Raw genomic sequence first — 65,429 nt, 5'->3', positions numbered from 1 at the left:
TGAAAACATGCATGTGAATAATTAACACAAAATTAGCATGTAAGTCGTCTCAAGAAAAATCTAGAATGCAGGAAAGAAATACAGGTGCCATAATTGTATGTCACTGTTTTATATATTTCAAAAATTCAGTGTGGACATAGACAAAGTAAATATAGAAAGATAAGATTTGGTAAAGACTGGAGACACAAACATGAACATTTATCTTATTTTTTATTTATTGCTCTAGTGGGAAGAAGTTCTGCTGCAATCTCAAAAGCACACGGTTCAATTCCACCAGTTGCTCTGCAGAAGAAGAATGGGCGATCTTCTGTACCACTTACTGCCTCTGAAAATCCACTGGAGGGTCAGCTCTGAGTCGGTTCTGACTTGACAGCATATAGCAACAGCAACATCAACAACAATAGCAACACCACCACCACCACTTTCTGTATGTTAGAAATAGTTGCTTAACATCTGATCTTAACACGCCAGGTTTTTTAGAAAAAAAATGGCAACAACTTTTTTATTTCCACAAGAAAAAAAAAAAGAAATAGTTGCTAATTTAAAATGAAATGATGGCATACAATCTTAGTACACTGTCTCAGTTGGATGTCCTTTGTGCTGATCAGTCCTAGGGAAACGTCCTGTCAGGAAACTTGGCTCTTTATTCCCTGGGTGTGATAGCAAACACACTGGACTTAGAATCCAGAGATTTGAGTTCAAGTCATAAAGATTCTTGCTTGCTGTTTTGTCATAGTTAAAGGCCTAACCCACTTTTTATGTCACAAAGTACTTTCTGGTTTTTTTAATCTTTCTTTTTAATTGGTTTGCCTACAAAGTTTATATACATTGTGTTTCTATTCTATTGGATTCTATTTATTACAAAACTCACAGACTTTTTTCATAGTTATGGAGTTTATTAGAGAAATAAGTTAGAGAGTGGGAGAGGCAAAGATTATCATCAATACAAGACTAGATTACAAATTCCAGGTTTCAGTTAGCCAAAGCCCAGGTTTCAGTTCAGCAGCACAAATGCAAGAAGCCTCTGGTTTTCTCCAATCGTCCTGCAAACTTTATCTCAGAGCAGTTATAAGCCAGCTTTTTCTTCAATCATCCAGCAAGAAAAACCTTTAATTGTGGCTCCAACTCTAACTTTCCTCTGGTTTGTCTGAAAGCAGTGCCACAGTCTCCACCACCATTGTTACTGTTGTTCAGTTATTATTATTATTTTTTAAATAGAGGACATATTTGTCCCATTAACTTTTTTATTGGTTTTCTTATAAAGTTCATATGCTTTGTGTTTCACACTATTCTTCCTTCACCTTGTGTTTCTATCATTCTAATACGTTATATTTTATAAAATTAATCACCATTGGACCTTGCCCATCATTACCCTGTCTTTTCACCTGAATCCTTTCCATTTCCTTATCCTCCTCCCTCCACCCACCAAACTGTGCAAGCCTGTGGTTTCATCCCTACCCATCCTCAGCCCACCCTTGAGTTCCCATATATGTTTTACTAGTTATCCTATTTTTACAATAATGGTCTTATGCAGTATTTGTCCTTATGAGACTACATTAGTTCACTCAGCGTAATGCTCACCAGCCTCTCCCAAGTTATGCAGTCTTTTTCAAAATCGTTCTCCTGATTGCTGCATAATGTTCCATTTTGTGAATGTACCACAATTTCTCCATGCATTGTGTTGTGGTTGGACATTTGGGCTGTTTCTGTGTTCTTGCTATGGTAAATAACTCCACTATGAACATTGCTGTACAAACCTCCATTTGTGTCTCAGTACTAATTTCCTTGGAGTATATTCCTAGTAGTGGAATAGCTGGATCATACAGAGTTTCTATATTCAACTTCTTGAGGAAATATCAAACTGACTTTCAGAATGGTTGTACAATTTTATCATTGCACCAAGAGTTCCGATCTCTTCACCTACCCTCCAACATTTATTATTTGCTGTCCTGTTAAACTTTGCAGCTGTTACTGGAGTGAGATGGTATCTCATTGTGATTTTGATTTGCATCTCTCTTATTGCCAGTGATTTGGAACATTTTTTCATGTATCTGTTGGCCATTTGAATGTCTTCCTTTGTGAAAAAGTCTTTCCATGTATTTTGCCCATTTTGTAATTGGGTTATCAGTCTTTTTTTTTTTCTTCTAGAGATCCAGAAGTGTTATGAGACTCTTGTTTGGGATGCTCTTGCCAAATGTTTGTTCTCAGTTTGTAGGCTTTCTTTTCACCCTGTTGGGAAAAGTTTCTGATGAGCACAGAGATTAAATCTTTAGGAAGTCCCATTCATCAATTTTATGCTCTGCAAATTGTGCATTTTTAGCTGTATTTGGTACTCTCTTTACACCATAGGCTAAGTTTTCTAAGCTTGGTCCTCTTTTGTCTCATTAACTTTGTGGTTTTGGGCTTTAATCTCAGGTCTCTGATCCACCTTGAGTGGATTTTTGTGTGTGGTGTGAGATGTGGATACGGTTTCAGCTTTCTGCAGTTAGCAGTCCAGTTTTGCCAGCACCATTTGTTGAAGAGGTTGTCATTTCCCCATTTGATAGGTTTTATTTCTTTGTTGAATATCAATTGACCATAGAGAGATGGGCTAATATCTGGGTTCTCAATTCTGTTCCATTGGTTTATGTGCTCGTTACTGAACCAGTATGACACTGGTTTGGTTACTACCGCTGTACAGTAGGTTTTGAGGTCAGAAAGTGCTATGCCTCCCATTTAATTTTTGTTTTTCAGAAGTGCTTTGCTTATTTGGGGTCTCTTCCCTCTCCAAATAAACTTGACAATTTTCCTTTTGATCTCCTTGAAAAATGAATATGGTATCTGTACTGGGATTGTGTTGAACATGTAGATTGTTTTGGTAGTTTTAAGCATAAAAAAAGACAGTATATGTGAATGTCTAGCTGCCATGTTAGAAGGTAATCTAATAAACATACATCCTGCAGTTGTCAGCAAGGCTTCAGATTGGTTCATTGCAGTTTAGCTCCCTGTTGGGGACTACTACTCACACCCCAAATAGACAGAATCAGAATCTGCATTTTAACCAGATCCCTAGATGATTCTTACAGATCTTAGTTGATTCTTATGCATACATAAGGTGCAACCTAATCACTGCCATTGAGTTATTTCTGACTCATAGCCATCCTCCATCAGGTTTTGGAAGCCGTGAATCTTTATGGAAGAAGATTTTCTATATAAGCTCCTGAGAAACTCCTGGATTTGAACTTCTGACCTGGTTAGCAGCCCAACAGTTATCCAGTATGCCATCAAGGTTCCTCTTAAGATGCACAAAATGCTAAAGTTTAAATTCAGATTCAGGATACCTGGGATGCAACTGTAAATTCTCAGCAAGTGGTAGAACCTGTTTGAAGCCTGGCTTCCAAAGCCTTTAAGCATCTTAAATGTAAGCTAATAGACGTTCCTAGATGTGAGGTGAGTGAGTGAGTGAAATTACTATAGACCATTCTGCCACTTTAAGTGAGTTTAAGAATTTATCACAGATGGATAGAGCTGCCTTAGCAACAGACTTAAAAGTATTGTAAATTAATCACTGAACTATTATGTAAATATAAAACCAAGGTTATGCAGTATGCAGAGAAGTTGGAGTTAATGGTCTTAATGTGTAACTACAATATCCAGCATTTGGCACTATTATGAATCCACTTTATGACTGTATGGTTTTTCTAAGAGACTCCTGCATAATTATTTGCTGGTGTCAGTGTTAATTGATTCTCTTCATGAAAGGGTCACTGACAGTTGTCTTGTTTTCTGTTAACCAAAGAACAAAATAGGACTTGTTTCTATAGTTAAAATAAAAATTGAAACTAATTATAATGTACTTAATTTATTATTTGCAACTAGATTTAAAGTTGTTATTAGGTGCCTTTGAGTTGTTTTTGACTCATAGTGACCTTACATCTAACAGAAAGAACAAAAACACTGCCAGGTCCTGTGTCATCCTCGTGACTGTTTGAGGTATGGATTGTAATCCACACCAAAAGCTACAGTCTTTAAGATTCATCTACAAGTGCATCAAGTCTTTCTCTGATATCAGAGTGTTGTCATCTACATATCACAGACTGTTGATGAATCTTCCTCTGATCCTGATTGCACGTGCTCATCTAGTTCAGGTTTTTTGGTTGTACAGCTTTGGAAGTAGGAGTGGCATCCACTTCCTAAACAACATGCCTCCAGAAACTCTATGAACTTCGATGAATGTCAGTGGATGTAGAGGGGCTTCAGGCCTTTTGTTCATAGGGTCACTATGAGTTGTGCTCAAGTTGAAGGCAATCAACAACAACAATGACAACAAGCTCAGCAATACATATTTAGTGAATATGATGAAAGCACACAAAGCTGAAATATACTTTTCCTGATTTTAAACCATGTAGTATCCCCTAGTCCTGTTCAAATAACTTACTCTGGGTCTATGTGCAAGTTCTGCCCAAGTAAAATGTTATCCATAACTTTATTATGCTCTGCATAGTGAATTATTGCTAATGTTAGATAGATCCTGGCTGAAAGTAAAGAATACTAGAAGCATGTCTATTTCTGCTGTATTGATTATGCAATATTATTTGACTCTGTGGATAACAAGCTATGGCTAACATTGAGAAGAATGAGAATCCCAGAACACTTAATTGTGTCGTTGGGAAACCTTTATCTAGATCAAGAGGTTTTTGTGCAAACAAAGCTAAAGAACACTACATGGTTTAAAATTAGGAAAAGTATGCATCAGGGTTATATCCTCCATACCTGTTTAATCTGTATGCTGAGCAAATTACTTGAGAAGCTGAACTCTATGAAGAAGATGTGAAATCAGGATCAGAGGAAGACTAATCAATGACCTGCATAGAAAGAAGCAAATGCAATGTGGGGGTGGCTGAGTCTGGCTTCTACCCACTTCATGAAGGGGAACTGTCTCCATCAATAATATCCATAATGCCAAAATAGCTACATAGTCAGACGTGTATTCCCACATGCTCCTACACCCATTTCTACCAATCATTGGGTTCTGTTCATTGCAAAACTCACAGGCTTTCCTTGTAGTTGTGGGGTTTATTAGAGAAATAAGTTGGGGAGTAGGGGAGGCAAATAATATCACCAATCCAAGTCCAGATTTAGTCCAACAATACCAACTAGTTTAACAGCAAGATACAAGTCCAGGTTTCAGTTTAGCAGCGTAAATACAAGAAGCCTCTGGTTTTCTCAATAATTCGACCTCTCAGAGCACTTTTCTCAGCTTTCCTTTCAGTTATCCAGCAAAGCAGTGTCACAGTCTCTTCACACCCCCCATCATTATAATTTTCACAGGTTTGATGATTTGCAAGACCATGTGTCTACAGTTAAAGTACCTGGAGATCATGCCCCCAATGGGGACTGACACAATGGCTAGAAAAGCCAATTTTCTTTTCTTTTCTTTTTTTTTTTAGAAAAGCCAATTTTCAAGGGTTCTGACACCCTACTTATGTAACAGAGATGACAAAACCTTACAAGTAATTGCTTTAGAAGATCAAAGAATACAGCCTTCAATATGGACTACATTTCAACATCAAGAAGACAAAAATTCTCACCACTGGACCAATAGACAACCTCATGATAAACGGAGAAAAGATTGAATCGGTCAATTATTTCATCCTACTTGGATCCACAATCATACTTTGTACTAGCAGTCAGGAGAACAGGAGACTTCTTGCACTGGGGAAGTCTGCAGTCAGGTATTCATATTATTGAGGAACAATAATGTCAGTTTGAGGACTAAGGTGCACCTGATTCAAACCTCAGTCCTTCTGCTAATCTTCTATGCATATGAAAGCTGGACAATGAGTAAAGATGAGAGAAAAAGAATTAATGCTTTTGAATTGTGGTGTTGGATAAGAGAACTGTATATCCCATGGAGTGCCAAAAGAACAAACAAATATGTCTTGGAAAAGGTGCAGTTAGAGTGCTCTCTGGAGGTTTGAATTGACTTGGTGGCTCCTAACAACAACCATAACACAGCAGAAAGCTGTTGGATAGTCAATACAACACAGGTAAACATCTCTCTGGACATCTCAGCTTTCACTTATTATCTATGTAATCAGCAAAGTACTTCTGTAATAATTTTTCAATTGTTTTTAGCGAAGTTTTATTTGTGCAACAGTAATGATGCTGTTTGACAATGTCTACATTTTGTTAGATCACCTTTCGTTAGAATGGGCAGTTGGCTGAACAAGTATCTTCCAAATTACTTTGCACATTTGATTCTGCACTTCTAGTATTTCATTTGTTTGTTGAAACATCTCAATTGTTGTTCCATCAAGTCCTTGAGCCATGTTTTTTTGGTCGATGCATTTGGTACATTTTTTACTTCTCTCTGTACCATTCTTACTTAAATACACATTACATCCTGAAATGGTTGACTAAATTACTTTTGGTACAATGACTATATATTTCCATTTTTAAATGCTACCTATGTTTTGAATGTTTGTCAACAGAGATCTTTAATATTGCAACTTCAGGTTTGACTTTTTTTCTTCAGTTCTTTCAGCTTCAGAAATTCTAATTAGGTATATGGTTGTAGTTTGAGAAAGGATTTGTCTTGGAGTTTTAATTACCTGTTCCATTGTAGTTGTGGTGGTCAGGGTCAACTCATGATCATTTGCCCTGTGTCATAGACACAGGGTGTTTATAAAACAGTACTAGGAGTCTAACCTTTAACTTAAATCTTATTACAGTTATATGATTGACTATTTTTGTAAATCACTAAGGAGATGGCCAGGTAAATTCCCCAGCTCTTTGTATAAACACTTTTTAGCATACTGGTTAGTCTATTTCAACCTTACTTCTCCACTGTCCTTTTCTAAGCGTAGGCACACAGTTTAAAGGTCAGCAAGTGTTAGGGGAGTTAAATACGTCTTAACTTATGTCAAGACTCAAAATGTAGTTAGGATTTCAGCTGCAGCTCATAGCCTTCTACGAATGAAGTACTTTAGGGTTTGAACTCTCATATGGTTTTCTTTCCTTCTTGCAGCAAAACATAAGTGAAAACAAACAAAATAAGAGGAATGAACTATGCTATAAAAAAAAAGAAACAAAATTTAAAAGGTAGAAGAGTTTGCAGTTGGTCATGTTTCAAAACCGAGACTACATGCTCTGAAGAGGGAAATAAGGGTCTGGCCAACGGCCAATGATTTTTAATTCTCATGGGATTCTGAGTTGGTAACAGCAGTCAAAAAATCAAAAACATGTTACATTTGCTGTCAAGAACTGCTTCAGAATTCCAAGGGGATTAATCAAGGAGTTGTACAATTTGATGGGTGGGTGGGTGTGGTAGGGAAATTCGAAGGATCTGTTCTGGAAAACAGTGTATTTGAATTTTGTAAATAGTATAATTAAAAAAATTCCAAGGTGCAATGACTTTAGTTTAAAGGCTACCATGTTCTTGATTCAGGTCACAGTCTTCTCAATCACTAGCTATGCATCAGAAAGCTAGATAATGAATAAGAACAAACTGTTATCATTGATATCATTGTTATTTGAGAATAGTACTGAGCACCCCAGGGGCTGCAAAAAGAATGAACAGATTTATCCTGGAAATAGTGCAGACAGAATTCTCCTTGGAAGTAGGGGATGACAAAACTTTATCTCACATACTCTGGACGTGTTGTTGTTGTTGTTAGGTTCAGTCAAACAGGGCACAACTCATAGCAACCCTATGAACAAAAGATCTGAACCCTGTTTTATCTTGTCTATCCTTTCACTTCCTGACACACAAGAACCCATTGTAGCAGTCACCGTGTCAGTCCACCTACTTGAGGGTCTTCCTCTCCTTCATCAATGCTCCACCCTTCCCAGCATCATGTCCCTCTCCAAGGAATAGCCCCTCCTAGCAATATGCCCAAAATATGTGAGGTGAAGTCTTATCATTCTTGCCTCCAAAGAGCACTCTGGCTGTACTGTCTCAAAGACCTATCTGTTAATTCTCTTGGCTATCCATGGGATGTTCAATGCTCTTCTCCAGCACCACAGTTCAAAGGCATCATTTTCCCCCTGTCATTCTTATTTATTGTCCAGTTCTCACATGTATAGCAAGTAATTGGAAACACCATGGCCTGAATCAGACGTACCTTAGTCCTCAAACTGACATCATGACTCCTATATAATTTGGAGAGGGCCCTAACTGCAGATTTTCCCATTGTACTGCATCTCCTTATTTCCTGACTGCTCATACTAAGGGTGTTAATTGTGGATCCAAGCAAGATGAAGCTGTTGACAGTTTCAATCTCTTCTCCATCCATCAAGACACTGCCTGTTGGTGCAGTGGCAAGAATCTTTGTTTTCTTGACATTGAGATGCAGTCCATACTGATGGCTGCATTCCTTGATCTTCTGCAACAAGAGCTTCAAGTCCTCCTCACTTTCAGCAAGCAAGGTTGTGTCCTCTGAATAACGCAGGTAGGCATGTTGTTAGGCAGGGCTCTTCCTTGGAAAGCAGCATTTTTTTTTTTTAAATATGGAGGGTCACTGAAGGAGAAGACCCTCAATAAGACAGATTGACACAGTAACTGCAGCTATGGGTCAAGTATGTCAGGCATGATGTAGATGGCACAGAAATGGATATGGCACAGAATAGGACAAGTTTCAGATCTATTTTTCACAGTTTATCTATTAATTGTGCTTGACTAGATGGCAGCTAAAGACAACAACAGTGTTGAAGTGATTGTCTTAGGCTGGATTCTCTAGAAAAGCAAAATCAGCTCAGCATATAAATAGAAATGTAGACATAGATATTAATATAAACGTTCAAGAGTTCTGGGAGGGTAGTTTGTAGGGAGTTACCTCTCTGGTAGTTTGAATCTATCATTGGCTTCTTGGGAGAAAGATGGGCAATTTCCTCACGTGCGATTTATAGCTTCAGAAACACACAGAGGGTCAGCTACGAGTCAGCAGTGAGGGTGTGAGTGAGTGATATTTCTTTATATCCCTATCTCAAATCTACTTTAGCCAATATAGGTATGCAGAAGGCAAGCTTGAATCTAAGTCAAAATATCAGGTTGATACAGCTGTCCGGATGATTTTACTAATTGAGAAACTATAGCTTGTCTGACTAGCTAACTTTTCTCAGTAAACTCTTCAAGAATCAATATAATATGTTTTTGCAGTAGAAAAATCTATTCTAATCAAAGTGGTAAGTGTATATCTATCAAACAAAGAAAAGAAGAAAGGAGGCAGCATCTAAGACTCTTTGCAAGTACTTAACTTCTGGAGTTTTTATTTTTGTTTTTAACATTACAGATAACACAATAAAACATAAAGGCTAATTCACAGAGATTAAATCATAGAAACTGTGGCTGATGTTTAGAACACAGCCTGACTAGAGTAGGTGTCCAGCAGATATTTAATGGCTAATTCACTAAATGTGGATATTTACCATACTTAACTCCTATGGACTCTTACTGGACTGTTAAACATTCACTAAGTTCACCTGCATATTTCCTTTTTTATTGGGGGAAATTATTTTAACAATGACTGAGACTGTGTATGAATCATTGCAATAACGTTTTTGAAGCTAAGACACATTCTGCCAGTTGAGCAGTGAGATAATAATTTCTCCTGTTGTTTCTATGGGTGAAGCAGCTTCCCTGGTTGCATAAGGTGTCTGTCTGGGGAGTGAGATTGCAAGTAAAAAAGAAAGAGTAGTTTTCTTTAATTGCCAACTTAAAATACAGTTATCTTTGTTATAGAAAAGAACCCAACTAGACTGTATATAATGCAAAGATTTTTTTGCCCAATGTGTTTATTTAAATAACATAACCGAATAAAACGAAATAATAATATCCCTGATTAAGGAGCTGGTGGGGTGTGTGTGTGTGTGTGTGTGTGTGTGTGTGTTTGTGTGTATCACTCATTAGTGAAATATCGGTGGTTTGAAACTATTAAAATGAAAACCTGACCATCTGCTTCTAAAAGAGCATTGACTTGAAAAGCAGTTCCATGCCCTGCTTTTCATTTTTTCATTTTCCATTAGGAAAATGACTTCCTAACAACTAAGGGCAACATCTTTAACAAATATTTTAATTACATTTTCTTAGTTGTTCATATTATCTTCCGTTAAGTCAGAATTGACTCATAGCTATTCCTCCAATGGGTTTTCAGAGGTTATAAATTGCCCAGAAGGAGTCAGTTTTGATAAGTTTGGATTTTACTTAAGATAGAAATGAACAAAAATTTATTCTCTTAAAGCATTTATGCCAAGATGTGAGGCAAAATAAGCAGAACTATATTAAGTAACTGGACTAAAGAAATATTATTTTGCTACTAAAGTAAATAGTTAAGCTAATAAAGTATTGTTTACTTTTGTGAAGGTATAAATAGTCCATTTCTATTGCTGCTGAAGAAGCTGGAAAATTGAGAGCATCGCAAAAGAGGGAAAGAAGGAGCTAGGGAGGGAGGGAGGGTGGCTAAGAGAAAACATGCTTACTGTACAGATCCAGAGAGCTCATTGAAAGGTGTATTAGGGAATGAAGTTGGAGAAAGACACAGATTGAGAAGGATCATAATTTTATTTTTATAAGGATTTTAATTTCATTCTGGAGTGAATATTGATACTGTCAATTAGGATTTATGATGTAGGAGTGTGTATATGTTTGTGTGCGCATGGACAGGTGTGTTGTTACACTGCTGTTTTCTGACAGTGATTTTCCTTAGAATATTATTGGGAAACTCTGGTGATACAGTCTGTAGAGAGCTGAACTGATAACTCAAAGGCCACATATTTTTGGCAGTTTGAATCTGTTGGTGGTTCCTGTGAAGAAAGATGGATAATTGCTTCCCTTTTGAAACCCAAGGGAGGGTCAGCTGTGACTATAAGATTTTCCAGATTATTGGGGAGCTCTGGTGGCCTAGTGGCAAGAAGCTGCACTGCAATCCCAGAGGAACACGGTTCGAAATCCACCAGATGCTCTGCCGGAGAAGGAGGCGCAATATCCTCCTGTACCAGTCAGATCTGATTTGACGGTACACGCACACAAAATAAAAAAAATTAAAAAAAAAAGATTTTTCAGATTTTGAATGTGGAAGTAGGCTGCCAAATTGTACTCCCATGGATTGGGATTGGATGGGTGTTTGTGATGGGGTAGGGTTTTTGCCCCATTGGCAAAATAATCTATAACGTAGGCATTACTTGTACAGAAATAAGATATATTCATAAATGCCCCCTGCAAATGAGAAAGACAACTTATGACTTAAGAGTTGGTTTCTTACCCTGGAGAAATGGAAGAATATACTATGCTCATGCATAGGAAGACTCAGTATTGTGGAAATAACAATTCTACCAAAGGCAATCTACAAGTTCAGTGCAATCCCAATATAAATACTAATTCTATTCTTCAATGAGATGGGAGAGGCAATTTCCAATTTCATCTGGAATGGAAAGAGACCCTGAATAAGTAAAGCACTCCTGAAAGAGAAATAATGTAGGAGGCATCTCACTCCCTGATCTCAAATCGTACTACACAGCCATGGTGGTCAAGGCAACTTGGTACTGGTACAGTGACAGACACATAGACCAATAGAATAGAATTGAGAACCCAGAAATCAGCTCATCTACCTATGGTCAACAGATTTTTTACTAGGAGACAAAATCATTTAAGTGGAGAAATGAAAGCCTCTTTAACAAATGGTGTTGGAAAAATTGGATAACTATTTGTAGAAAACTTAAGCAAGACCTACAAATCACACTATACACAAAAACCAACTCAAAGTGGATCAAAGATCTAGGAGTATACCAAGGTTTAGCAATTTCATCAGAGAAAAGCTTGGAAGAACTCTAGAAGCCCTAATACAAGATATGCACAGTCTTCCAAGCATCTTAAAAAACCAGGAGAGAATAAAACAGATGGATGGGACCTTCTAAGAATCTAATCTCCAGATGCGCTCCTCAGGGACCTTACCATTGCACTGTTGCAAGGCGCCAAGGTCTATGTGGCATGGCCAGCCTGGGAGTATCTTCCAGTCACTGCTTCCTTGGCGTGTCTGCTCAAGGCTGCAGCTCAGCGCTGGCACACTCCCAACCTGGCTCGTGATAGAACCAATACCTGCAGGGTGGAGGGGCCATAGCTTCAGTGTGGTCCTCATCACAGTATCACCCAGAGCACTAGAGTGCTACCTCCGCTGCTTGGAGACCGTACTGTCCTGCTGCCTGCAGACTACCCAGCTGCTGCCTCCACTGTCCAGCACCAGGACCACCAATATCACAAGTATGTTGGGTGAAACACTGCTGTCTAGAAAAACCACATTGGATCCCTTAAGCTCAAGTGGAAAGGACCAGGCCAGGCTGTCCGAGCTGTGGTTTCTGGAGGGTAACATTCATCTTGCTTTGGTATTCTCCAAGAAGGAAGCAAAAGATACAGGTCCTTCACAAAACATTGCCATACTCTGGGTCACTATATAGATATAACAACCTAACATCTACTAAGAGAAGACTCTTATAATGTCAAGAAAGCAGCAGCTGGCTTCAGTCATCATGAAAAAGAAAATAACCCTTCTAAAAAAGCAGACCGAATTAATACCCTAGATAGAATCAGAAGAAATATATTGATGTGGAGTTATTTGAACAGCTACAAAGGAAGATGCGAAAGGTGGAAACAAGAATGGAAGCCATTAAGAGAGCAAATACCGGGTAAAATGTGCAACAATGAATGAATAAAAATCTAGCTTCTCTGTAAATATTCGTTAAAATTGCAATTAAAAGAAAATTTTATAATTAAAAAAAGAGAGCAAATACCACCAGAGATAATAATCCAGAAATATATTGATGAGGAACAACTTGTACATCTATGGAAGAAAATGTAAAAGATGGAAGAAAGAATTGATAGTATACATAAAGAGGTACAAGAACTTAAAAAAAATCATCATAAGACAGAGCGGGTACAGCCTACATAGTACTGGAAAACACAGAAAAGGCATGAAAATGCAATCCAGAGCATTAAGACCAAATTGGCAGAAGTGTGCATCATTCTGACAGGACAAAAAAGTAGAATTGAAAAGATGGAACAGAGAGTTGCTGATGAGCAGGAAGAGCTTCACTGGAAACATACTAGAAGAAAAATAAGAAATAAGACGTAAAGAAAATGAAGAAAACATTAGAATCATGTGGCATAACATCAAAAGGAACAACATATGATTGGAATTCCAGAACATGGGAGTTATCAGGAAATCACTGAGAAAACTGTGGAAGAAGTGTTAGAAGAAAACTTCCAGGCACTTTGAAGAATGGGGAAATCTACATCCAAGAAGCACTGCAAACACCAAATAGACTAGACCCCAAAAGAAAAACAGGTACCACCTTAAGTAAGAGATGATGCAGTATTGTGGGTAAAATACACTCCAGAAACTTCTTCAACCCAGTCAAAGAAATGTTCCACAGCATTGGACTTCGTTTATTTCCTTGTCTAAGATCAAGGTCAAATAAGGTACTGGAAGATGATGCTTATAGTCCTTGTTTTTTAGTTTCTCTTCTTTAGAAGTCAGTTCATATAATCAGGAGAGGGATGAAGGTTAATGAAATGAAATGACTGTGAGGATAAACCTGGGAAAGGTAAAAAGGAACCTCAAACTCAGGAAGGCTGGAGCTAGAAGGCCATTAAGATCCATCAAGGAAACTCTGGGGACAGACAGGTTTGTCATTCACATCGAGTCCTTTTTGATTCATAGCCAAAATGCTAGCTTACTCCATTACACTCTTTCAGTATCTGGTCCTGTAGCTGACTTCTCATGTTCTCGGTATTTCCTTTAGTTAAAACATTGCCTCAGTTGTTGCGATCATTACTGTTGTTTTGTAATAATGTCTTGATTCATGAGACAGTCAGTCAACAGGGTGGCCCACAGCTTTATGATCATTCCCACTGAACAACATATGTAGAAATTACTGAATGGAAACCTAAACTGCTGTGTAAATTTTCACCAAAACCACAATATTATTTTTTAAAAGCTATGAATTGAAGTAAGGTTAAAGGGAGAGTCAATTGTATAAAATGCTTATGTAACTGCAGTGTACCAGGGGCTATAGATGGGCAGTTTTCCCATACAATTGGATAGGGTTCTGGCAGGTATATTGTTTCTCTGACATGATGGCAAAAGCATTAATTCAAGCTGCTATTCTGCTGATGTGGAAACCTTTACAGGAGCTCCAGATCTGAGAACGGATCTGAGAAACTCACACTTGATGTGTATCTATGGCAAAGCAGAAATAAGAGAGACAACATTTCTGGATGCACTGATATTAATGCCCCAGGTTTATAGGCATTAAGATGCAAGATCCCTGGGAAAAGGAAAACAGGCCAAGCAACTGATTGAGACTGGAGACTCAAATGCTAGTTCAAGACCTCAAGAACCTGAAAAGAAAATGACCACTTACTCAGGCTTTGATCAAAACACTTCTCTCCAAGAACAGATAGCCTTTGCTAGAAGCATGGTTAGGTAGAATTGACTCACTGTACTCTGTACTTTAATGATATTATCCAATAATTTTGACATTTAACATGTTAACTAGCAAAAAAAGGATTACTGGTTAAGATGTTGACCTGACTTGAGTTTTGAGATGAATTACTCATGAGAGATTTAAGTTAACCCCTGTGGTTCTGAGTGTTGCAAACCTTGTTTCAAGTGGATTATGATCAGATACTGCTTCCAGTTAATATCTCAATCTGACCCAATATAACCCTGAGTAATTGAAATATTTAACTCTGTAAAAAATCTGTTCACATATATCCACACTATACCTTATGATTGTTTCCAAATTTTGTTAACTATTGGCTAAATAATCTAAATTTAGTCTTATAATAACTGAAAAGAGAAAAATGGATTAGAAATTACTATTTTTTAGTTTTCTGCCTATAGGCACTTTAGATTTTATTTCACATTTACCATTAACCTTGTATGATACCACTGCCTCCATTTTCCATTAAAAGGGACTAAGACTGAGGACATTTAGGTGGATTGCTCAAGTTCAGACACAAATTAGGTGCAAAGAAAAGGTTTTAAATCAGGTCTTTCTATAATACAGCTTCTCCAGAGTATGTATATATATTGATGAGAAGAGTACGTAATTGTTGAATCTTCCCACATTTTGCGAATGAACGGAAGTAGAATTTTAACTGCATTTTCAGCTCCTACAAAGGAATGGCCCAATATGGGAACTGACATGGTTAAAGTCATGTGTTAATTGGTCATGATATTCAGTATAACTTTGTGTTGTAAATTTTAACTTCTAAAGGCACTTTATTGGTGTAGTATGTAGGAAGTTAAGCGGTTATTCAAAAGGCCAGCCCTCTCTGCTGGTTAGAATCCACTAGCAGCTCAGAGGGAAAAAGACGGGAATCAGAGTCTCTGGAAAAACCATGGAGGGTCAGATATGAGTTGGATCTTATTCAAGACAATTAGTTTGAGATGACATTAATAACGGAGAACTACAAGTAGATCTATTAAGATACGATTAGTCTGATTTGATGGCTTTTTTGCCAGACCCATGTCTGGCTATCTAGCTTGTGGTCTCTAGACTGTGCTTGCTGACTTTGGACTTGTCAGTATTTAAAGTCAGATGTCTGGGACCATCTTTTGCAACAAAGGCCTTTCAATAACATGTCAGCCTCTGACGTTAGTATTCTCCAAAGCCAGCAGCCTGAGATTCTGCCTGTCTACTCACCTACACTCTGGTTCTTCAAACACCTCAACTGTGAAGTCTGACCCACACACGTGAGCCACTTCCTTGAAATGTCTGTAAGTCTTCATATAAGCTTCATTGGTTTTGCTTCTTGAGAGAACCCAGACTAAGACAGGAGCATTTAGTCAAAATTACGTACTTCACTAAATAAAGTACTTTGAAAACAATTTATAAACACCCTCTCCCAATATTAAAAATGGTTTTTAAAAAAATCACATCTTAGTTCAAAAGATAATTAAGTTAATCTTTATTATTCATTAAAAATGTACTTTCTATAATATTAGTAAACTTCATTTTTAGTTCTATTTTAAAGTGTTGATACCACTGAAGTAACACTTTTCTTCTTTGAATCTTTTCTTGTAAATGGACAGTCTTTTCTTTTTCTAAAATAGCAGGAAGTTCCTTCCAGTTCTTAATAAAGATAAAAGGAGCACCCATGGACTTGAGCAATTGCAGAGGGGCAGAAGGGTAAATAGATGTGTTCCCACAACTGCCGGGTGTCATCACATCCTCTACAACAGGAACAGAGCCATAGGAGCAAGCTTCATATATTCTGTAACATTCTGTGTTTACTCCTACTGGGCACAATGTGAGATCACTCTGAAGCAAAGCATCTTGGTAATTCTTAAGGCTTTCATTTGTTTCCTGAGGCTGCCACCTAGAAAAGCAAAAACATAACTTTACTTTTTGGTTTACCAAATATATCTTGTGAAAGAAAAGATTTTTCTCTTTCAATGTCCATTGCAGGAAATGATACACACATTATAGAAATGACAGGCAGAAGAATGAACTAAAATCTTACTCAAATAGACATCTTGAACATATTTAAGAATTCTAAATTTGAAAAACTCACACTTCATGTTTTTAAAAAAATTGACAGTAACCATAAAATCTTTCAATGAATAATATTAAGTCAACTTGAATTTTCTAAGTATCTTCTCTATCCTGCCTGCCCCCTACCTCCAAATTTCCACCCTCATGGAATTTAGACTCAAGTTCAAGTGGTGGAGAGAGGCAATAATCAAGTCAAATCAATAAACTGTTTATAAAGTATTAGTGATAAGAGGAAAAATTAAGCAGAGAAGTAAGTAGTGAGAGTGTTTCTGAAGGGCTAGGGTTGCAGTTTTAGGCAGGGGATCTGGAATGTCTCCTGGTAGGGGCATGTGCCCACTGAGTTGGAGATGTGGGAGCAAACCAACAGACATTTGGAGGAAGAACAGTGTGGAGAGAAACTCTGGGCTAGGAGACAGTTAAAGGCTCCTGTTCCTTGGCATCATAAAGGAACAGCAGTCAGGGTGGTTTGCAAGGAGACTGAAGGAGAAAGATGAAGAAGATGAGAATCACCTCTATGAAAGCAAGGGGAGCTCTGGTGGCCTTGTGGCAAGGAGCTGCAACTACAATCCCAGAGGCGCACGGTTCGAATCCACCAGATGCTCTGCCGGGGAAGGAGGGTCAGTCTCCTCCTGTACCAGTCAGATCTGATTTGACGGTACACGCACACAAAACCTCTATGAAAGCAAGTGGCTAACAATTACATTAAAGCAAAGATGACAATGGAAAGGAGCAGAAAAATGAAGCTGACGGAAATAGAACAATCAGAGTAGAAATAATGAAAATGTTTATGCACTGTAAGAATGTAACCAATGTCACTGAACAATTTGTCTAACAATTGAATGTGAACTGAAACTGCTATATGTAGTGAAATTTTGAAATAAAAAAAATTCCAAAAAACTAAATCTAGTCTTAACTCTAACCTCAAACTTAACTGTATCTGTCAAAAAAAAAAAAAAGTAAAAACAAAACAAAAACAAAAAACTTAACTATATCTGGAAATAGAACTCTCTTGTAATTTTAATATTAATCCTATCTCAAACCCTAAAGTTAACCATTAGCCTACCCCAAACCAAATACAACCTTATTCTAACATCAACCATAATCTTAAACTCAGTCTTATTACTAAGGCTATATAATTAGTTAGTTTAAGCCAAACCAAACTCCTGCTAAAATTTCATCCTGCAAACGCAAGTCCTATCCTAAAATCTACCTCTAAACATAACACTAACACTGCAAATCTTAAACCTAATTTAATCTTAACTCTTTAAAAAAATATGGACGATGAGTTAGAGACCATAAAGAATCCTATCATGTAGGATTTTGCATAAAAGTTTGCTATGACCTAATCAGGGAGTTACGGTGGTGTAGTCCACAGGGAGTTTCACTGAAAACCCAAAGGAGGTGCCTCTCTGGTGGTTTAAATCCACCAGCAGCTCTGAAGGAGAAAAATGAACAATTGCCTCTCTGGTGGTTTACAGCCTCTGAAAATACAATGGAGGTGGTGGTGTCGGTCAACTATGCGTTGGTTCTGACTAACAGCAATGAGATGAGCTGCTGAAGTTGGGAGAGGAGGCTTTAGGGTGTGAAGAGAGAGAAGCAGGTTCACAATTGCAGAAGCAATAAAAAGCAAGATGGATACCTATCCCACCTCCAGGCTCAACATCTCTAGACTCAAGTAAGAGGCAGGACTAGAACAATTCTATACCTATATTACACTTCTCTTAATTTAGTATTTTTTTAATTCATCCTACAGGGCATCTTTGCCCTTTGCTGTTCCTGCCTTAGAGGCTTTGAATTTGTTATTACAAATTCAAACACCTTTCTCCCAAATATTTCCTGGCTCCTCTCCACTCCTTCTTCAGATCTTTGCTTAAAAGTAACCTTCTCACTAAAGTCTTCTTTGACCTTTCTAAACAATAGTGGCCCAAAGTACAATCTTCTCTGCTTCCCCGGCCCCACCCCCACACTAATCACCCCGACAATAAAAATGTTTTGTTTGTCTTCCCTAACAAACATTTCAAGGTCAGGAAGGCATGAACTTTTGACAGCTTTTCTCATTGTGCAATCCTTACTGGCTAATACAGTTTTTAGCAAATGGTAGTTGCTTGATAAATATTTGCTGACTGAATATAATATGATTACCTAACAAATAGGTTTGTCCTGGAGAGGTTGAGACCAGGCTGCTCCTTGGAGGCAAGGATTCTGAAGTTTAGTCTGACATACTCTGGGCATGTTGCAAGGAGGCACCAGTCCCTGGAGACGGACATCATGCTTGGGAGGATTGGGAGGATTATGGAATACTATGCTGCACTGAAGAACAAGGAACTCATGCAATATTATTCAAAATGGTTGACTCTGGAGAACGTTATGCTGAGTGAAATATCCCAGTCACAAAAGGACAAATATTGCATGGTGCCACTGTTGTTAGATATGACAAGGAGGGACCAGTCCTTAGAGAGGGATACCATACTTGGAAGGGTGGAGGGACAGAGAAAAAGAGGGAAACTATCAAAGAGATTGGTTGATTCAGTGACTCGGGTAATGAGGGTAGGAGTGTCTGAGACAGTAAAGTTGGCACAGGATAGAGCAGGTTTCAGGGCTGTTGTACACAGGGTCACTATGAGTTGTAACAACAACATATTAGATGTAGGGATTATATATATATATGTCCCTGTTTCCAGGATGGTGTCAGGTTACTGAAGATGTGAAGAGTGTTACATATAAATCATAGTTTACTGAACTTGTCTACTAAATATTGCAGGGATGAACCTATGATGTTAGTGGTGTTCATAATGTCCCATATATAAAATTTGATAAACAAATATCAAAGGAATTTAAGCAATTTTCATTTGAGTATCACAGTACTAGTATTCTTAAATTATATAGATTAGAAGAGATTTTCCCTGTTTTACATGTATCCGATCCAGTTTCTATTGTATTTCTTTAATAGCTTTTGTTATTAGTGCAACTTCTTGGGAAATACTGGTATTCATGTGATTAACAATGCTTCTGTGAAGACTTCATGTTGCCACACAAAACAATTCTAAAGTAAGGGAACAAATCGATGAATCAAGTAAACACAGAACTTACTGTTCTCTTGCTGAAACCCAGCAAAGTTTATCATTCCCATCTTGTTTCAATATATTCATTAATGCTTGTCTGGATGAATTTTCATATACAGTTCCTAAGAAACTACATAAGTATGGTCTCTCATCATGCAACATTGACCAACTTGCTTCCACTACAGGAAAATTCCTATATCTATAAAACACAAGTACACGAAACAAACAAACAAACAAACAAAAACCAAGAACATGAGTTAACAATTTAGATTGGCAAAAATTTTCAAAATTCAGTGTTTTAAGTAGTACTATGATATAGCATTGTAAAATATTTTTTTAATTTTTTTTTGTAAAAAATTATTTCTTAAATCCAAATTTGTAATATTCCATGCTAACTCTGAAAACTCCCCAAATTTACTGATTAATAAAAAAGGAATTTCATATTGACACTTTACAAAACTATCATGAAATTATATGCCTAAAGATCTGTTTTTTCCATTCATCAATTTCCATTAATATATGTTGTAATGCAGTTTGAAGACTTTCAAATTAAAAACGAAAGCAAAAAAAACCTACATTCATCATGATCATGACTGAACCAGTGTTTTAACTAGGAGATGGAAGATTATTGAAAACGTACTGCTATAGCAAAAAGTTCTGCAGAATGAACTCTATAAAGACTTTTTCATTAGATTTAAGGAAAAAAAGTATGCCATACCAGAGATGTCTGTAGAAATCAGCCCATGCTCATGAGCATTTGGAAATAACAGAGGCCAAATTGTACATCTGAAATGTAACTTTCATATTACTTCACACACTTATCTGTAACAATGCTTCTCATCCTTCTCTATCACTGGCATTTTGTGACAATAAAAAATGTCTCTCTAAATTGCCAAATGTCTCCTTTGGGGCAAAATTGATTCAAGCTGAGAAATGATCTATTGACCTGGCCTAACAACACCAATATTTACAAAAACTCTCTGTCCTAATCCTTATAAGGTATGCAGAAAGTAATATTTTATATAAAAACATTTTACAAATATACCTATTTCTCACTTAATTAGGTCCTCCTCCTTCTCAGTTTCAGCAAAAAGATAAAACAAGGTGTAATCTGCAAAATGCAGGGTGTTGAGTCTTCTTCCAATTCTGATGCCACATTCTATAATACTTTGCTTTGTCCACTCAAGTTGCCCTTTGAAATCTTCTGTTTAGCTCTTTACTTCCAGCATGTTTTCCCTTTGTTTTTGCTTCTCAATGTTCTAGTGCAATTTTCAGTCTCTTCAGACATTCATTTTGGTTTTTTCTTTCTCCTCTGTCTTTATAATGACCTTTTAAAAAGGAATTTCTTTTTCCCCTTTTCTTTGTTTTGTTCCTATTTGTCATGCTCACTCTTTTCAGTTATGTGGATCTCTATTTCTGGTAATTTTCAAATGAGAAAAATGATAGATTTTGAGAAGTCTCTTATGGGTTGCCCAGTAGAAGGAGATGAAGAAATAAAATTCTGCAGGTGAGGGCAGTAGTTCAAGTAATGTCCTCAATCTTCAGGCCAAGCAGCAGGCGAAGCTCTATCTCAAAGACTGGAAGTCTGAGGATGTCTTTGTAACGAACTTTTGTTCTCTTCATGGATAAAATTCCTGGTGTCATCTCACAACTCATCTGGTCTTCTTTGATCATTGGTGTTTAATGCTTCAACTCTATTCTTTTTTTTTTTTTCAACTCTATTCTTAATATGATAGACTCAAATCCCATTTTTGTTCTCATGGACTTTTTTTGGGGGGGGTCAGAAAAGTTATCATTTCTCTGAGATAAAATGACAAATAGTGTTGATATTGATTGAGTTAGTCTGACCCATTTGTGTCAAGAGTGCCCCATGAATTATCTTTTTTTAAAAACAATTATTATTAATTTCAATGAAAACTTAGAGACTTTGGATTTCCATTCATTCATTGTTGCACTTTTCTCCCCTCCCAGCCCTTCCCCCTAGTACACTACCCTCTTGGAAAAGTAAAAGAAAAATTCTTTCATTGTTTTACAAATGTCCCCCAGGTCCACTCCACCATACAACCTTTGCTCTGGACTCCTGTCATGACTAAAATACCTAATCACATATCCCTTTTAAACACTTTTCTCCCTCATCTGTTTCAATGCAGTATACATTATTGAACCCATCTTTCTCAGACTCTCCCCAACCCCAAGGTCAGTCCTCTTTTACACCAGAACAGTGGTGCCATGCAGTATTTGTCCTTTTGTGAAGGAGATACCTCACTCAGGATAATGTCCTCCAGGGTCACCCATTTTGAATATTGCATGAGTTCCTTGTTCTTCAATGCAGCATAGTATTCAATTGTGTGAATACACCACAGCTTCTCTATCCATTCATTTGTTGATGGACACTTAGGTTGTTTCCAACTCCTTGCTATTGTGAACAAAGCCGCGATAAACATGGGTATGTATATATCTGCTTGGATGTCAGTTATGGTCTCTTTGGGGTATGCTCCCAGTAGTGGAGTTGCTGGGTCAAATGGTATCTCTATTTACAACTTTTTGAGAAAGCGCCATACCGCCTTCCACAGTGGTTGCACCATTTTACACTCCCACCATCAGTGAATAAGGGTTCCAGTTTCTCCACAACCTCGCCAGCATTTGTTGCTTGCTGTTCTGTTAAATTTTGCTATTCTGACTGGGGTGAGATGATATCTCATAGTTGTTGTTTTAATTTTCTTTGGCTTCAATTAGAACTTGAACATGATTAATTGATAGTCTGTTCCTTAGTCTACCCCGGCCTAGTTTTGACTACTGATATTGAACTTTTCCAATGATTTCTTTCAGAGATGTAGTCAATCTGATTTCTACGCAGTCCAGCAGGTTCAGTCCATCCATGTGTAAAGTCACCATTTGTGTGTGTGTTTTTTTAAAAAAAGATGTTTCTAACAAATAAATCACTGACCATACAAAATTTGACCATTCTCTTTTCTGTGACCAAGTCTATATTTACCAACTACCATTCCTTCTTCATTGTTTCCAACTGTGCATTCCAGTCACCAGTTATCACTAATGCATCTTGAATTCATGTTTGGTCAATTTCAGACTGCAAGATTTGATAAAAATGTTCAATTTCCTCCTCTTTGGCATTAGCTGTTGTTGTTGTTGTTGTTATGTGCCGTTGAGTCGCTTGCGACTCATAGCAACCCTATGTACAACAGCCCTAAACTCTGCTCTGTCATGTGCTAATCGCACTGTCTCTGACACTCCCACCCCGATAACCCCAGTCACTGAATCAATCCATCTCATAGAGGGCCTTCCCCTCCTGTGCTTTCCCTCTACCCTCCCCAGCATGATGTTCTTCTCCAAGGACAGGTCTCTTCTTACAATATGTCCAAAGTATGTTAGACGGAGTCCCAGAATCCTTGCCTCCAAAGAGCCACCCGGTTTAACCCTTTCCAGGATGAATCTGTTTGTTTTCCTAGCAGTCCATGGTACCCTCAATACTCTTCTCCAGCACCACAGCTCAAAGGCATCAATTCTCCTTCTGTTCTCCTTGGTCATTGTCCAACTTTCTGATGCTTAACAAGTGATTGCAAAGACCATGGCCTGAGTTTCAGATGCACCTTGGTCTCCAGAGAGATAACACTGCTCTTCAGTACTTTGGAGAAGTTGAGGATGCATTAGCTGTAGGAGTGTTATTAACATATCTTCCTTGAATGTGTGTGGACAGTATCTTATCACTCACAACATTGTACTTCAAAGATAAAACTTGAAATTTTCTTTTTGATTATGAATGTAATACCCTTTTCGTGTTTTTCATTTCCAGCATAGTATAGCTGATTCAAAGGGGCTAAAGCTAGTTCATCTCATCTCACTACTGCCTAGAATGTTGACATTCACACCTTCTATTTCATTCTTAACAACTTCAAGTTTTGTACATTCCGTTTCAATTGTTAAAGGATGTCTGCCACTATTTTTCTTTAGTTTAACTGACTTCGAATCTGGGCTCTACCTCTAATACTATAACTATCCGTTTTCCTTTACTGTTCATTGGGTTTTCAGAACCCTGCTATTTAAGAAGTGGATGGCTAGTCTTGCTTTTTAGTTTTTCTTAATCTGTAAGCTCTACTAAAGCCTGTTCACCATGGGTGAACTTTGGGGCATTTGAGATACCTGTGTCATAGTTTTCAGCATCACAGCAACCCACATATTACCTCAGTACAGCAAACTTATAAACAAGTGTTGTACTAATTAGAGCAATATATTCCCCAAATACAACAAACTGACAATTTAGTGTTGTACCTCTAAGAGCAAATCAAGCATACAAATATAATACTATCTTACTATTTTATGATGAACATCTGACTGGTAAAGATGTTGTCTGGCAATAACAAAAGCCAAAATGTGAGAGGAACAATTTTTTTTTAATTTACATTCATTTATTGTTGCACTTTTCACCCTGCCCACACCTCCCCCCTAGTTTACTCTTCTCTTTGAAAAGTAAAAGAAAAATTCTTTCATAGGAATAATGGTTTTAATGGTTAAGAATATTGGTCAACTTGCACAGGCCATGATTCTCAGTGGTTTGAGTGTTAGGCAGTAATATAGTCCAGCATTTATTATGTAATGATATAATCAGTCCATTTTTAAATTTGTGTTGTGTTTTAGGAATTCACTACTTTTTCAGAATGTTGATTTTCACATTAAGAATTTGGTTTTTAAAACCCGACCACACTAGTAAGTGAGGAATGGGTATACACGCTCTACTCAAGAGATGGGTTTTCCAGAGATTGTACTTAACAAAATTCTTTTTGTGTGTCCCTATCTCAGGCATAATGAACAGGTGTTAATGATGTACTTCCAGGGGACTATCTCTGTAGTCAAGTAGATACTAGTTTAAGGCCACATTCAGTAGTTCCAGGTGGTGTGCTGAATGGCCATGTGTACAGAAAACATGTCAGTGAGACTTTTTTTTTTGAGACTTTTAAAAAAATTCTCCCATTCAACAAACACTAATTTAGATTATCTCTATATCTGGTACTTTTTTAGGCTCTGGGGATAGAGTAGTGAAAAAGAGACAAAAATTTCTGCCTTCAAGAAGTCTGTATACCTATAAAATAAAAATTTTTATTTAAATTAAAAAAATGCAAGTTTATATACCAGGGGCAATTTCCTCTAAAAGTTAATTAACTGTGCAATAAACCCTTCCCTAAAAAGAAAGACAAAAAACACCATTTTCAATTTATATAAACCAATTATGCTGAGAAACCTTGTTGTATTATAGTTCAGTGCCATGATTTGATAACTACCCATAGAGACCTTATCAACAGATATGAACCTTGCCTGATCCTGCAAGATCCTCACAACTTCCACCATGATCAAGCCCACTGTTACAGTCGTTGTGTCAATCCATGTGTGGAGGGTCTTCTTTTCTTTCATTGACCCTCTACCTTTCAAAGCACGATGTCTGCTTTACCAAGAACTGGTCCCTCTTGACAACATGGCCAAAGTATGGGAGATGACTTCTCATTTTACATACTAGAGTTGTGCAATTTCAACCAGTCTTAGTGGCAGATCTGAGCATATTACAATATACCCAAACCTAAAGGTTCAATGTGCTTTACTTTTAGTATTACTACTTTTAAGGTAAATTTTAAAGGTAGTATTGTCCTCTCTCCCCAACTACAAATGACACAGATTCTGTAAGTGTTTTAAGAAAGCTTATCTGGCTCCACAATCAATACTCTTGGTATCAGCAGCCAGGAAAACAGAAGACAAATTGAATTGGGAAAGTCTGCTCTAAGGGACCTCTCCGGAGTACCGAGGAGCAACAATGTCAGTCTGGAGACTAAGGTGCACCCAATCTAGGCCATACTGTTCACAATTACTTGTTATGCATCGGAGAGCTGGACAATGAGTAGGGATGATAGGAGAAGAATTGATGCCTTTGAGCTATGGTGCTGGGGAAGAGTATTGAATATACCATGGACTACTAGGAGAACAAACAGGTTTGGCCTGTAGATGGTGAAACCAGGTTTCTCCTTGGAGGCAAGTTTCTGAAACTCCATCTGACATATTTTGGACATGTTCTTAAGAGGGATCAGTCCTTGGAGAGGGACATCATGTTTGGAAGGGTGGAGGAACAGTGCAAGAGAGGAAGACACTCGAGGAGATGGATTGATTCAGTGACTGGGGTAATGGGATTAGATGTGTCACAGATAATAAGGTTGGCTCAGCATAGAGTAGGATTTAGAGCTGTTGTACACAGGGTAGCACAGGGTTGTACACAAGGAACTCGATGGCACATAACCACCACAACAATCATCTGCCTTTTTGCTAAGCATTTCTTTAATACACTTGTGATACACCTGAGAATTTAACTGATATTTTCAGGTTTTAAAACAGAAACAAGTATTTTGCTTATCTGTTGCCTTTGTAGAAAGATAAAACACTCTAAAAGCATCATTAATAACACTGAAGCAGGAGACCAAACCGCATTTTTGCCTCAAGGAAAGATTATACTTGTCCTTAATGAAACCAAAAGAATGAAATTGTAAGCAAGTTTAATACATAATCTTCCTGACTTGAAATTCAGGCCTCAGAATCCAGAAAAGTGTGTAATATTTCATACTTACGTTGCTACTCCTAGAGGCCACTGGAAAATATCCACTTCATTAACCCAGGGGCTGTCATATACTATGAAAAGGAGCTCAACAGAACCTCCATTTCTTTTGAGGAACTGGCTTATCCATTCATTATTACAATGTTCATTTCCAAGCAAAACAACTGCAAGATGCTGTAGTTTTTTAGTTTGCACGAGCTTTTCAGCATAGAGTAACCACTGAGTGGCATAAAAGACTTTTGTTTTCTCTCTTCCATTTAAAACGAGTATCACATTGTTCACATCAAAGGAGAAGTACCCTGGGGCTACAGCTGGACCAGTGATGAAGCTATTTAAAAAAGAAAAACACAACAAAGTAAAACAGTCAATTAACATAGCTATTTGGTATCAGAAGTTGCTAGTAATTTAAAATAAAATCTATAGTGAGACTTAATCCATGTTATTTCCAGAAATGTAATTTGCATAAACTTTTCAGAACAAGTCTGGAAGATGGGATGTAACTATAGAATGGGAAGTTTTGGTTATAGACAGATCAATTTGCACGTGGCAATTAAAACTGTGTTAGCTTTTTAAAGGTTTTAAGCACATTCAAAATTAGAAATGGGTAGACAAACATTAGAATATGAAAATAAGGGTACAGTTCAAACCAGAAAGATGTTTACAATTAGTGTCAGTAATCTTCAACATGCTATTACACTCTTCAACTAAATGAAGTGTCTGAATCAAGTGGCATTATAAACATTCTACGAAGTGTTATGTCTCAAAAATTTTATGTTAAATAAAAAAGCAAGCAACACTCAACAAAATATGATAATTACATGTGTATGGAAAAGTATATGGAGATATGCTAGATATACCTGCTAAAGCAGGTATAAATATAAATGTAAAAATTTGTAAGGAAGGATACATAACAAATTGATAGTCACTGTGTCTATGAAGGAAGGAGGAGATAAATAGTACAAGTTTTCAGTTTTATTAGAGATATTTTAATTTGTTTTAAAAGAAAGTTAAACATCTAAAGCAAAGGTGACAGAGAGCAAAAATTTGTTCTGGCTGGTAGGTAAGTGGCAAGCTGTTGAATTAATCTTTGTGTTTTACACTATTTCCAAGTTATCATGATAGAATTAAGGCAGGTTTTATAACACACTTTCACATTATGTGTTGCTTAGAACAAAGAATGGAAATATTTTAAAGCTTTACATATCAAATGTAAAAAATCCTACATAATCTATTTTAAATTTAGTCATACTAGTCCTAGATTCTTTACAATGTGCTAGAGCCTTATCATTTTTAGCACAAATTGGCTGACAGAGAAGAATTTCAAGAAACAACATATGATCGAGATGCAATGGTGATAAAGGAGGAAGTACAGGCTGCTCTGAAGGACTTGGCAAAAAAAATAAGGCCCCAGGCATTGATAGAATACCAATTGACATATTTCAACAAACAGATGCTGCCCTGGACATGCTCACTAGGTTATGCCAAGAAATCTGGAAGACAACTACCTGGCCAACTGACTGGAAGAGATTCATATTTATTTCCATTCCAGAAAAAGTGACCTGACAGACTGTGGAAATTATCTAACCTTATCACTAATACCACAAGCAAGCAAACTCCTGATGAAGATTATCCAAAAATGACTCGAACAGTACATCCACAGAGAACCACTAGCAATACAAGCTGGGTTTAGAAAAGGTCGTGGCTCTAGAGACATTATCGCCAATGTCAGATGGATCTTGGCAGAAGGCAAAGAGGACCAGGAGAATATCCATGTTTCATTGACTATGTAAAGGCATTTGGCTATGTGGAACACAACAAACTGTGGTTAACCCTGAAAAGAAAGGGAATCCCAGAACACCTGATTGTACTCATGTGAAACCTGTACATGGACCAGGAAGTAGTCTTCAGAATAGAGCAAGGAAACACTGCATACTTAGAAAATCAGAAAAGGAGGATGCATCCTGTCTCCATCTATGTACAGAACAGATCATTCAGGAGGCTGGGCTTTATGAGGAAAAATGTGGCATCAGGATTGGAGGAAGACTTATCAACAACCTACATTATGCAGATGACAGAACCTTACTTGCTGAAACTGAGGAAAACCTTAAGTGGTTGCTGCAAAAGGTCAAGGATTGTAGTCTTCAATATGGACTGATGTTCAACATCAAGAAGACAAAGATTTTCACCACTGGGCCAACTGGCAGCACCATGATAGATGGAGAAGAGATTGAGGTTGTTAACAATTACATCTTGCTTGGCTCCACAATCAACACTCTTAATACTCTTGGCACCAGCAGTCAGGAAATCAAAAGATGAACTGTACTGGGAAAATCTGCTGTAGGGATATAACCTTTCTCCATTTTTTTCCCAATCTATATGCTGAACATATAATTTGAGAAGCTGAATTCTACAAAGAAGAATGTGGCATCAGGATCAGAGGAAGCCTTATCAACAGTGTGCATTATTACAATGATACAACTTTACTTGCAGAAAGTTAGGTGGACTTAAAACTCTTGTGTCCAAAAAATGCAACAATGAATGTATGGAAATCCAAAATCTCTGTAAATGTTCATTAAAATTAATTAAGAAAAAACAACAAAACAAGCCAAAACACTTGCATCTAGCCTTAAATAAGGATTACATCTTAACATCATGAAAATAAAAATCTTCACCACTGGGCTGATAAGCACTATCATGATAGATGGAGAAAAGATTGAAATTGTCAATAACGTTTCATCAGTCTGAGTTCCACAATCAACACCCCTGGTGCTAGCTCTCAGTAGATCAGGAGATGTATTGCACTGGGAAATTGTGCAGTCAGGGACCACTCCAAATTTTTAAGAAGCAATTATGTTAATTTAAGGACTAAGTGCGCCTGATTGAAGACACAGTCTTTTTAATCACTTGCTATGCCTCTAATAGCTGGACAATGGATAAGGATGCCAGAAGAATAATCAATGCCTTTGAGTTGTGGTGCTAGAGTAGTGAATACTGAATATTCCATGGACTGAAAAAAAAAAAAGTATCTTTGAGAAAGTGAAGCCAGAGTGCTCCTTGGAGGCAAGGATGGAGAAGCTTTGTCTCACATTCTCTGGGCATGTGATTAATAAGGGCTTCTCTTCAGAAAGGGACATAATTCTTGGAAAGGTGGAGGGGTCAGTAAATGACATGGACCATCAATGAGATGGACTGACACAGTGATGGCAGTAATGGGCTTAAATATGTTGGAGATGATGAGAATGGTACAAGATTGGAAAAAATTTATTTCTGTTGTTCATAGGGTTGCTGTGAGTCATATTCAACTTGACACGTAACAACAATTCAGTAATAATTTAATAAATTTAGATGATGGACAGAACATGAAGCTCTTAAATACTAAAATATTATAATTTTAGTGATGATGATAACAGCTTTGGTATGTGTTCAAATATTATTGATGTTGTTGTTATGTGCCGTTGTTATTGCCCTTCTTTATAAAGTTAGTTTAATATAAACAAAAGAACTGGAGATGTCTCATCCTCTAAGGTTTATGTACATCTGTACTTCTAACAGAGATGAGATATTAATATGCTATCAATAATATTAAGTAAAAAAAGCAAAAAAAACCAGCAGGGAAAATGAGAATGAATCTGACATTAACTACAGCTTTTCTTGATTTCTGTGTAAAAAACTGAAATTTTTTGTCCATAGTTTTTCTTCAATTATATGCATAGTTATATTAAGTATGCACTCATCATTTTATTTCCATGAAGAAAGCAAAATCTTATTGGAAATAATATTTTGCAGGGGGTGTTGACAATTGTCTCAATCTATCCATTTTAAAATCTTCACAAGATATACAGTCATATGTAAAAGATTTTTAAAAAGTAAAAGCTAAAAAAGTTCAGCAATCCATTCTTTAATCACATTTAAAAATAGATTTTTGAGTGTTGTAGAAAATACATGATTTAAGCCATTAAATCATGTTTTTGTTCCCATAATAAGGCATAAATCATATACTGTTGTTTCTATAATATGCCATAAATCACATGATGCCATAACGTATGACTCATAGTGACCCTAAGAACAACAGATCTGAACGCTGCCCTGGCCTGTGCTGCCCTATAGTAGAGCTTAAATAAAATGTCTTAATGAATAAGATCTTCAATAATACAGCAAAATCTTTACTACTTCAATATTATAAGAAGTGAATTTGTCTATTGTACTAGAAAGAACATGAAAATACTTTCAAGTTTATTACATATTATTCCTTTAAAGTATGACAAGTTAAAATGCTCATTAATAATATTAAAAATATGGAACTTTATCATATAAAGATGAGATGGTTATGATTACAAATAAGTATTTTGTAATGTCCATATTTCATAGGAAAATGTTCAAGATAGTTTTAACCACGAATATATATTCATGAGATGTATCTCTGCTTTGTTCATAAGCTGAAATAAAAATACTTCTTATAAATATCTTACTCTTATTTTTCTCTCAGTATTTACATGAAAGATTGTACCTCAGCTTAGCAAAGGTCAATGCTGCATAACTAATACCTGAAGTGGGTTCTTCCTAAAATTGAATTTCCTTCTCTCCACTGAGCAGTCCTGTCAGCGGGATCAAGTAAGCTTTCAAAAATATGCTCCCACAGGTACAAACCTGGTAATGAAAAGCAAAACAAACATTTATTTCTGATACTCAGGTGTGAGATGTGTTTATCTTCTGTCCTTTAAGTCACTTGACGAAAAAAGAATTCTCCCCTGCCCCCATTATCCAGCAATAGCTCAAAATCATCAACATGGCCACTAATATAAATATGGCAAAGTGTACATTTTATTAAAGACAATAACTTTGTTTACTCCAAGAAATTTCTATCACTGGACATAAACTGCCTGCTTTATTCTTAACTGAGATGTATTATAGAATCAGAACTGTTTCTATATTACAGCAAAGTGGGGGACTTCATCATCCAGTGTCAAATATTACCAACAAAGCAAGACCCACTGTTTTTCAGTCAATTCTGAGTCCCGATGAGTAGGTGTTATAGAGCATAAATGGCTTCATTGTTATCTTCGTGACTGTAATCTTTATGGAAGTAGATCACCAGGCTTTTCTTCCATGGTAGGTTCAAAGCATTGATCTTGAAGTTAGTAGTTGAGTATGTAAGAATCATTCATGCCACCCAAACACACCACAATTTTGCTAGTAGGATACCACTTCATCTTCACTTGAACACACATCTTTTGTAGCATAACACCCTTTCCCAACAAATGCCATGATATTTTTCTCTGACAGGAGAGGTCTGAAATTTTAATAATCATATAACCGTAATAAAACTATGAGCGGATAGGAAAAGAATGGCACATAGTGAGATAATCTGGAGATCACAAAACATTTCTGGGATCCTTGTTTTTGTCACAATGAAAGATATGTTCTAATTACATGACTAAGAAATGAATGGACAACATTAAAACAGAATTTTTAAGGTGAAAAAAAAAAGGAAAGATGTGTTCTATGCCATTTCATTATACCACTGTATTAAAGGCACCTAAACGATCATGTTTAAAGTTATGGCACATTGAGTAAAGCAGTTTTCCAAATGTGGTAGGCTGAAGAATAAGTCCTCCAAAGAGTTCTCATCCTACTTCCCAAAATCTATGAGTCTGATACTTTAGAAGGTAGAAGGAACTTTACAGAAGTAATTAAGTTAAGGGTCCTAAGGTGGGAATGTTATCCAGAGGGGGAGGCTAATGCAATCACAAGAAAATGTGACAAGAGAAACTGAGGTCAGAGACATGCAAGGCCATGAGCAAAGGAATGTAGACAGTATTTAAAAAGTAGAAAAGGCAAGAAAACAAATTATCCCTTAGTCTCCTAAAGAATCATATACTAGCCAGCCCATTTTTCACTTCTGACCTTCAGAACTTTAATAACTTCATGTCATTCATTGGGGGTAATTTGTTATAGAAACAAGAAGATTCTGGTACCTGAAAGAGGGTGTTATTGTTGGAATTGGGAAAACTTGTATCATTTAAGAGAATACCTAAATCACCACACCCAGACTATTGTTAGAAATAGGGGATTAGCTTTTCATCTCTCCTTTTCCGCTGACAGCATGCTGTAAGGTCTGGTTTCACCCCTATCTTTCCAGTGTCCTCTCCCAGTCATCCCTTTTCTTTCTTTTTCACTTTCACTCCTTTGCATGGCCGGCCCATTTTTCACTACCCATGCCTTTATCTTATTGCCTTAATAAACGTTTTCATTTGTTAAAAAAAATAAAACCAAAAACAAAAACAGGGAGTTAAATGGAGGCTGGTGAGAATCAAATGAACACCAGGAAGCTGGAAACTGGAGGAAAGCAGACCATTGTTACAAAGTGGCATAACGTATAGCTGAATTGTGTTTCATAGTTTGGCTATGTGAAAAGTCTGCAAATGATAAACTGGATATTTATGTGAAGAGATTTTCATAGTGTTAAAACTACAGTCCAGTTTCTTCTGTGGCTTATAGAAAAATATGACAAGAGATTGTAAAGTAAAATCTAAATAGGCTAAGTACTTCCTAAGTCAAGGACGGGATCTGTTTTACTCAACAGTTCTTACGGAGAGCATGGAGCTGTTCGCTGAAAGGAACAAGCGAACACGGAACATGGTTTAAAATTAGGAAAAGTTGGTGCAACCACCGTGGAAGGCGGTATGGTGCTTTCTCAAAAGGTTGCAAATAGAAATATCATTGGACCCTGCAATTCCACTACTGGGAATATACCCCAAAGAGGCTATAACTGCCACTCAAGCAGATATATGCACACCCATGTTTTTGCGGCTTTGTTCACAATAGCAAGGAGTTGGAAACAACCTAAGCGCCCATCAACAAACAAATGGATGGAGAAGTGGTGGTATATTCACACAATGGAATACTATGCTGCATTGAAAAACAAGGAACTCAAGCAATATTATTCAAAATGAGTGACCCTGGAGGGCATTATGCTGAGTGAAGTATCTCAGTCACAATACTGCATGGCACCACTGTTGTAAAACAGGACTGACATTGGGGTTGGGGGGAGACTGAGAAAGATGGGTTAAATAAAGTATACTGCATTGAATCAGATGAGGGAGAAAACTGTTTAAAAGGGAATGTGATTAGGTATTTTTGTCATGACGGGGGTCCAGAGCGAAGGCTGCATAGTGGAGTGGACCTGGAGTGAGGGTTTGTAAAACAATGAAAAAATTTTTCTTCTACTTTTCCAAGAAAGGGGTTGGGAGGGGAGAAAAATGCAACAATGAATGAATGGAAATAAAAAAAATAGGAAAAGTGTGCGCCATGGATGTATCCTTTCTCCATACCAAGAAAGCCTCAAAAAAGTCAGGATATTTAGTCATAAATTATATTTAATCAAGAAATTAGTTACGTGATATATATAGGTATCATCAATCATATAAGAGAAGTCAGGAAAAGAGGAAGTCTTAACCAGGAAAGATCTGTAGAGCATTTTTCTATCTAATGGAATGAATCTTGTTAACAAACATGGGAAACCAGAATATTCTTGAGAATGATTTAAAAGGAGAAATACTGTTACCTTGGGTGGAAAAGGAGAGAGAGAGAGAGAGGAAAAAAAGAAGGCTGCAAAATTACAAAAGCAACAAGTATGCTGATAAACCTACTCCTTTTTCCATGAAAAAGGAAGAATAGCTTCAAGCACACAGAAGTAAGAGTCCAAAGAGCAGAATCGTTAGTCATTGGGTATTACTTCCAGGCTTTGAAACCAATTTTGAAATGATTTAAGATTGATAGCTCCTTTTCACTTTCATTTTCTCTTTTTGCATGGGAAATAGAAAACTGGTGTTGCAAGTTTTTCCTCATCATTGCATTCTGGGAGCACCTAAGCTGTTTTCTAGTTTCAAAAAACCACAGGAGAGGAATTTTGCCCTGGGGTGGATCATACCTAGATTATCACCTCTTTCTAACTGAGATGACAACATTTGGGATTCTGGGGACACATGAGACGTGAATAAGGAACTCTAGTGGTTTAGCATGTTTGTGCTGATAACAGAAAGGCTGGTGATTCAATTTGATCAGCCACTCTGAAGGAGAAAGATGCGCAGTTTCCTGCTGTTAAGATTTAGACTCAGAAACTTCATGAATTAGTCCTATGAATTGGTCTCAACTCAAAGGCAGTGGACTGTTCCTACTCAAGAACTCTTTTCGTCTTTCTTCAAGGCCACCTGTTAATATACACTCTATCTATAAATTCCCTCCCCCTTTTTCCAACTTGTCAATATGAATTTTTAATTTTGAAAAAAAGTCAGTATATTTGTTATAATCAAGAAAACTAATTCCCGCTCAATTAATATAATTTTACAAAAGGAAAGGGTCTGCCGTTTATTAAACATCTACTTTATGGAAGATGAGGAGCTCTGATGTTGTAGTTCTAGTAAAGTCAAGCTGCAAACCCAGTGGCTATGTGTTTCTGGAAGTTTGAATCCGTCAGCAGTCCCACGGGAGAAAGATGGAGAGGGCAGAATGAGCTGCAAGCAACTTGATGGCAATGAGTCTGAGTTTTATGGAAGATGCTGTTAGGGCTGTACATAAACTATTGTATTTTGTTGGTGGAAAGCATTGTAGCAAATGCTACATTGAAACAATGCAAGGAACAACTGGATAATACAGATCATATATAAATTCAGAGGTTGTGGTGCTAAGGGTTTATGGTTAAAAAAATTTTCCCCCCTCTTTTCCAAAGTCTTATAATTTGTGCACATTCAATTGAAAAAGATAACTTTTTTTCAGGTTCTTTGGTGTCCATATTCAGCATTGAAAAATGTAAAAGATTATCCACAAATAAAATATTAGCATAAACTGGGGAAAAACAATAATGACAACAATCAAACAATTGAAGGTAGTGTACTCTGACAGCTCTGCTTCTGAAGACGTAAGAATTACTGAAAAAAAAAAAAAAATAGAATGGCCTTTTGTAAAAGCCACAATGTTATATCTTGTTATATTACAGCAAGGCCTAAAATAAAGTCCAAAGGGACTGGAGCTTATGCTGTACTCATGAATGAATAAAAGAGTTTATTTCCTCAGTTACTGAAGGTCCAATTTTCCTTTGTTTAGAGTCCAATGTGGAGCAGGTTTTAAAAGGTGTACAGTTAGAGATTCTAACCAACTATTTGATGAATTGTAAAATTTATTTTCTGCTTTCAGAAAATAAATCTGTCCAAAGCAGTAGCAATAGGTTCACATTGGGCCCTGTTACCGTGATACTTTATGTTGAAAAAAACTATTATGTAGCTCTTAGGGATTTTATCTGATATCACACTACAGGATGAAGTTTAGGCTCATAATCAGCATGATAAGGTCTATCGTTCTTTGTGAATTCTGGCAAATGAATTTCAAAAGGCATGCTGCACACTGCCAACATGTTAACAATTTTAAAATCTATAAATATCACCCCAAAACCTAGTTTCTGCAGACTGTGAGCTGAATATCTGGTACCAAATTTAGCTGCTTCTTCCCTTGGTGCTCTAGTGCAAATAATTTTTCATGAGGACCATATTTGTAGCTATAATTCTAGGTTTTCTAAGTCATAGTACCTTACCAACATTACACTTATAAATTACACTTGCTCCATCCAAAGCAATGTTCCTTAAGTTAAAATGGCATTTTGTTTTAAAAACACAGACTGCATTTGTAATTAAAATGTCTCAATGCAACATTACTGTCTGTACCCTTTGAGGTAGCTAAAAAACTTAGCTTCCTACTATGAAGATCGCATCTGTAGAAAGAGGCGGCAGTGTCAGAGGACTCGGTGGCAGCACTGCTGACACAGATGTGAAGGATAAGCTGCTGGGGGATGCCCCCCAGGCTTGGGCTCTGTCTATTGTGCTTTGTTGTTCTGGGTCCGGGCCAAAATGACTTTCTTTGGCACTGAATTTGACTTTGCCATGTGGATAGATGGAAATATGTACTAGGGTGTGTTAGCCTATCCACAAGGGGACTGGCTAGTCTCGCCATTAAATTGAATGGCTCCAGCAGCAGAATTGGAAGAATGCCATCACCAGCAAAGGAGAAGCAGGCATGCAGTGGGTATCCTTCAAGACCAGAGATTCTTGCACCAACTAGACTTACTGTAGCTGCATCAGCTAGATTTAAAGCCAAGGACAAGAGACCTGATTTGAGACAGAGCTGACCTCAAGACTGCTACTTACCATGGAATCATAGCTAAGAGCCTTTGCCCAAGTTTGTTGGAAGGCTGGGAGGAGGGAAGAGCCATAATTGGCAGGAATGAGAGTTTTGTAACACTGGCCTAAAGTTGCAAGGTTCAAGGCTGAGGTGCCAGTGAAAACATTTTGGACTGTATTCTATTAATCTGGATTATTAACCCTTTGACTTCCCCAAAATTGTTCTTTGTGATCTGTGAGCTATTAAGATTGGCTCTGGGATGAGAAAAAAAGAGGCGCAAGAAGCATGGGAGATATGTCTGACAATATGGGAATTAGTTTTGTGTTGTTGATGGGGACAGTTCCCCTTTGTGAAGTTTGTTAGAGATCATGTAAGGCTGATCCCATGTGGCCCTTGTTCTTTTTACAGAGATTTTTACAGAAGAGACCTCTGAGCTGAGGGTATTATATACAATAAAGGAAGATTTTAAGTTGGGCCCTTAAAAAGTGATGTTATTGTTGTTGAGTACTGTCAAGTTGCAACCTATTCATTGCTGATTCTCCGGCAGATTTTCAGAGGCAGTAAACCTCATGGGAGAAGATGGCTCATCTTTCTATCATGGAACAACTGCTCAATTCAAACCATGCATCTTTGGGATGGCAGTATAATTCCTTACAACTAAGCCACCAGAGCTCTAAAAAGTGATAGGATTGATGGGGGGGGAGGGGTTTGTGCAGGGAGAAGGGTGCAACAATGAATGAATGGAATCCCAAAATCTCTGTAGATGTTCATTGAAATGAAAAATAAACAACCTAAATTTAAAAAAAAAAAAATTAAAAAAAAAGTGATAGGATTCACATATGAGAAGAGGAAAAAGTTAATGAAGAGGGAAACACCGACTAAAGACAAAATTACCAAATGTACACAGGTGAAGCTATGATGGGTTGTATAGTAAAAGAGCTGGCAATTTAGCTGACAAATACACAATGCAGTTTGACCGTTGGAGCCACCTATGCAGGGCTGAAAAGAATTAATTTGATCTTGTGCCTGGAGAACAAGGTGACAGAAGTATTTTTCATAAAATTAATCTGACTGTTTTGTCCTCACTGCATTGAGAAGTCTAAAAGCAGAAAACCAATAAGAAAACTAGAAAGGAAGAATAGGGATTTAAAGAAATCAATATTGGAGCCTTTATAATGGAAAAAAAAAAGATAGAACTTGATGGTTGGAAGCCTCATCTGGGCACCTGAAGAGCTTATATTTATATCCAAAGTGAATGCTTCTACCAAACCACATATCAAGCCTGATGCTTTGTTTATTTTTCCTCTCAAGTGTTACTTTGTACTTATCCTTTATTGTATATTGAATGCAGCTCATATAGAGGAATAATTCACTAGACAAATTTCAGTGGGGCTTCCAGACTAAGGCAAAGTAGGAAGAAGGGTATATTTTTTTAAAATCTGGCCATTGAAAACGTTCTAAATAACAGTTGAGTATGGTTGGATATAACTGGAAGATGAGGCCCTGTGGTTGGAAGACTCGTAATACCACTGGAGAAAAATTGCCTCCTCAAAGGAGAATTAAAGTTAAAGTGGCAAATTGTTTGCTGATGTGGCAAAACTCAGAAGCAGAAGAAATAGCTGTGAACACCTGTTAATAAATGGCAAAGTTCAATAGGGCAGCAAACAATAAATGCTGGTGAGATTGTGGAGAGATGGGAACTATTACTCACTGCTGGTGGGAATGTAAAATGGTACAGTCACTATGGAAAGCAGTCTAGTCCTTTCTCAAAAAAGTTGGAAATGGAAATACTACTGACCCAGCACTTCCACTACGAGAACACACCCTAAGAAACTAGAGCTGTGACTCAAATAGATATATGCACACCCATGTTTATTGCTGCATTATTCACAACAGCAAAGACATGCAAGCAACCCAAGTGTGCATCAATAAATGAATAGAGAAACTATGCTACATTCACAATGGAATATTATGCAGCAGTGAAAAACAATGAACTCATAAAACATTACACAATATGGGTGCCTGGAGGATATCATGCTGGGTGAACTAGCTTAGTCACAAAAGGACAAATACTGTATAACACTGCTGTTATAAAATAAGACTGACATGGAGTGTTTGGGGGAAAAAGGAAAAGACTGGACAGATAATGAACACTGTATTCAAACAGATGAGAGGAAGAACTGTCCAAAAGAAATACACGACTAGGCATTATATGTATGACAACAATCTGGAAAGGTGCATTTCAAAGTGGGCTGAAGAAGGTGGAAGGGAGGGGGGAGGGAAGAAAATGTGCAATATTGAGTGAAAAAAAATAATGGAATGTCAAATGTATAGTGTGAATCTAGAAAAAGTAGACGTCATCAAAATTAAAATGGAATGTATAAAAATGAATATTCAAGACACAATGTGCTGAAATGGGTTTTGGTTATAATCAATTGGAAAATTATATGGTCTGCTATACTGGGAATGACAAAGTGAAAAAGTAGCATATTTATCATCAAAAAGAACATTTCAAGAGTTACTCTGAATTACAATGCTGTTAGTGAAAAGACATTAACCATATGCCTATAGGAAAGGACAATTAATAATACCCTTATTAATAACATTTCATGCACACACTACTAATGCCAAAGAGGAAGAAATTAAGGACTTTTATCAACTTTTACAGTCTGAAACTGACTAAATATGCAATCACGATCCATTGATAATTTCTGTTGTTGGAATGTAAAGTTTGAAAATGAAAAACAGTAATAATTGAAAAATACAGCTTTGGTGAGAGACATGATACTGGAGATCACATGATAAAATTCTGTAACTTATTAATTGCAAATGCCTTTTTAAAACAACATAATCAGTAACTATACACACATTTGCCCTTGTTGTTAGCTGCAGTAGAGCCAAATACCTTTGAGTCAATGACTATACACATAGATCTTTCCAAATTGATTATACACGAATTAAACTGACTATATCTGTGGAAAGAAATGACAGAGAATCCTGGTATCACTGGTCAGTTTAAATCTTGGGCTAACTATGTAATAAACTTTGTATCACTCATCTGCAAATTAAAGCTGAAAGAATGAAAACAAATCCAGGAGAGCTAAAGTTGGCCTAATAGAGTGTGGAAATTTCAAGCAAAATCCTGCTGAAGATTATCCAAAAATGACTGGAACAGGACATTGACAGAGAATTACCAGAAGTACAAGCTGGGTTTAGAAGTTGTGGCACTAGAGACATTATCAACAATGTTAGATGGATTTTGAGTGAAAGCAAAGAGTTCCCTAGGAATGTCTATCTTTGTTTCATTGATTATGTAAAGGCATTTGACAGTGTGGATCACAACAAATTGTGGCTAACCTTGACAAAAATGGGGATCTCAGAACACTTGATTGTGCTCATGTGGGACCAGGAAACAGTAGTCAGAACAGAGCAGGGAAACACTGCAGGAAAGAAGTGTGTCAGGGATATGTCCTATTTCCGTATCTTTTCAATCTGTATGTGGAACAGATCATTCAGGAGATTGGACTTTTTGAGGAAGACTGTGGCATCAGGACTGGAGGAAGACTCATTAACAACCTGCGTTATGCAGATGACACAACTTTGCTTGCTGAAACTGAGGAGGGCCTGAAGCATTTGATGCAGAAAGTCAATGACTGGCGTCTTCAATATGGATTGAAACTCAATATGAAGAAGACAAATATTCTCCTCACTGGGCCCACTGGTAGCACCATGATAGATGGTGAAGAGATTGAGTTGTTAAGTTTCACCTTGCTCGGCTCCAGAATCAACATTTTTAGCACTAGCATTGGGGAAGTCTGCTGTCTGGGATCTCTCCAAAGTGTTAAAGAACAATGATGTCAGTCTAGAGATTAAAGTGTGCCTGATCAAGGCCATGGTCTTTCTTTGCAATTATTTGCTATGGTTCAGAAAGCTGGACAATGACTAAGAATGACAGAAGAAGAACTGATGTCTTTGAGTTGTGGTGCTGAAGAACAGTATTGAACATTTTATGAATCACCAGGAGAACAAATAAGTCGGTTTGGAGAGGGTGAAAACAAGTTTCTCTTTGGTGGCTAGGATTTTGAAACTCTGTCTCACATACTTTTGGTACATGGCCAGGAGGGACTGGTCCTTGGAGAAGGACATAATACTTGGAAGAGTGGAGGGACAGTGCAGGAGAGGAAGATCCCAGATGAGATGGATTGACACGGTAACTGGGGTAATGGAACTAGGTGTATCAGTCAGTGAGACTGGTTGAGGATAGGGCAGGGTTCAGAGCTATTGTATACAGGGTCGCTATGAGTTGCAGGAGAATAAATGGCACAAAAAAAAAAATCAATAACAAGGTTTGACCTTGAGTATATTCTGAGTTTATCGACCATTTTAGGAACAATTTTGACATGCTGAATACTGAAGACCAGATGAGTAGTGGGATGACAAGGACACGAAGAAGGCAAACTGTCATTAATAAGACAGGAAAGAGAGTAATAAACCAAAATGAACATCAGAAGAGATTCTGAAACTTGTTCCAGACTGTAGAGTAGCTAAAAAGGAACTGAAGAAATGATGATGTCAAAATAGCTGAATTATAAATGTTGAGTCAAAAAGGAAAATTATACTAGAAAATGTATAAAGATCTGGAATTAAAAAAAAAAAAACTCATAAGAGAAGAATATCAAGCTGAAAGAACAGAAGAAAAAAAGTCAGGACTTGATTTGTAACACTGAAGGATTTTGTGTTGGTTTGACTATACAAAGACATTTAGTCAAATGTGTGGATCACAACAAATTGTTGATAACCTGGAGATGTATGGGAACCTAGAACACTTGATAGTGCTCATGCGAAGCCTGTACTTGGACCAGGAGGCAGTCATCAGAACAGAGGAAGGAAATAATGCATGGTTCAAAATCAGAAAAAGCGTACACCAGGGGAGCATCCTCTCTCTGTATTTTTTCAATCTATATGTGTAACTGATAATGTGGGAGGCAGGACTCTATGAGGAGGAATGTGGCATCAGGATTGGAAGAAGGCTCAGCAACCTACATTATGCAGATGACACAACGCTGTTTGCTGAAACTGGGGAGGGCATGCGGTGTTTGCTGCAGAAAGTCAAGGAATGCAGTATTCTCTATGAATTGAAGCTCAACACTAAGAAAACATTGGGCCAACTGGCAACATGCTGATAGAGAAAAGACTGTGATTGTTAACAATTTCAGCTTGCTTGGGACTACAATCAACACTCTCAGCACCAATAGTCAGGAAATCAAAAGAATTGCACTGGGAAAATCCACTGTCAGGGACTTCTCCAGAGTACTGAAGAAAATGATGTCAGACTAGAGACTAAGATGCACATGATACAAGCCATGGTCCTGGCAATTACTTGCTATATATCAGATAGCTGGACAATGACTAAGGATGATGTTGTTGTTGTTGTTAAGTGCCGTCGAGTCGCAGGCGGCTCATAGCGACCCTGTGAAGGAGAGTCCTCGATGCCTGGGTGCCTTTCATCCTCTCTCCAGGTTCATAGGGTTTCCAGAGGCAGGCTATTATGGAAGTGGATGCCACTCCTCCTTCCAAAGGATGATAGAAGAATTTATTTCTTTGAGTTGTGGTGCTGGAGAAGAATATTGAACATACCATGGACTGCTAAGAGAACAGGAATGTTCAGGAGAGGGTGAAATTAAGCAGCTGTTTGGAGGCAAAGATTTTAAGCTCCATCTGACATACTTTGGGTATGTTGCCAAGGGGACTGGTCCTAGGAGAAGGATATTACGCTTGGAAGGCTGGAGGGACAGTGCAAGGGAGGAAGACCCTGCATGAGATATAATGATTCAGTAACTGAGGTAACGGGGTAGGTGTGTCAGAGACAGCAATATTGGCTCAGGGTAGGGTAGAGTTCAGAGCTATTGTGTGTACTGTCTCTATGAGTTACAGGCACAAAGCAACAACAACAGCAAAAATGTGCTGGACAAACGTGTTCCAGAAAACATGTGTAAATTATTAAAAGGCAAAGATGTCATCTTGAACATTAAGGTGTGCATGACTAAAGTCATAGTGTTTTTAGGTTACAATTCCCTGAAAACACCACCACCAGAGCTCCCTTAGCCATGGCAGTTTTAATTGTCCCAGAGTCACAAGAAAGCTGGACCATAAATAAGGAAGATCAAAGAAGAACTGCTGCCTTTGAATTACAGTGTAAATGGAGAATACTAAATAGAAAATGGGCTGCCTGAAAAATAAGCACACCTGTTTCGGAAGAGTGCACTCAGAGTGTTTCTTAGAAGGAAGGATAGAAGACTGTCTTATATGCTTTGGGCTTGTTATCAGGAGCTAGTGCCTGGAGAAGCACATCATGGTGGAAAAGCAGAGGGTCAGTGAAAAAGAGAAAGGCTCTCAAGGAGATGGATTGCTATGGTGACTGCAGCAGTGGGCCTTGCACAGCGGAGACTAAGGATGGCAGGCAGGATCACATGGTATTTTAAAATGGCACAATCCACAGTGCTATATTTCAAAGTTCACTGTGAAAACGCCACAGTAAAAACCTGTTTTTACCTTTTTTTAATTTTAGTGGTCTGAAACGTGTTTGGTCCTGAAGAGCAGACACTCATACTTGGTCTCAAGTGGCCATAAATACATAATTTCATAAAAAGTCTGTTGACACAGACATTTTAATATCATGAAATAAAGACTCGCTCTGCTGAAAGCCAACAATGCATGTGCACAGGATAAAGGAAACAGTACCAAACAGAAAAGGAACCACAGTATCTCAATTTATGCTCAACTGAACTCAATTAATAAAAAGGAATTTGATTTCTTGTTAATCCGATGTGTATATGTATTTTATGGTAATAAAAATTCTACCCATCAACTTACCAATGGCAGCTTTGCCCCAGATCTGCACATGAAGGTGTGTTTTTCCTTTTGTTGACTTATTTAGTATTTGAAGGCTATTTTTAATCCTGTGCTGTTGCTCGTTTTTCTCATCTATTTCCCATGGATTCCATTCTTCACTTTCCAAAGTAGACTGGTCTGCATTTAAAAAGGAGTAAAAGGTTTATCAGTAAGGAAAAACAAAATCAGCAGAAAAACATGAGCAAACCTATCACTTTGAGTTAATTCTGAATCATGACAATCCCATGTGTTGAAGGTTGCTAGGTTTTCTTCCAAGGTGCTTCTGGGCAGATTGAAATTGCCAAAGTGTAAGGTGGTAGTTAAGCATTTGAGTATTTTCATTACTCAGGGGATCAGTAAGGTTTGACCTAATAAAGTCACTTCAACTAGAAGCTAACCAAATCCCAAAATGAAATCCACTGCTGTCTAGCAGACGCTGACTCTTAACAGTTTTGGTGGCTATACACCTTACGTAGTAGACCCTCATCATCTTTAGCTGGTGGATGCCAAGAGCTGAGATTTCTGTTAGCGTCACACTTTTACCACCAGGGCATAAAAAACACACAAATACATTGCTGCAAAGTCAATTCTGACTCATACTGACTCTCCATCAGGTTTTCCAGGCTCCAGATCTTTATGAGAAGTGACTCCCATCTTTCTCTTGCAAAGCAGCAGATGGATTTGAACTGCTGGTCAACAAGGAATATCATCACTAACATCAGATAGTGGTAAAACTTGAAATGCCTATACCACCAGAGCTCTACCATGAGGTTACTGTTGTTTGAGATTGAGTTAGAACTGACCCACAGCAGACCCTCCAGTGCTTTTTCAAACGCAGTTAAGTTGCTTAGGAGGAGACTGCCCACTTAGGAAGTTCTAATTTGCTTATATAACTTCATTCCGCGTCCCCCCCCCCCCACCAGAATGATAAAGCAATGGCATTTGGATTGGTTTAAATATATCTAATTTTTTAAAATCAGCAACTTAATTTTTAATGACCTTTTACTCTGAGAGAATTTAGGAGTAAGTTAATAAAGACAGGAAAATTATACCCTCCAGAACAAAGCATTTAAAAATAACTGGACTATATGTATCAAGTTTTATGTTAACTTTTGTTAATTTCTTACATTAATTAGTACATACATTAAAAGAACACTCTGTCACCATCAAATTGACTGTGATTTTGATGCCCTCTTGTATGTCAGAGTAGAACTGTGTTCCAAAGGGTTTTCGATGGTTTTATTTTCAGGTAGATTGCCAGGCCCTTTTTCCAAGGTGGCTCTGAGTGCACTTGATTCCTGAACTTCCAAACTTTCATTTGGCAGCTAAGCTTCTTAATATGTTACATTACCCAGGGAACTCACTGTTTACACAGAACCTATATATGATTAGGCATTATTGCCATGACAGGAGTCCAGAACAAAGGCTGCATAAGGAGCAGACTTGGGGGGAGGGATTGTGTAACAATGCAAGAATTTTACTTTTCAAAAGGAAGGCTGCATAGTGGAGTGGACTTGGGGGAGGGATTGTATAACAATGAAAGAATCTTTCTTTTACTTTTCAAAGAGAAGTGCAAACTTGGGGGAGTTTGGGAAAGAGGAAGAAAAGTACAATGAATGAATGGACATCCAAAGTCTCTGTAAACTTTCATTAAAATACTACTACTACTACTACTACTACTACTGCTACTACTACTACTACTACTACTACTACTAGTACTACTACTGCTACTACTACTACTACTACTTAGGGGAGCTCTGGTAGCTTGGTGCTAAGGAACTGCGCTGCCACCCAGTGGTATGCGGTTCAAACCCATGAGCGGCTCTGCAGGAGAAAGATGGTCAATCTTCTCCCATTCGATTTACCGCCCCTGAAAACCTGCTGGACGGTCAACTGATTTGATTCCGACTCTGCAGTAGTCAACAACAACATGCATAAAGGCTTAACCTCCGAATGTAAAGTGTTCACTAGTTTTAGATATTGTTGGACAAAATGCTTAAAAAAAAAAAAAAGGATAAAAGCTTACTTTGATTCCAACACAGATGGAAATGCAAAGGGCCAGAACTCGGAAATAAAAAGCCCTGGTTTATGCAAACTTATAGAAGGATCTTTGTTTCAATGTACTTCTATTTCTTAAACTCAGGTGCGATTTGTAGTATGCTGCATTCCTATTAATCTCTGTAACATTTGGGACAACATCTTGGACCCTTTACACTTGTTTTAAAGGTGTGCGTGGCCATCAGCCTGGGTGGTGAGCGGGGACACCGTGTGAGACTCTTAAAGAGGATCTCCTTTCAACCCAAGCTCAAGGATGGCCTGGAAGAGCCTGGGGGAAGCTCACCCCACGGTCCCGGACAATCTGGAGGCCAGAGTTGGGCCCGCCCCGCCCCACGCAGCTCGGCTCGGCTCGGCTCCGCCCCGGCCCCCAGCCCTGAAGCTTTCAAGCACTCGCCACCATTCAAGAGGGCCACTGTGGTCCTACCTCGGCCACGCCTGTCCCGTGCAGGGGCCGCCCCCTTCCGGAGGCCCCGGGGTGACGCGGCGGGCACCCGACTGCGGCTCCCGAAAAAGACGTGGTAAGCGGCGTAGAGGGAGAAGAGGCAGTACAGGGCGATCAGAAGAGAGCAGAGCCGCTTCCGAGTCAGCCGCATATCAGCTGGGCCCCGAGTCTGCCCCTCGCCTCCATAGAGCGTGGCCGAAGCGAAGCCGCTGCTGAGACTCGAGGTGCTGGTGGCGATCAGAGCAGGCCCAGGCCAGGGCCAGTGGAGACAGGCTCGAGACCTGGCCAGGGACGGCCCCTGTGCTGTTCCTCCGCCCCGTTCTGGATTCTCGCCACGCCTCCGGCTCCTCCCATACCTCAGTTCCGGCTCCTCCCACAGCTCGTTTCCGGTCCCGCCCACTCGCGCAGGCCCATCCCACTCCCCGACTCGCCTCCGCCCACTCCGCCAAGACTCCTCCCACTCCCCTGTCCCAGCTTCGCCCATTTCCTAACAAGGGATCCCCTCACCTCAACTGCAGGCTTCTTGAAAGGCGGGAGATTTGTGTAAGGGATTGGAAGATCGGCTCATTTCCAGGACAAAGCATACTTTTCTGGATTTCCAGTGTACTCTAGTCACCTTTCAAACCTGCTACCATCCGTCTCTCTTGCCGAAATGGTTCGTGGAGATGCTAACATGCAATTTCTGTAAAACACAGACTCCTCAATCTGCCGGGACTTCTGCATTTAAATGCCTCTTTAAAATATTACGTTTTCCTGCTGTAGAAGGAGGGGCAATCTCCTCCTATACCATTCAGATCCAACTTGAAGGCCCCCACACAAAATATAATAAAATAAATTAAAAAAAGGATTACGTTTTCTCGCTATCATGTGACTTGACTGCACAGTCTATTGTCAAATAAAACCCAAACTCATTTCCTTCAAGTAGATACAGACTCATGAGCAAGGTCAGATTAAGTCGTGCATATGTGTATATATGTCATGATGTAATTTCTTTAAAAAATTGACTAGCTTTGTTTGTCTCACATACTTTGGGCAGTTGCTAGGAGAGGCTTTTTCTTGGAAAGGGACATCCTGCTTAGTGGGTGGGTGAAAGAAAAAGGAATACAACAGGATGGATTGATGCAGTGACTGCAGCAATGGGCTCCATTATTACAGACATTTTGAGGATGACACTGGATAGGACAGGGTTCAGATCTCTTGTTCATAGGGTCATTATGAGTCATTCTTGACTCCATGGCACCTAACAACAACAAACCATAACTATCTGGCGGAGAGGCACCCACCAGACACAGCTCCCCATGAACGCAATAAAATATTCTATGGAAAATAGAATCTATATGAATGATAAAACCTGTATTTTTATTCAAGGGCCTTCTGGTTGTTTTTTTTTTTTTTAAGTTCATTTAGGGAGTTTGGTCAAAGACTTGAACTGGAGGAATATCAACAAGCTGGACTGAAAATGATCTTGAATAAGACTCCTTTTTAAAATATTAATTTTAATGAAAGTTTACAGAGACTTAGGGTTTCCATTCAATCATTGTTGTACTTTTCTCCCTGCCTACCCCCTCACCCACAATTCGCTCTTCTCTTCGAAAAGTCAAAGAAAATTTTTTTCATTGTTACACAATCCCTCCCCCCAAGTCAACTCCGCTATGCAGTCTTCATTCTGGACTCTAGTCATGACAATAATACCTAATCATATATTCCTTTTAAACAGTTTTCTCCCTCATTTGTTTCAGTGCAGTATACATTATTTATCCCCTCTTTCTCAGTCTTCCCTCAACCCTGATATCAGTCTCATTTTACAACAGTGGCCCTATGCAATATTTGTCCTTTTGTGACTGAGATATCTCACTCAGCATAATGTTTTCCAGACTAAGCCATTTTGTATAATATCAGTTCCTTGTTTTTCAGTGCAGCATAGTATTCCATTGTGTGAATATACCAGAGCTTCTCTATTCATTTGTTGATGGGTGAATAAGACTCTTAATCTCTTCATGATACAATTATAGGGACAAAGGCAAACTAGAAAGATTTTATTTGAAACAAATTACTGCTCAGTAATAATGAAAAGATGCAGTCTTTACTATCTTTTGTTGAACAACAAGAAAATCCAAAAGTTGATAACAAATATCAAGTTGAAAGAATCACAAGAAAATATCTCAAGTTAGCTGATGATATTCTCAACAATCTCCACGCTAATGTTTATTAAAACAAGTTTTTTGGACAGCTGGAAAAAATTTGCACAAAATTAGGTTGAACCACAACAATATCAATGTAATTTGACTTTTAGTAGTGCATTTAATACAAAACCCCAAAACTCAAATAATATGTCCTCTTAAATTTTGGTGATCAATTAATAGAATTTTCTATTTATAATTTAGCCTGCTTTAAAAAACTTTATTTTCAATAAATTTTTACTAATTTAGATTTCATGACAAAACATTTCAATATACTTAATTTTATATTCATTTCAATATAGTTAATTTACTGTTATAAACTATTTAAAAATATTCAGGTTTTTGCTTGTTTTAAATGTATTAACTGTACATCTCTGAAAACAATAGAGTTTCTTGTTCTGATGCCAATCAATTCCAGACTGAATCACTCTTTGTTGAATTTCAGTCAATAGTATAGGTCTTGGCAAATATCTTTAGAGTGTTTGTTCTTGGAAATACTAGATCTTGGAGGCTAAAGCTGTGTAAACCAACAAAAATACCTTACTTGTCAAGAACTTACTTCTAGATCTTACCACAACTTAGCATCACTATTGACACTTGTTAATGCTGTAAACTCTGGTCAATCTCAACCAACCAGTTCTCAGGCTTTCTTACAGTCTCTTCTCCTAGGTCCTAAAACCTACAATCTATTTCTCTTGAATTTCCTGCTTTAGATACTGTGTGAGTTCTAGTGGCATAGCCCCTAGAAAGTTGTGGTGATAACCCAAAGACCACACCTCTGTGAGGTTCTGATGGAGAAAGATCTCCCCAGCAAATTGCAGCCTCTGAAAACTCCCTGGAAGTTGAGCAATGAGTCAGTTTCTACTCACTTGAGTTGCTGAAGATACTTTTCAGGCCCAGCCATATATGTATCTTCTCTTACCGTGTCAAAGTTAAGAAACTTAACTCTTCTTGATCAAAGGGTACTTTTAGGGGGTATTTTTGGAAACTGAAAACATTGGCAACAAAATACTGTTATCAGTACCATTGTTAGTACTAGCTTCATTAGAATGTTTGCAATTTTTTTCTTGTGAGTTCATTATTACCAAAGATTGTTTTAATATATAGTCCTTGGGTGGCACTAACAGTCAAGTGCTTGATGACTAACCAACTAGGCAATTTATAACAATATGCTTTAATGTTCTTAGCTTTTGTTTCTTGTTTTAAGCAGGTCTTACACATAACAACTTCCACATGTGTGGTGTATCTAGCTTGGTATTTTAATTTCACCTGGGCAAGTTTGTTTGTTTTTCTCCCCCTCTACATGCTTCATCTTTAAGATTTCTGAGTAGCCAACAAGTTAGTTCACAGCGCTCTGGTAAATCCGTCTATAGAAAGAGTAGCCTTTGAAGTTCTGGACTTTACCACACCAGAATTCATGGGCCAAGTTGACAGTTTAAGCGAGAAGTATTAGAACTTTAGACACGATCATGTGATTAAAAATAGGAGACCTCTGGTGGTTTAGTGCATAGTGAGTATTGCAGTTGTTTGAATTTACCAATTTCTCAGGAGGAGTAAGATAGGCAGTCTCTCCCTGTTGTGATTTACAGCTTTGCAAACTTGATGGAGAGTCGAGCGATGAGTCTGAACTAATTCTGTGACAGTGAGTTTGAGTGTCTTTTGTTTGCATGTTTCTTAGTTTTGTAAAATTAGTATCATAACCGCTCAAATTAGAAATAGAAACTAATAGTAGAAAGGCATACATTAAAAAATCCCTGTAATACAAGACTTCTGTGAAGATAAATTATTCTAAAAAAAGCAGACGGGCGGGGGTGGGGGTGGGGATTGTGTACCAGTAAAGGAGTTTTTCTTTTGCTTTTCAAGGAGAGGAGAGAACTGGAGGTGGGGTGCGTGGGGAGAAAAGTGCAACAGTGAATGAATGGAAGTCCAAAATCTCTGTAGATGATCACTGAAATTAATTAAAAAAAAAAAAGCAGACATGAAACGGTGCTTACAGAAAATGAACAGAGGAGGGAGCTGCAGATAGAATTTTAAACTATGAGCACAACTATTTCTGTTGAGACTTCTGATTCAGGCTAATATGAACACAGTGATATTTAAACAATGATATTATCTATAACTATATTTCTTTATCTGTGACTTGATGGTGCTTGCTTGGGGAATAAATGTCACAGAATTAATTCTAGGTATGTCATTAAAGTTATTTATGCTCAATAACGTCATACTTCTATAGTTTTCCAAGGCAACCTTCCTTAATTCTCAGTTTACTTCAATCTGCAGGGCTAGAATGGGGTAGTGGAAAGTATAGTAATAATAACAATGAAAAAAAACATTTCTCTGGCTTTGACGACGATACTTATTCTATACAAAGGGAACTCAGGTTTTTTTGTAAGAAGTTGCACTGCCAACCCAGAGGAAGCCAGTTCAATTTCATCAGCCACTGCATGGGAGAAAGGCATCCTCCTCCTGTGCTATTTACAGACTCTGAAAACCCACTGGAGAGTCACTTATGAGCCAATCTCAACTCGACAGCAATGAATTTGAGTGAGTTTATTTTGCACAAACACCAGCTATTCCTTTGAAATTCCTGCTAAAAGTGTAATATAAAATGGCACTTGGAAAAATATGTATGAAGCAAAAACAATGTATAGCATAGCGTGATCTGAGTGACATCAGCCTAAATGTTCATGGGATGAATGGATAACTATGGTTCATATATGCAGTGAAAAATATTGCTCAAATAGAAAGAGAAATGAAGGCCTGATACATACTACAGCATGAACAGATATTGAAAATATGCTGAGAGAAAACAATCAGCAAAGGGAAAATATTGTAATAACACCATTAATGTATTGTGAGCTCTGATGGTCTAGTAGTAAGAAGTTGCACTGTAAAGCCTAAGGCATGTAGTTTGAATCCACCAGCTGCTCTGCAGGGGAAAGGTGATCTCCTCTCATGGTTTAAAGCCTCTGAAAACCACGGGAGGAGATTGGCCATCTACTGAAGAGCAGCTGGTATAGTCAAATCACCTGTCTTTGAGTTGGCAGCACAAATTCTTTTTACTAGACCATGCTGAAAAATTTAGGAAAGTGAAGGATGATGGTTTAACAGTCTGAAAATCACAATGCCACTGAATCATTCATGCAAAGAATATTTTGTTATTTATACATTAACAACACAAATAGCTATAATGAAACAGCATAAGTATTCCATATGAAATAAATTATAGGTACTGAACTTCTTTTGGGATCTATGAAATTATAAATGCTTAGAATATCTATTAGGCTAGATGCTTAGAATAGCTCAGAATAACAATGCTTGAAACAACAAAAATTAAAGAGCTAGAGTGATGCAGTGTTTAAGCACTTGGCAGCTAACTGAAAAAGTAGCTATTTGTGCTCCCCAGTCGATATAGGAGAAAAATGTGGCAGTTAAAGTTCTTTTAAAGAGATATAAAAGGAAAGTATATTACAAAAAATGAAGCTTTCAAGGCAACCAGCATGTGTTCATAATAATCGGTGATTGCAATGCAGATGTTGGGAATGGAGAAGAAAGATCAGTCGTTGGAAAACATGAGCTTGGAAACAGAAATGGGGCTGGAGATAAAAGGATAGAATTTTGTGCAGTCAATGATTTATTCATTGCAAACACCTTTTATAAGAAACATAAACAGAGACTATGTACATGGACCTTGACTACATCTGTGGAAGAATTGTTGGGGAAGCTCAAAATCAGCTGTGAAAACTAGTCCAGGTGCAGATTGTGGAAAATCATCAACTACTCATGTAAATTCAAACTGAAGCTAAAGAGAGTTAAATAAAATCCACAAGAACCAAAATTTGACCTTAAGCCTATCCCACCTGAATTAAAAAATCATTTCAGGAACAGATTTGAAGTCTTGAACTTTAATGAGCGAAGGCCAGATGAACTGTGGGAAGATATTAAGAATATTATCCATGAAGAATGCAAAACGTCATTACACAGACAAAGGAAGAAGAAAAGACTGAGATGTTGGAAAAGACTCTGAGTATTGTACTGCCGGGCCAAGAAGCAAAAGCAAAGGGCAAAATCAAGACATTAAGGAGCTGAATAGAAGATTTGAAAGAACAGCTCTGGAAGACAAAATATTATAATGAAATGTGCAAAGAGCTAGTCAGAAAACCAAGAGTCAAACTAGCTTAGTATTTCTTAAGCTGAAGGAACTAAAGAACAAATTCAAGCCTCGAGTTGCAATACTTCAGGATTCCAAGGGCAGAATATTGAATTATCCAGGAAGCATCAAAAGAAGTTGAAAGAACTGGTTGACATTGAAGTACTTAATGAAACACTTTAATGTTTAAGAGGCATGATGATGAAGGAGGAAGTCGAAGCTGCTCTGAAGAAATAAGCAAAAAACAAGGACCCAGCAATTGATGGAATAACAATTGACATATTTCAACAAACAGAGCCCTGGAAGTGCTCACCAGGCTGTGCCAAGAAAACTGGAGGACAACCACCTAGTCAACTGACTGGAAGAGATCCATATTTATTCCTGTTTCAGAAAAAAGTGATCCAACAGAATGTGGAAATTATAGGATGATTATCACTAATATCACTTGCAAGCAAAATCCTGCTGAGATTACTCAAAAAGTGACTGGAATAGTACATCAACAGAGAACTATCAGAAATATAGGGTGGGTTTAGAAGAGGCCATGGTACTAGGTACATCATTGCCAATGTCAGATGGATCTTGACTGAAAGAAGAGAGTAGCACAACAAATGCTGGTGAGATTGTGGAGAAACTGGAACCCTTATTCACTGTTGGTGGGAGTGTAAAATGGTGCAACCACTGTGGAAAGTGGTGTGGCACTTTCTCAAAAAGTTATAAATAGAGATACCATTTGACCCAGCAATTCCACTACTGGGAATATACCCCAAAGAGACCATAACTGACATCCAAGTAGTTATGTGCACACCCATGTTTATTGTTGGCTTTGTTCATAATAGCAAGGAGTTGGAAATGACCGATGTGCCCATCAACAAATGAATGGATAGTGAAGCTGTGGTATATTCACACAATAGAATACTATGCTGCACTGAAAAACAAGCAACTCATGCAATATTATTCAAAATGGATGACCCTGGAGGACATTATGCTGACTGAAGTATCTCAGTCACAAAAGGATAAATACTGCATGGTGCCACTGTTGTAAAACAGGACTGACCTTGGGGTTGGGGAGAGACTGAGAAAGATGGGTTCAATAATGTATACTGCATTGAAACAGATGAGGGAGAAAACTGTTTAAAAGGGATATGTGATTGGGTATTTTTGTCATGAATGGATCTAAAGCAAAGGCTACATGGTGTAGTGGACCTGGGGGAGGCTTTGTAAAACAATGAAAGAATTTGTCTTTTGCTTTTCCAAGAGGGTAGTGAACTAGGGGGGACGATTGGGAGGGGAGAAAAGTGCAACAATGAATGAATGGAAATCCAAAGTCTCTGTAAAGTTTTACTGAAATTAACAATAGATTTAATTTTTTTTTTAAAAAGCAGAGAGTACTAGTGGAATGTCTATCTGTGTTTCACAAACAATGCAAAGGCATTTGACTGTGTGGATCACAAGAAATTGAGAAGAATCTTCTTGAGAACAGTGGGAATTCCAGAACATCTGATTCTGCTCATGTGAAACCTATACTTGGACCAGGAGGCACTTATCAGAACAGAGCAAGGGAACAATGAATGCTTCAAAATCACAAAAGGACTATGTGAGGGATGTGTCTTGTCTCCATACTTTTTCAATCTGTATGCAGAACAGATTGAGAGGCTGGACTTTATGAGGAGGAATGTGGTATCAAGATTGGAGGAAGACTCATCAACAACTTGTGTTATATTGATGATAGAAACTTACTTGTTGAAACTGAGGAGGGCCTGAAGCAATTACTTCAGTGTCAAGGACTGCAGCCTTCAATTGAAGCTCAACATCAAGAAAATGAAGATTCTCACCATTGAGCCAATTAGCAGCACCATGATAGACGGAAAAGAGATGGAGGCTATTAACAATTTCAGCTTACCCAATTCCACAGCAGCACTCTTGGCACTTGCTGTGTATGGTCAAGTCAGAATTGACGAATAGCTGGCCCTCTGGGGGATTTTCAGAGCCAGTTAATCACATGGGAGGAAATTCCCCATCCTTGTGCCATGGAGAAACTAGAGGATTTGAATTACATACCATTGAGATTGCAGTGTAGCTTCTTGCAGCCAGGCCGCTTTTGACACCAGCAATCAAGAAATCTGCTGCCTTCTGGAGACTTCTCCAGAGTACTGAAGAGCAAGGATATCAGTCTATAGACGAAGGCACACTTGATGAAGGCCATGGTCTTTGCAATTCCTTGCTATACATCAATGGCCAAGGATATCAGAAGAATTGATGTCTTTGATGATGCTAGAGAAGAATATTGAACATACCATGGATTGCCAAGAGAACAAACAGATACGTCCTGGAGAGGGTGAAACCAAGCTGATCCTTGGAAGCAAGGATTTTGAGACTCTGTCTCATATGCTTTGGATATGTAGCCAGGAGAGGGACTAGTCCTTGGAGAAGGATATCATTCTTGGAAGGATAGAAGAAAAGAAAGATCATAGCTGATATGGATTAACAGAAAAACTGGCATAATGAGGGTAGGTGAGTTGGAGACAGTGAGACTGGCTCAGGATTGAGCAGGGTTCAAGGGACATTGTGCCTATGATTGCTATGATTCATAGTCAAGTCGATGGCACATAACAACAGTATATAAGAGCTTTTGAAGGCTTTTCAGGGAAAAATACCAGAAATTCTGATGGTATGGATACTTTGAACTGCACTCAGCAGACCTTTTTCATATCAACTGTAGATAACTTTGCTAGGTGAGGTCAGCATTGTTTAAAGTGATGGAGTTCTGAGTTCATAGTCAATAGTATCTTTGGTCCAAACTATATATTACATCTAATTTACTAAAAATACAATTTCTGCAATTGTTTACACACTTGGGAAGTAGATGCTGTGAACTTGGGCCAAAAAACCCTTCTGGTGGCAGTAAGAGAGTGTTTATGTATCAGAATTCATCACAGGAAAGAATGACTGGTAAAATCTCCTACAGGATTTGTTCTGTTTATGTTGCCTTCTAAGGAAGAAATTTTGATAACCATCTGTTTCACATTAAGTTGTATAGGAATCTTGAGATGCTGACCTTTTATTAGAATTTAAGTTCTATTTTGTTTCTTGAGTCAGTTTGTAGCTGTATCTTATGTTGGTAGTGAAATGAGAAGATAAAATATTTTCTGGAAGAAAAGAAAAAGACATCATATAAATTTTAACAAAATTCTTAAAAATGTTTTTATAAGGAATACTTTTTCTGTACATGAATGTTCTTAACATCTTAATCTGTGGTTCCTTACTGAATTTATATAAACACAAACTAATTGAGATGAATCTTCAACTTGTTGATAACCTAGAAACTAATGAAGTACTGAAGTTTGCAATAGAAAAGACTATGTCCAGAATTCCTTGAATGATTTGTTCCAAGTCAAACAAAGTAGTTAGTTGTAGAACTGGGGCTAAAACTCTGAATCCTGGAGATCCAATCTATTTTAGTGTGTTCTGTGCTGGTTGTTAGCTGAAAGGTCAATCACTATATGGGTGAACAATCGGTGAAGCATATCTGCTCCCACTACATCTTACCTTGTAGAGGATCACCAAGATTTAGAATGGACACAGTGGCCTGGTTTGACTCTACATACATATGTACATGTAGATGCAAAAACTCAGACATAGTCTGATTATTATGTATATTGTTGTTAAATGCTGTCAAGTCATTTGTGACTCATAGCAACACTATGAACAATGGATCTGAAACCTGTCTTATCCTGTGCTGTCCTCACCAACTGTGACATACTTGAGCTACCGTTACAGTCACTGTATCAATCTTGTTTTGGGTATTCTTGTCTTTGCTGACCCTTCACTTTTCCAACCATGATCTCTTTTTCCAAGGACTTGCCTAATAGCCCAAACTGTGAGATAAAGCTTCACTTGCCATGCCTCCAAGGAGAATCCTGGCTGCACTTTTTCCAGTACACATTTGTTTGTTCTTTTGCAGCCCATGGAATATTCAGCACTCTTCTCTAACACCACGACTCAAAGGCATTGGTTCTTCTTCTGTCATCCTTATTCACTGTCTGAATTTCAGATGTACAGCAAGCAACTGAAAAATCATTGTCTAGATCATATGTGCCTTAGTCTTTAAATGGATATTATTGCTCTTCAATCTTAAGACTGACAGCAGAATTTTCCAATGCAATACATATTTTAATTCCCTGGCTACTGATGCCAAGGCTGTTGATTGTGAATCCAAGCGAGAGGAAATATTGACAATTCTGAACTCTTCTCCAGTTTTCATAATGTTTGCTGTTAGCCCAGGGATGAGTATTATATTGTTGTTGTTAGATGCTGTCAAGTAGAGCATGACTTATGATGACTCTATGAACAATAAATAGATCTGAACCCTGTCCTATCCTGTGGCTACCTCACAGTTCTGACACACTTGAGCCCATTGCTGCAGTCACTATGTCAAAATACCTAGTTGAGGGTTTTCGTCTCCTTAACTATCCTTCCACCTTTTAAAACATGATGTCCTTCTCCAAGAAATAGCCTCTTTTAGCAACGTACCCAAAGTATACCTGATGAAGTTTCACCATCATTGCCTCCAAGGATCACTCTGACTTCACTTTCTGTAAGATATATATGTCTTCTCTCTTGGCAATACATGGGATATTCAGTAACCTCTTCCTTACTACAGCACAGTTGAAGATTTATAACAGTTGGAATTTGTGCAGTTGGAAATTGACTGAACATGCAACCAAGATTCATTGCTAATAGTTAGTTACTAGAATGCTCAAGTTGGAAACAAAGAAGATCATTTCAAGATCCATCCTGAAGTTCAGTGCTTCAAGTGGTAGCATACTAACCATACTCATACAAAGATCTGTTAATATAACTATTATCCCAATACATGCACCAACATTCAAAGACAATGGTGAGGAAACAAATGAGAGGGATTGGTAGTTGGAAATTACAGACGTGTTGATGGAAATAAGGCTGGAGATTGAATGATTGAATTTTGTACAATCAATTGATTTACTCATTGCAAATATATATATGAAAAAACCCCCCATAAGTGGAGACTAGACACATGGACTTCACTAGATAGATTACCCAGGAATAAGGTTGACTATATCTGTGGAAAGAATCACTGGAGAAACTCAGTAAGAGGAGTCCTAACCAGGCCAGGTGCTGACTATGGAACAGAACATCATTACTCATGTGTAAGTTCAAGTTCAAGCTGAAGAAGATGAAAACAAGTCCATACAAACAAAAATATAATCCTGACCCTACTCTTCCTGAATGTAAAAATCATCAGAAAAATTAGGTTTGAGGCATTGAACACTAATGATCAAAGACCACATGAGCTGTGGGATGATGACAGGACTATCATCCATGAAGAAAGCAAAAGGTTATTTTAAAGACAGGAAGGAAAGATCAAAATGAATGTCAGAAGAGACTCTGAAAAAATGGAAGAATTACGGAAGTGAAGGTGATAAATAGATGATTTCAGAGCTGAACAAGAAGAAAAAGTATTGTGAGGGAAGAGCAAGAAAGCCAAAAGGGAAGAACTTGCTTCGTATTTCTCAAACTGAAAGAACTGGAAAACAAATTCAAGCCTTGAGTTGCAATACTGAAGAATGCCAAGGGAAAATCCGGAATGATATAGGAGCCATCAAAAGAAAACAGAAGGAAAACTCTGAGTCACTGTACCAAAAAGAATTGGAAGACACAGAATCATTTTAGGAAATAGTGTAAAATCAAGAACTAATGGTGATGAAGGAAGGAATTTAAGTTTCATTGAAGTCATTAACAAAAAATAAGATCCCAGCAACTTTTGTAGACCTATTGATATGTTTCAACTAACAGATGCAGCTCTAGATGTACTTATTAAGCAATGCTAATTTAGAGGACAGCTACCCCACAAACTGACTGGAAGAGATCTGTATTTGTTTCCATATCCAAAAGGGTGATCCAACAGAATGTGGAATCTATGAGATTGAGACTGTCAATAACTTCATCTTACTTGAATGCACAGTCAATAAATTTGGCGCCAGCATCAGGAGATTAGGAGATGTATTGTAGTGGGAAAGTCTGTAGTCAGGGACCTCTCCAAATTATTGAAGAGCAATGATGTTGGTCTGAGGATTAAATTGTGCCTGATTTAGCCTGTTGTCTTTTCAGTCACTTGCTATGCTGCTGAAAGCTGGACAATGTGTAAGGATAACAGAAGAATTATTGGTGCCTTTGACTGTGGTGTTAGAGTGTTGGAGATCCCATGGACTGCCAAAAAACCAAACAGCTATGTTTTGGAGATGGGATAGCTGGAGTGTTTCTTAGAGGCAAAGGTGATGACACTTGCTCTCTCATATTTTGGGCATGTTCTTGGGAGAGGTTATTCCTTGCAGAGGGACATAATTCTTGGGAAGGTGCAGGAATGGTGAAGGAGAGGAAGACCTTCAACCAAGGTGGGTTGATGCAGTGACTAAAACCAGGGGCTGGAGTGTGTTAGATTGTGAGAATGGCATAGGACACGACAATGTTCAGATAGGTTGTTCATAAGGTTGTTTTGGGTCATACTCAACTCAATGCAACATGACAACAAAACAATAATAATTAATATCACATGCAAGTAAAATCTTGCTGAAAATATTTAAAAATGACTGATATATTGATAGAAAACTGCCATATATTCAGTCTGAATTTAGAAGCAGAACTTGGCTGAAAGCAGAGAATACCAGAAAGATGTCTATTTGTACTTTATTGACTATGCATATGATTGTGTGGATCATAGCAAACTATGACTAACACTGAGATGCATGGGAAGCCTAAGACATTTAATTGTGTTCATGTAAAATCTTTATCTGGGCCAAGAAGCTGTTGTCTGAACAGAGCAAAAGATCACTGCATAATTTAAAACCAGGAAAGGTGTCTGTCAATGCTTCATCCTTGATGCATACCTATTCAATCTATATGTAGATTCAAAATCATTTGAAAAACTCGACTATATGAAGAAGAATGGATCAGAGGCAGATTCATCAATAACTTGTGTTATGCAGATGACACAACCTTGCTTGCTTAAAGTGAGGAGGTCTTGAAACAGAGGATCAAAGACTACAGCCTAATTATGAATGATATCTTAACATTAAGGACAAAATCCTCACCACCAGGCCTATAGACAACATTATGACAGATGAGAAGAAGTAGAAATTGTCATTGACTTCATCTTACTTGAAACTACAATTGACACACTTGGCATCAGCAGCCGGAAATTAAAAGATGTATTGCATTGGGAAAGTTTGCTGTCAGGGTCCTATCTGAAGTACTGATGAGCAGCAATGTCAGTCTGAAGACCAAGGTACATCTGATCCAAACCATGGCTTTTCAATTACTTTTTATGTATCTGAAAGCTGGACAGTCAGTAAGGATGACAGAAGAAGAACCAATGCCTTTGAGTTGTGGTGTTAAAGAGTGCTGAATATCCCATGGACTGCCAAAGTGACAATCAGATGTGTCTAGGAAAAGGTGGAACTAGGATGCCCCTTAGAGGCATGGAGAGTAGAGCTTTGTCTCATATACGTTGGGCATGTTGTTAAGGGAGGCCAGTCCATGAAAAAGGACAACATGCTTGGAAAGATGGAGGGTAAACAGAGGAGGAGAATACTCTCAATGAGACAGATTGATTTAGTGAGTATTGTGGTGAACTCCGCTGTGTCAGAGATGGTGAGGATGGCACAGGATGGGACATATTTCAGATGCATTGTTCCTGGTGTCACTATGAGTCATAGTCTACACAACAGGGGCTTAACAACCACCACTACCAACTTTTGCAGTCTGAAATTGACCAAACATGCTACCAAGATGCATTAATAATAACCGACAAAAGTACTGTCCTCTAAAACTTGCCATTGCCCCTAATGCCTGATATTATCAATATGACCCTTTTTAAGGCAACAAGAATTCATAAATGCAAATACATTCACTAAAAATTTGATCTTAATATGGGGAAATGACACTGGATTAGCTAATAAACCTTGCATAAACACATGGAGATACATGAGGAGGTCAGGGAGCTCTGACGTGGGAAAGTACTGCTGCTGGCCCTGAAGAAGGAGGGAATCAGTTGCCAAGAAACGAGCAACCTCAGGAAGTGGAGAACCACTCCACGCTCTAGAAGCAGAGCAACCCAGCAAGGAAACAGGGTCCTCAGTTCCACAAACACAAGAGCTGAACTCTGCTAATAACTTGAGTAGACCTGAAAGTGGATTCGAACCGTGTGCTTGTGGGATTGTAGTTGCAGCTCCTTGCCACTAGGCCACCAGAGCTCCCCAATAAATGCATATTTCTTAAGGTCACTGAATGTGTTGTAATTTGCTACAATAGTAGCAGATGAGCATGCATGGAGGCTGGGAGGTCACATCATAGGGAGGCCATAACTAAGATCCGTACTCGGTATGAACTAGGCTTTAGAGAAGAGAGAAATGAGATAGCCTTTTTTCTCTGACAAGTCAGCAGGAGAAGGCAAAGATAATTTCAAGCATATAGCTCTGTGTATTTACTCAAATTGTTTATCTCTCTAGTCTCTTGGATTAAGTCTCAATCTCCAATAACTCGTTCACTCACTCATTGCCATGGAGTCAGAACCAATTCATAGCTGATCTTGTAACAGATTTCTGAGATTGTAAATACCATGGGAAGAGATTGTTCATTGCGCCTCAAAGCAGCTGGTAGACTAGAACTACCAGAGGAGTGCAGTGTTTGGATTAGCAGTGCAGTTCTACCAAGAGTTCCCTAGTTTTTCATTAAGAGAACTATTTCACATAACTTGCATCAAGTTCCTGAAGATATCAGAAAATGTTGTTTATGTTTTGTTCTGAGTTTAGCAAAAGTTGTTTAAGTTTTTTTCCTCAATGCAAAGTTTATACTAAAGTTTTTGGTAGCCGTAAGTTCAAAGAGAGCACAATAATGGATCCCTGGCAGCCTTAATGTGCAACTTTTGAAAGAGAATATGTTTGTTTCTCACTTTTAATTTAAATTTCTTTTTTCTCAGATAGTTTAGACCATTTGCCTGAGATCACAAAGCTAGTTACCAACAAATGTATTAATCAGAACATTAATCTCTAAATCTTAAAAGACATGCTTCCAGTGTAAAGGGGCTCCACACCTTTCAGATTAAACCCTTTCATTGCCATTGAGCCAAATCCTATTAATAACAACCTGTAGAGAGGAATAGAACTGTCCCACAGAGTTTAGAGACTACAAATCTTTATGAGAGCTGATTGCCCCATCTTTACCCTGTAGGTAGGTTTGAACCTTTGACCTTCTGTTTAACAGTCAGATGCATTAATTTCAATGCCATCAGAGTTCCTGTTCAAGTGAAAAGGTGTTGGAATTCAGCATTTTTAAAACGCAAAGTCTTGTGAAGCCCTTACATTTTGATGAGAAGTGGGTTTTTGTTATTAAAAATCTTGTATTTCCCAAGGGTTGTATAACTTCCCTTAAAGCTATTTATATGTTGAACTTGGATCAGAAGACTTTCTTTTTACTAGAAATGAAAAACATTAAATAGATATTGTAATGACTTAAAATGTCCGGAAAAAAGGTCTCCAAGTTGCACTATAACTTCTATGGGAATCTGGAAATGATTCATGAAGCCTTGGCTAGATTTTGAGTGTATCTATAGATAAACTTTCATAATCCTCATTTTACTCCTGCAGATCACTTTTTGGGGGTCTGACATTGCAATATAAAAATTAGAGCTATGACTCTGTATGGACTAAGGAGTTTTCCAAAAGGCTCCTCTCAAATAGGAGATGTGGAATTGCAGATGAGATCTTAGGTGGAAATGGCATGAATAAGAGAAAGATAATGAAGAAAGCAGTGAAATACTGGTCTGTAGAGTTTATGCAAGGAGAAAGGAAAAGTAAGACTTGAAACATGGTTGAAACACTAAGGAATTTAATATAGGTGATTTGATGTTGAAATTCTTAATTTATGTGAGATGGAGTAGATTCTAAGCTGGGCTTTTACCAACACCTTGAGAGCAAGATAGCTACTATCTAAGGTCATTTTAAGGCAGTGCAGACAACCCTGAAGCCAACATCTTTAATTAACATTGTTGCTTCTGGACACAAAGGATGGAGACTTGCACTTGCCACTATTAATTGATACAGCATAGTTTACTTACATGCAGAACCTTATCTGCAAGGGAGTCAGAGAAATATTTTTAGTGTTTCTTCACTGAGGCAGCAGAAATGGGAAGATGGTGCAAGATAAGGCAAGGTTTAATTAATTTTCATTAATTAATCAGGTAAGGTGCTTTATTAGATGACTTCTAACAACAACAGTACCATTCCTTGCTCATGATGTATGCATAGTTTTATTTTAAACACACAAAATGTAAAGTATTTGTAGTCTTTCACATTTTACATTAGTGGAAACAGCTGGTAGTCAGATGAATGTATGATCTTGTATTTCAGTTACTGATAGTGAAACTGAAATTAGTCTGACTGTTAAAGACCCTGTTCTGGATGGTCCCAAGAAGAAAAAAAATCTTCTATCAATTTGAGACTTAGTGAGATGCTCTTAGGCTAATGTTTCCAGTGATCTTTCAGCCACGTTCTATTGCTATAGATGAAGGAAGATATTATTCATCCTTCTGGAGATCTGTAAAAATTAAATGGTGACTACTTTTAGTTGAGAAGGAAGCTGGCCCTTATATTCTGAAGGAATGTCTCTGTGTACTTCACTCTGCTTGAATAAGAACTATCCTCTAGTAATGGAGCTGGCATCTCTCTCTCTCCATTTATATATTTTTGAATGAGTGTCTAAGATACAGGCTCAGAGGTTACATTGGTTGGATTAAAATCTTGATTCAACCACTTGTTTCTGTGATCTTACTCTCTCATTTTTCTCAACTATAAAATGAAGACAATAACTATCTCCCCTAGGAACCTGTTGTAAGAGTAAATACATGCAATGTGATCAAGCCTCACAGGGCAAAAAAATTTTCATTGTTGGAAAAGACTATAGCTTGGAAAGGAAGACAGTCAGTGAAAGAGAAGACGACTTTCAATGAGATAAATTAACACATTCACTGTAGCAATGGGCTCAAGTATGTCACAGATCTTAAGGATGGTACATGATATTATAGGGTTCAGATCTGTTGTTCACAGGGTTACTATGAATCATACTCAACTCAGTGGCAACTAACAACAATAATCTATGGATTTGGCACAAAAAACATGTAGAAGTGTAAAGTCTACCATATGACCAATGTACACATAGTGACATTGTCAGTCCACCACAATCCAGTTAGCTGATTCCTTAAAATCTCTTTCCCAATTTGTTGTGTATGTTTATTTTCATACCAAAATTTATTTTCTCTTCAGAAATACCACAAAACTATTTTAATTTTTTTGCCCTGCCAGCCTCTGAAAGTCTGCTGGAGGGTCAGCTATGAGTCAGTTCTGACTAGATGGAATGAGTGAATTATATATGCCAATGTTTATATGAATATGTGCATATAAATCACACCTGATTGTGCTCATGCAAAACACTTGGACTAAGAGGCATCAAAACAGAGCAAGGAAGCACTGCATGGTTCAAAATTAGGAAGGGAATGTGTCAGGGATGTGTTCTGTCTCCATATCTATTCAATCTTTATGCAGAACAGATAATTTAAGAGGCTGGACTTTATGAGGAGAAGTGTGACATCAGGATTGGAAGAAGACCCATCAATAATCTGCATTAGGCAGATGACACAACCTTGCTTGCTGGAATTGAGGAGGACCAGAAACATTTGTTGCAGAAGGTCAAGGACTAGTCTTCAATATGAATTGAAGCTTAACATCAAGAAGGTAAAGATTCTCACCACTGAGCCAATTCGCAGCACCATGATGAATATGGAAGAGACTGAGGTTTTTAACAATATCAGTTTTCTTGGCTCCACAATCAACATTCTTGGCATCAGTGGTTAGGAAATCAAAAGATGGGAAATCTGCTGTCAGAGACCTCTTCAAAGTGCTGAAGAACAATGATGTCAGTCTAGAGACTAAAATGGCCATCCAGGTCATGGTCTTTGCAATTACTTGTTATGTATCAGAGAGCTGAACTATTACTAAGGATGACAGGAAAAAAAATTGATGCCTTTGAGTTGTGGTGCTATAGAAGACTATTTAAAATACCATGGACCACCAGGAGAACAAATAGGTCTGTGTTAGAGAGGGTGAAACCAGGTTTCTCCTTGGTGGCAAGAAGTTTAAAGCTCTGTCTCAGATAATTTTGGCACGTGGCCAGGAGGGACTAGTCCTTAGAGAAGTTCATCATGCTTCGGTGGGTGGAGGGACAGCACAGGAGAGGAAGATCCTGGATGAGCTGGATTGATTCAGTAACTGGGACAATGGACTTAGCCGTGTCTGTCAGAGAGATTGGTTCAGGATAGAGCTCAGAGCTTTTTTTTTTTAAAATTATTGTTAGTGTGTGTGTGTGTGTGTGTGTACCATCAAATCAGATCTGACTGGTACAGGAGGAGACTGTCCCTCATTCTCCAGCAGAGCATCTGGTGGATTTGAACTGCACACCTCTTGGATTACAGTGCAGATTCTTGCCACTAGGCCACCAGAGCTCACCAGCTCAGAGTTATTGTACATAGGGTCGCTATTAGTTGCAGACAACTCGATGACACATAACAACAATAGCAAGATCTGATATTAACAATAATGTCTCATTCCAGGATGTCAACTAAAGTCAGTTTGAATTTTGGTGATTTCTCTATTGATGCACTATTCTATACCTATACGTTACGTTGTTGTTATATCCTATTGAGTTGGATCCGACCCATAGATTTCCCTCAAGTGAGTTTTCAGATGCGCTAAATTGCATAGGGAGAGAGTGCCTATCTTTATTCCATGGTGAATTAGAACCACATGACTTTGAGTTGGCAGCACAATTCTTTACCACTAAGCCACCAGAGCTCTGTTATATCTGTATCACTTATCTATACCTATGTATCATCTGTTCTTTCCAGAGTGTTACTCCTTGATACAGTTCTGAGATGATTGAAGAAATATGAACAATGGTTGCCAAAAAAGCACCAATTTTACCAAGAATTATGATTGAAGAAAGGGTAGAGTGTGAAGTTATGATTAATAAGTATATTCCTTTTGGAAATTGGCTGAAACGAATCTTCCACAGTGTCATATTTCACTAGAAAAAAATAGATTAAGAAAATGATATCAGATCCAATAAAAAAGAATTATGATTTGGCAGCTTCCCTGTCTTCGCATGTTGTTGTTGTTATGTGCCATCGAGTCGTTTCCGACTCATAGCGACCCTATGCACAACAGCCCTAAACCCTGCTCTATCCTGTGCC

The 65,429-nt window shown here is 37.9% G+C and overlaps 1 protein-coding gene across 1 annotated transcript; it reads right to left on the bottom strand.

The window, feature by feature from the left end:
- Positions 1-15,880: 15,880 nt before the first annotated feature.
- On the bottom strand, positions 15,881-45,957 carry TMEM5 (transmembrane protein 5). The gene is made up of 6 exons (XM_006886049.1): positions 45,746-45,957; positions 43,246-43,401; positions 30,747-30,849; positions 26,216-26,530; positions 19,624-19,794; positions 15,881-16,357 (listed from the first exon to the last, which is right to left on the bottom strand). Exons 1-6 carry the CDS (start codon positions 45,912-45,914, stop codon positions 15,940-15,942), a joined length of 1,332 nt encoding a protein of 443 aa, XP_006886111.1. The 5' UTR covers positions 45,915-45,957; the 3' UTR covers positions 15,881-15,939.
- Between the last annotated feature and the right edge of the window lie 19,472 nt (positions 45,958-65,429).

Source organism: Elephantulus edwardii, unplaced genomic scaffold (genome assembly GCF_000299155.1).
Source record: "Elephantulus edwardii isolate Elephantulus edwardi_28Jun2011 unplaced genomic scaffold, EleEdw1.0 scaffold00047, whole genome shotgun sequence".
Taxonomy (NCBI): domain Eukaryota; kingdom Metazoa; phylum Chordata; class Mammalia; order Macroscelidea; family Macroscelididae; genus Elephantulus; species Elephantulus edwardii.
This window is presented reverse-complemented; position numbering and strand designations above follow the sequence as displayed.

What these genes read in the sequence shown, in the direction of transcription:
- TMEM5 (XM_006886049.1), bottom strand. Translation starts at nt 45,914, where the DNA reads ATGCGGCTGACTCGGAAGCGGCTCTGCTCTCTTCTGATCGCCCTGTAC. An exon ending in ACGGGACAGGCGTGGCCGAG is followed by an intron (nt 43,402 to 45,745) that starts GTAGGACCACAG and finishes TTTTAAATGCAG; the next exon opens with ACCAGTCTACTTTGGAAAGT. An exon ending in TGGGTTTCAGCAAGAGAACA is followed by an intron (nt 16,358 to 19,623) that starts GTAAGTTCTGTG and finishes TTGCTTTTCTAG; the next exon opens with GTGGCAGCCTCAGGAAACAA.